The sequence below is a fragment of the Mobula birostris genome, chromosome 28 (assembly GCF_030028105.1).
Source record: "Mobula birostris isolate sMobBir1 chromosome 28, sMobBir1.hap1, whole genome shotgun sequence".
Taxonomy (NCBI): Eukaryota; Metazoa; Chordata; class Chondrichthyes; order Myliobatiformes; family Myliobatidae; genus Mobula; species Mobula birostris.
Genome location: NC_092397.1, coordinates 38,891,427 through 38,963,515, shown reverse-complemented (window position 1 = coordinate 38,963,515; position 72,089 = coordinate 38,891,427). Strand labels below are relative to the sequence as shown.

At 51.1% G+C, this 72,089-nt stretch overlaps 1 protein-coding gene across 1 annotated transcript; it reads right to left on the bottom strand.

The window, feature by feature from the left end:
• Positions 1-20,042: 20,042 nt before the first annotated feature.
• Positions 20,043-62,617, bottom strand: LOC140189077 (NF-kappa-B inhibitor epsilon-like). The gene is made up of 6 exons (XM_072245779.1): positions 62,239-62,617; positions 58,045-58,147; positions 48,877-49,123; positions 46,906-46,994; positions 33,486-33,731; positions 20,043-23,834 (listed from the first exon to the last, which is right to left on the bottom strand). Exons 1-6 carry the CDS (start codon positions 62,487-62,489, stop codon positions 23,778-23,780), a joined length of 993 nt encoding a protein of 330 aa, XP_072101880.1. The 5' UTR covers positions 62,490-62,617; the 3' UTR covers positions 20,043-23,777.
• Between the last annotated feature and the right edge of the window lie 9,472 nt (positions 62,618-72,089).

The following is a 72,089-nucleotide window of genomic DNA, read 5'->3' as shown; positions in this document are numbered from 1 at the left end:
GGAGCCTGATGGTTGAGGGGTAATAACTGTTCCTGAACCTGGTGGTGTGGGACCTGAGGCTCCTGTATCTCCTTCCCATTGGAATCAGTTCAGAGCTGAGGTTATCCTCACTGGTTCAGGAGCCTGATGGTTGAGGGGTAATAACTGTTCCTGAACCTGGTGGTGTGGGACCTGAGGCTCCTGTACCTCCTTCCCGATGGAATCAGTTCAGAGTTGAGGTTATCCTCACTGGTTCGGGAGCCTGATGGTTGAGGGTAATAACTGTTCCTGAACCTGGTGGTGTGGGACCTGAGGCTCCTGTCTCCTTCCTGATGGAATCAGTTCAGAGTTGAGGTTATCCTCACTGGTTCAGGAGCCTGATGGTTGAGGGTAATAACTGTTCCTGAACCTGGTGGAGTGGGACCTGAGGCTTCTGTACCTCCTTCCCGATGGAATCAGTTCAGAGTTGAGGTTATCCCCTCTGGTCAGGAGCCTGATGGTTGAGGGGTAATAACTGTTCCTGAACCTGGTGGTGTGGGACCTGAGGCTCCTGTACCTCCTTCCCGATGGAATCAGTTTAGAGTTGAGGTTATCCTCACTGGTTCAGGAGCCTGATGGTTGAGGGTAATAACTGTTCCTGAACCTGGTGGTGTGGGACCTGAGGCTCCTGTATCTCCTTCCCATTGGAATCAGTTCAGAGTTGAGGTTGTCCTCACTGGTTCAGGAGCCTGATGGTTGAGGGTAATAACTGTTCCTGAACCTGGTGGTGTGGGACCTGAGGCTCCTGTCTCCTTCCTGATGGAATCAGTTCAGAGTTGAGGTTATCCTCACTGGTTCAGGAGCCTGATGGTTGAGGGTAATAACTATTCCTGAACCTGGTGGTGTGGGACCTGAGGCTCCTGTACCTCCTTCCCGATGGAATCAGTTCAGAGTTGAGGTTATCCCCTCTGGTTCAGGAGCCTGATGGTTGAGGGGTAATAACTGTTCCTGAACCTGGTGGTGTGGAACCTGAGGCTCCTGTACCTCCTTCCCGATGGAATCAGTTCAGAGTTGAGGTTATCCTCACTGGTTCGGGAGCCTGATGGTTGAGGGTAATAACTGTTCCTGAACCTGGTGGTGTGGGACCTGAGGCTCCTGTCTCCTTCCTGATGGAATCAGTTCAGAGTTGAGGTTATCCTCACTGGTTCAGGAGCCTGATGGTTGAGGGTAATAACTATTCCTGAACCTGGTGGTGTGGGACCTGAGGCTCCTGTACCTCCTTCCCGATGGAATCAGTTCAGAGTTGAGGTTATCCCCTCTGGTTCAGGAGCCTGATGGTTGAGGGGTAATAACTGTTCCTGAACCTGGTGGTGTGGAACCTGAGGCTCCTGTATCTCCTTCCCATTGGAATCAGTTCAGAGCTGAGGTTATCCTCACTGGTTCAGGAGCCTGATGGTTGAGGGGTAATAACTGTTCCTGAACCTGGTGGTGTGGGACCTGAGGCTCCTGTATCTCCTTCCCATTGGAATCAGTTCAGAGCTGAGGTTATCCTCACTGGTTCAGGAGCCTGATGGTTGAGGGGTAATAACTGTTCCTGAACCTGGTGGTGTGGGACCTGAGGCTCCTGTACCTCCTTCCCGATGGAATCAGTTCAGAGTTGAGGTTATCCTCACTGGTTCGGGAGCCTGATGGTTGAGGGTAATAACTGTTCCTGAACCTGGTGGTGTGGGACCTGAGGCTCCTGTCTCCTTCCTGATGGAATCAGTTCAGAGTTGAGGTTATCCTCACTGGTTCAGGAGCCTGATGGTTGAGGGTAATAACTGTTCCTGAACCTGGTGGAGTGGGACCTGAGGCTTCTGTACCTCCTTCCCGATGGAATCAGTTCAGAGTTGAGGTTATCCCCTCTGGTCAGGAGCCTGATGGTTGAGGGGTAATAACTGTTCCTGAACCTGGTGGTGTGGGACCTGAGGCTCCTGTACCTCCTTCCCGATGGAATCAGTTCAGAGTTGAGGTTATCCTCACTGGTTCAGGAGCCTGATGGTTGAGGGTAATAACTGTTCCTGAACCTGGTGGTGGGGGACCTCACTCTGTGATGCTCCCATTCACTCTCTAGTCAGATCTGCTTGTCCACAGCCCACCTCCATGGTCAGCCCGGTTTTACCCCACCAGAGACACCCCCTGCACTTCCCTGCAGCATGATGAGTATTTTTGCCTCCTTCTCAGCTCCAGCGAAGGATCTTCACCCTAAAAGCTGACTCAGTCTCTCTCCCCGCTATTGCTGCCTGACCTAGTGAGTGCTTCCCGCATTTGCTGTTTTTAATATTATGCCTGGCTGAGACGGCAGGTGTAAAATTCAAGGAGACGTCCTAGATGTCTGTCTTTGCAGATGCCCAGCACCCAGGACATCTTCAAGGAGCGATGCCTCAAAAAGGCAGCATCCATCATTGAGGACCCACATCACCCAGGACATGCCCTCTTCTCATTGCTACCATCAGGGAGGAGGCACAGGAGCCTGAAGACACCCACTCAATGATTCAGGAACAGCTTCTTCCCCTCTGCCATCAGATTTCTGAACGGACATTGAACCCATGAACACCACCTCACTGCTTTTTATTTCTGTTTTTGCACTATTTTTAATTTAACCCTTTAATATGTATTCTGTATTGCACTGCTGCTGCATAACAACAAATTTCACAACGTGTGCCGGTGATATTAAACCCGATTCTGGGGCAGCTAGTTGCCATGATGGAGGTGTCTGAGTTTACAACTTTCTTCAACTTATTTCAACCCTGTGCAGTGACCCCCTCCCTCCCATACCAGTCAGAATGCTCCCCACAGTACCTCTGTAGAAATTTGCCAGTGTCTTTGGTGACAAACCAAATCTCCTCAAACACCGAATGAAATACGAGGGGTGATTGATAAGTTCGTGGCCTGAGGTAGAAAGAGATGAGTTATTAACTTCCTGCATTTTCACTCAAAGAGTTGAACTACACGTGCATGTAACGAGAACTGTATAACTCATCTCCTTCCACCCTAGGCCACGAACTGATCAATCACCCCTGCTGTGGACCATCTGGAGGTCCAAGACGCTCTCGTTACCTGCACGTGCAGCTCAACTCTTTGAGTGATAATGCAGAGAGTTTGAAGTTAATAACTCATCTCCTTCTACCCTAGGCCACGAACTGATCAATCACCCCTGCTGTGGACCATCTGGAGGTCCAAGACGCTCTCGTTACCTGCACATGCAGCTCAACTCTTTGAGTGATAATGCAGAGAGTTTGAAGTTAATAACTCATCTCCTTCTACCCTAGGCCACGAACTGATCAATCACCCCTGCTGTGGACCACTTCTACAAAGAAGGGATCCGCGTGCTCCACGGCCGCTGGACTAAGTGTGTACATGTAGGAAGGGACGATGTTGAAAAATAAATGTGCTGGGTTTTCTAACTTAGGCCACGAACTGATCAATCACCCCTGGTATAGCTGCTGTCGTGTCTTCTTTATAATTGCATTGATATATTGGGCCAGGATAGACCCTCTACTGCATTCATGAAGAGCACACAAGCACTGGAGTATTGTCCCTTTAACACAGCACTTTGGACATAACTAATGTGTAAACTTTGTTTAACTCTCTTGAGCTGACTTCAGACTCCTGAGGAATCCACTCCCTTGTCTTCACTGATCAGTCTTGGCCATGGGCTTTGCACGTCTGCCTTGAACTTCCGCTCTTCAATAGCTCACACACACACAAAGTCCACACCCCTATCCGTTAGATGTCAGCACGTGCCCACGACTACCCTTCCTCAAGATGGTCTCATCTCTAATCGTGCGTGTTTCCTGTCAGTCTGTGAGTTCCTGCTGACTGGTGTGCTGTCTGCTCAAGGCAAAGAGGCCTTGGCCTATTCTGTCGCGGGTAAGATTGTGAGTGTCTCGGCACCTTCATACGCCAGGGATTCTTTCCAGTAGTTTGTACATTGACATTTACGAGGGAATTAATCCAGACGTTTGGTTACAACCAGTCTCTCAGTCCCTTGTCACCCAGACCACATGGGTTCTCTGAAAGCAGACAGCCCCTCAGATTGTCACCCAGACCACATGGGATCTCTGAAAGCAGACAGCCCCTCAGATTGTCACCCAGACCACATGGGATCTCTGAAAGCAGACAGCCCCTCAGATTGTCACCCAGACCACATGGGATCTCTGAAAGCAGACAGCCCCTCAGATTGTCACCCAGACCACATGGGATCTCTGAAAGCAGGCAGCCCCTCAGATTGTCACCCAGACCACATGGGATCTCTGAAAGCAGACAGCCCCTCAGATTGTCACCCAGACCACATGGGATCTCTGAAAGCAGGCAGCCCCTCAGATTGTCACCCAGACCACATGGGATCTCTGAAAGCAGGCAGCCCCTCAGATTGTCACCCAGACCACATGGGATCTCTGAAAGCAGACAGCCCCTCAGATTGTCACCCAGACCACATGGGATCTCTGAAAGCAGACAGCCCCTCAGATTGTCACCCAGACCACATGGGATCTCTGAAAGCAGGCAGCCCCTCAGATTGTCACCCAGACCACATGGGATCTCTGAAAGCAGACAGCCCCTCAGATTGTCACCCAGACCACATGGGATCTCTGAAAGCAGACAGCCCCTCAGATTGTCACCCAGACCACATGGGATCTCTGAAAGCAGGCAGCCCCTCAGATTGTCACCCAGACCACATGGGATCTCTGAAAGCAGGCAGCCCCTCAGATTGTCACCCAGACCACATGGGATCTCTGAAAGCAGACAGCCCCTCAGATTGTCACCCAGACCACATGGGATCTCTGAAAGCAGGCAGCCCCTCAGATTGTCACCCAGACCACATGGGATCTCTGAAAGCAGACAGCCCCTCAGATTGTCACCCAGACCACATGAGATCTCTGAAAGCAGGCAGCCCCTCAGATTGTCACCCAGACCACATGGGATCTCTGAAAGCAGACAGCCCCTCAGATTGTCACCCAGACCACATGGGATCTCTGAAAGCAGGCAGCCCCTCAGATTGTCACCCAGACCACATGGGATCTCTGAAAGCAGGCAGCCCCTCAGATTGTCACCCAGACCACATGGGATCTCTGAAAGCAGACAGCCCCTCAGATTGTCACCCAGACCACATGGGATCTCTGAAAGCAGGCAGCCCCTCAGATTGTCACCCAGACCACATGGGATCTCTGAAAGCAGGCAGCCCCTCAGATTGTCACCCAGACCACATGGGATCTCTGAAAGCAGGCAGCCCCTCAGATTGTCACCCAGACCACATGGGATCTCTGAAAGCAGACAGCCCCTCAGATTGTCACCCAGACCACATGGGATCTCTGAAAGCAGGCAGCCCCTCAGATTGTCACCCAGACCACATGGGATCTCTGAAAGCAGACAGCCCCTCAGATTGTCACCCAGACCACATGGGATCTCTGAAAGCAGGCAGCCCCTCAGATTGTCACCCAGACCACATGGGATCTCTGAAAGCAGGCAGCCCCTCAGATTGTCACCCAGACCACATGGGATCTCTGAAAGCAGGCAGCCCCTCAGATTGTCACCCAGACCACATGGGATCTCTGAAAGCAGACAGCCCCTCAGATTGTCACCCAGACCACATGGGATCTCTGAAAGCAGACAGCCCCTCAGATTGTCACCCAGACCACATGGGATCTCTGAAAGCAGGCAGCCCCTCAGATTGTCACCCAGACCACATGGGATCTCTGAAAGCAGGCAGCCCCTCAGATTGTCACCCAGACCACATGGGATCTCTGAAAGCAGACAGCCCCTCAGATTGTCACCCAGACCACATGGGATCTCTGAAAGCAGGCAGCCCCTCAGATTGTCACCCAGACCACATGGGATCTCTGAAAGCAGGCAGCCCCTCAGATTGTCACCCAGACCACATGGGATCTCTGAAAGCAGGCAGCCCCTCAGATTGTCACCCAGACCACATGGGATCTCTGAAAGCAGACAGCCCCTCAGATTGTCACCCAGACCACATGGGATCTCTGAAAGCAGACAGCCGCTCAGATTGAGGAGGCAGTGTTCGCGTAATGCTCTACAAAATGCCCGCTGCCAGATCAGGGTTCGATTCCCGCCACGGTCTCTAAGGAGTCTGTATGATCTCCCCGTGACCGCGTGGGTTTCCTCCGGGTGCTCTGCTTTCCTCCCACAGTCCAAACACGCTCGGGTCAGGGTTAGCGAGTCGTGGGCATGCGAAGCTGGCGTCAGAAGTGATGAACACGCAGCTCATCCTGACGTGAAAGATGAGCCTGTGGTCTCGTTGTTCTCTACCTTTCTGCAGTCGGCCATGTTTGTGCCTCGCCCTGCGCGACACCCCCACACTGCGTTGTACGTGGGAAGGCCAGTTTTACACTGTGGACAACCCCCACCCGCCCCTCCAACTCCATCCTGACTGTGTTTGTACTGAGGCTGGGTCCCACGAGATAATGGGCTGTCGGGAAGAAGATGGCGGCGACAAAGAGGACTGCCCTGCTCGCTCCGGGCCTTGAGTGGATGGAGAGGCGCTCCATTTCCCAGCAGGGCAAGGTCGCTATCTGAAGGTCAGAGGTTAAGGGTGAAAGGTGAAATGGTTAAGGGGAAGCTCTTCACTCGGAGGGTGGTGAGAGTGCAGATCAAGCTCCCAGGTAGAAGTGGTGGACTTGGGCTCGATTTCAACGTTTAGGAGATTTGGATGGGAGAGGTTTGGAAAAATGTGGTCCGGGTGTAGCTGAATGGAACTGGGGAGCTTCCATTCCCCACTCCGGACCCCCTCTTCTCACCTGCCCTCCACCTTCCCTTGGTGCCCCAATGCCTTTCTCCCCCATGGCCCACTCTCCTCTCCTATCAGGTTCCTTCCTCTTCAGCCCTATTACCTTTTTCACCAATCACCTTCCAGCTTCTACTGTCATCCCCCACCCACGTGGCTAGCTGTCCTTGTTCCCCTCCCCATTCCGGTCTCCTCAGTCCCGAGGAAGGGCCTCGGCCCGAAACGTCGACTGCCTGACCTGCTGACTTCCTCCAGCATTCTGTGTGTGTTGTTTTAGAACCGGGTTCACCCCCCTCTCCCATCAGATTTCCGAATGCTCCCCACTTGCCTCACAGCTTCTTTTTTTCTTTCAACTGTTTGTTTATTTTGCAGTTTAGAACAATTTTATGTCTTTGCTCTGTACAGTACTGCTGCCGCACAGCAACCAAATTCACATTGTTTAGGTCAGTGCTGATCAGCCATATTCCCACTCTCAGATATTAGTACCAGCCCGGATTTAATGTCTCCCCGAAATACACTCTCTAAACAATGGCCTCGTGTGTATTTTATGTGTGTTTGTGACAGGGACACACACACTCACACACACACACACACTCACACACTCACACACTCACACACACACACACATACATACATACACACACTCTCACACACACACATTCACACACACACACACACACACACATACATACACACACACACACACACACACACATTCACACACACACACACACACATACATACATACACACACACTCACACACACACATTCACACACACACACACACACACACTCACACATACATACATACACACACACACACTCACACACACACATTCACACACACACACACACACACACACACACACACACACATACATACATACATACACACACACACACACACACACACACACACACTCACACACACACACAATTACTGCCTTGTCACTCTCCTGTGTTTGTGCTGACTGTTCACACCTCAACGTCTGCCTCTGGTATACTCTCATCATGGGCCCTAAGCCAAGCTAATGTGTTCGGGTTGGCTTTACGGTGCATTTCCTGCCAGAATTTTCCATTTCTTTAGTACTGGGGAGGTGTAAGTGTGTACACGCTGTCTGTACTGTATTTAAGGTCGATATTTTTCTGTATTTTGTGATATGATTGTGACTACTTGGTGGTGTGCATCAGGTGTAGTCTGAAGTTCACTTTGCTGGTAATCAAATTGCCGAATGAACAGGAGCTTATTGCCGTTAGAGCAGAGAGAGATGGGGACAGCCGGGGTTCACACTGGCCCAGAACAGAGCCTGGGGCATGTCGAGCTGGCGGGAGAACAACAGGACTTTGTCGGTCTCTCTTTGGGGGCTTTGCTGTCGTTTGCTCGGTGGGCTGTGGGCACAGATGCTTCGTGCCGGAAAACGTGTGGCGTGGGGGCAGGGTTGATGCTTTAATGGTGCTTGTACGTGGGATGGAGAGGTGGGGGGTCTTTGGGTTTCTGACATTTTTCTGTCATTCATTCTTTGGGGCTCTCTTCTGTTTTCATGGCTGTCTGTGGAGAGTAAGTATTTCAGGTTGTGTACTGAGTACAGTCTCGGATAATAATTGGAACCATTGAGTTATTAGTGTGCTCTTTGGAAGATATCTCTTTGTAAGTTATGGCAGTTGTTTCACGCTTTCCTCTAGTTTTTGATGTACCTCATAAGTGCCTTTGCACTGAAGTGCTGATTGACTCCAGACATTTTTTGTCTTTGGTCATCACCCACGTATCTGACAGTGTGAGTGAGACACAAGACCGTAGGCTTCCGATGAACAAAGTCTGCAGTGAGTGTACACAGGCTTCCAGGAACTTGCTGCTGGAGAGATGCAGTCAGTCTGTCTGGTCATTCCCTTCGGGGGAAGAAATGGTTCGTCATCACTACAACTGTCCTGAAACCTTCTCAAGTTGAGTCAAGAAATGAAAGTGAAAGGCCAGAGCAGGCCTGCGGTTTCAGAAGCAGTTTGGAGATAAAGAACTGATTGACTAAGACTGTCCAAAACCCTTTCGAGCTTGAGAAGAATAAAATCTGATCTCACTGATGGACGTGGATTCCCATATCTAAGATTCATGTGTCATGTAAATGTTGAGACACGTATCGAAACACAACATCTATGTCAACAGCCCACACCCGAGGATGTTCTGGCGAAGCCCATCAGCAGCTCATCCCCACAGTGCTCAACAGATCATCACAGAACACAGCAGTCTTGCTCCCGAGGCAGAGCCGCCTTTTTGTGCTCTTCAGCCTCTGGTGGACCCGGGTAGGGATGTGGGCACGCAGACATTGGGCTTTCGCAGAGAGTTTCAGATCTTTGCTGACCCAGGGCTCCACGTCAACGAACCTCAACTCCCCTCGGGCCCTCATTCCTCAGCATCCACCACAGGACCCGCCCAATCACCAAACACCAGGCTTGTACTCCCCGTCCGCTGGTGACGGGACTCCGAACACTAGGCCTCAACTCCGGTCTCGCCAATTCACGAACACGGGGGGCCGTTGAAATTCATTCCCAATCTATCATTTTATTTTATATAGTTATTTCCTAAGGGAGACATATCTAAGAAGCAACGTTGCTGGCATTAGAGATGGTCCGGGGAAGAATGATCCCGGGAATGAAAGGGTTAACAAATGAGGCACATTTGATGGCTCTGGGCCTGTACTCACTGGAGTTGAGATGAATAAGGGAGATCTCATTGAAACCTTCCAAATATTGAGAGCCCTAGATATGTGTGAGCGTAGAGAGGATGTTTCCCATAGTGGAGAGTCTAGGACCAGAGGACACAGATAGAGTGGATGTGGAGAGGATGTTTCCTATAGTGGGGGAGTCTAGGACCAGAGGACACTTATAGAGTGGGTGTGGAGAGGATGTTTCCTATTGTGGGGGAGTCTAGGACCAGAGGACACAGATAGAGTGGATGTGGAGGGGATATTTCCTATAGTGGGGGAGTCTAGGACCAGAGGACACAGATAGAGTGGATGTGGAGAGGATGTTTCCCATAGTGGGGGAGTCTAGGACCAGAGGACACAGATAGAGTGGATGTGGAGAGGATGTTTCCTATAGTGGGGGAGTCTCAGACCAGAGGACACAGATAGAGTAGATGTGGAGAGGATGTTTCCTGTAGTGGGGGAGTCTAGGACCAGAGGACACAGATAGAGTGGATGTGGAGAGGATGTTTCCTATAGTGGGGAAGTCTCGGACCAGAGGACACAGATAGAGTGGATGTAGAGAGGATGTTTCCTATTGTGGGGGAGTCCAGGACCAGAGGACACACATAGAGTGGATGTGGAGAGGATGTCTCCTGTAGTGGGGGAGTCTAGGACCAGAGGACACTTATAGAGTGGATGTGGAGAGGATGTTTCCTATAGTGGGGGAGTCTAGGACCAGAGGACACTTATAGAGTGGGTGTGGAGAGGATGTTTCCTATTGTGGGGGAGTCTAGGACCAGAGGACACTGATAGAGTGGATGTGGAGGGGATATTTCCTATAGTGGGGGAGTCTAGGACCAGAGGACACAGATAGAGTGGATGTGGAGAGGATGTTTCCCATAGTGGGGGAGTCTAGGACCAGAGGACACAGATAGAGTGGATGTGGAGAGGATGTTTCCTATAGTGGGGGAGTCTCAGACCAGAGGACACAGATAGAGTAGATGTGGAGAGGATGTTTCCTGTAGTGGGGGAGTCTAGGACCAGAGGACACAGATAGAGTGGATGTGGAGAGGATGTTTCCTATAGTGGGGAAGTCTCGGACCAGAGGACACAGATAGAGTGGATGTAGAGAGGATGTTTCCTATTGTGGGGGAGTCCAGGACCAGAGGACACACATAGAGTGGATGTGGAGAGGATGTCTCCTGTAGTGGGGGAGTCTAGGACCAGAGGACACTTATAGAGTGGGTGTGGAGAGGATGTTTCCTATTGTGGGGGAGTCTAGGACCAGAGGACACAGATAGGGTGGATGTGGAGAGGATGTTTCCTATGGTGGGGGAGTCTAGGACCAGAGGACACAGATAGAGTGGATGTGGAGAAGATGTTTCCTATAGTGGGGAAGTCTAGTATCGGAGGGCACAGCCTTAGAATAGAAGGATGCTTCTTTAGAATCCAGATGAGGTGGAATTTCTTTAGCAGAGGATGGTGAATCTGTGGAATTGACGGCCACCAATGGCTGTGGTGGTCGAGTCATTGGGTGTATTTAAAGTGAAGGTTGATAGGTTGAAAGGTGATGGGGAGGAGGAAAGAGAATGAGGTTGAGATTCACGATCTAAGATATGTATATTATTACAGCATGTATAAATTGTACAACATTGGGATTTGCTTTCTCTCAGGTAGCCACAAAGCAAGATTCCCGAAAGACCCAACTAAAGAATGAAAATAAAAATAAAATCGAAAGAGCAGCACTCGATGTGCAGGAGACGGAAAACTAACACAAATCATGCAAACAACTGAAGTGACCAACAGCGTTCCGAAGGAGAATTGAGGCCTGAGATCCAAACCCTGGAGCAGCCCGGAGTAGGCCCAAGGCCTCACTATCACTTCAACAATATTAGCGGGCACAGGGCACAGCAGCCGGGGCAGTCTTCACAGCCTCAGCTCCTCGGAGAGAGGAGTGACCATCTGGGGCGGCGTTTAAATTTTCTAAACAGCGAATCGCACTCACATAAGATCCAGCTACAGCGAAAGGGCGGGGGCCTAGACTGTGCTGCCCAGCGAGGGTTAATACAGACATCTCACCTCTCCCGGAAGGTCCGGGAGTCTCCCGCAAATTAATAGTGGCTCCCTGATGCCCGCAAATTATATACAATGTCCCGGAAATTGATTTACTTTTAGAGCGAGTGTGAGAGAGCACGCGAGAGTGAGAAAGCGAGCGCGAGTGAGAGCGACCACGAGCGAGAGAGCGAGAGAGAGCGCGAGAGAGAGCGAGAGAGCGAGAGAGAGACAGCGAGAGCAAGAGCGAGAAAGCGAGCGCGAGTGAGAGCGACCACGAGCGAGAGAGCGAGAGAGACAGTGAGAGCAAGAGCGAGAAAGCGAGCGCGAGAGAGCGAGAGAGCGAGAGAGACAGCGAGCGCGAGACAGCGAGAGAGCGCGAGAGAGCGAGAGCGAGAGAGACAGCGAGAGCAAGAGCGAGAAAGCGAGCGCGAGAGAGCGAGAGAGCGAGAGACAGCAAGAGCGAGAAAGCGAGCGCGAGTGAGAGCGACCATGAGCGAGAGAGCGCGAGAGCGAGAGAGAGAGTGACAGCGAGAAAACAAGCGCGAGAGAGTGAGAGAGAGCGAGAAAGCGAGCGCGAGTGAGAGCAACCACGAGCGAGAGTGCGCACGATAGAGAGACAGCAAGAGCGAGAGAGTTCCAAAAAAAAGTCAGAGTGGTAGAGTGTTCCAAAAGGAAATATAAAACTACGTCACCCCAGACTACACTAAAGTGTACACTGCCTAATAGGGTTCAAAATAATGACAGTGTTGCTCGCTGCATTGTTTGCAACAGTGACTTTTCTATTGTCCATGGTGGGTTAAGACTGTAAAAGACATGTTGAGGTGAGTTTAACAGGTGTCATTCATTCATTAGCATAGCTAACGTTATTTAAACTAGCTGGCTAGCTGCTAGGGAGCTACTCTATTACAGACATCCCACCTCTCCCGGAAGTCTCCCGCAAATTGATGGTGCTACCTCCCTGAAATTAGTGTTTGCAGGGTGGGATGTCTGTTAATATATATTCGAAGAGATGGGATGACAGGGCAGGGTTCCATTATCATTCAGGGTACCGAGTACAGGAGTCGGGACTTTTTATCACAGTCATTCAAGACGTTGGTGAGAGTATTGCAGTCAGTTTTGTCTCTCTGTTATCGGAAAGGCATTATTCCAGTGGAAAGGTTGCAATGAAGTGTAACTCTCACTTCAGCTAGCGGCTTATTACAGGGGATGATAGACCCCCACCCACCCCACCCGACCCTGGCCAAACTGAAGAAATCTCATTTGGGTGGATGCTGTGCGATGTGTCCCCTGTTACAAATCAGTACCCCAAAATAACAAACAGTACACAATATGCGATTAAACGATTGAGCTTTATAATTCTTAATTTGACTATATGGTTAGTAAAGAAACAAAAAAAAAGAAAAAGGGCCCATTCTCATGAAAGAGATTAATGTGCAATGTTGGAGCTCACTGATAAGGCCGTTCATCTATCATCGACCTCCTCAAATTGTCACTGACCTTTGGACCCTCACTCCAAGTCCACCCCGTCCGGCGGTCTACCAACTCTCTCCGTTCGCGTCTTCTCTCCTCATCTCTCCCTGGCAAAAGACCGCGAATTCCCAGCTGCCAGACACACAAACAAGAACAACATCCCGCTCCTTGGCTAACATGCTTCGTTATCTCTAGTCATAACCCAAACGTTGCTGCTGCAGAGAAACCATTACCTCAGCAGTGGAACGTTACAGGGAGGCCATTACATTAGCAGCGAAACCTTACAGCGTGTTACAGAAGGGTTACAAGAAGTCCTGGCAAGATCCCCTGTTATAGAGAGAGGTTGGGCAGGCAAGGACTTTATTCCTCGGAGTGTAGTGATTTTAAAATCAAGTAGGGTGAATTTGTTTCCAAAGAGTTGAAGGTTCAAAGTACATTTATTATCAAAGTTTGTAGACAGGATAGAACCCTGAGATTCCTTTTTTCCACAGGCAGCCACGAAACAAAGGAACGAGTTCACTGAAAACATCAAGCACCCAATGGACAAAAACAAACAAATCGCACAAATAGCAAAAAAGAGCAAATAACACAGAGAGTATTAAACATCAAACCCAAGAGCCTTTGGAACAGCCTAGTTCAGTTCAATTCAGTTTTACACTGCCGTTCGTTGACTGCCAGCCATAGAGCCACTCCATCCCCATGAAAATCGTGCAAAATAGCATACAAAAAGGAGTAATCAGAAACCAAGAACACATCATAATGTGAACTACAGAGTCCAATCCACAAACTGTGCTGATTAAACCTTGGCCAAGACCCTAATGTCCTGGTTCCATCCTACTGCGGCAGCGAGCAAGAGGGAGGGGGAGAGACTGGTCCCACAGCAAAGTGCCACTGGCTTTTCCACGCGTGCAAGGTGAGAGAGAAAAGGTTGCAACGACTTCAGGCGGAGGGTGGCGGACATTGCGAACAAGTTGCCAGAGGAAGTAGTCGAGGCCGGCTGGCAAGTTGACAATGTTTAAAAGGCACTTGGACAGGTAGCTGGACAGGAAGGGTTTTGGGGGTTTGGGCCAAGCACAGGGTGGCCACACAGATTCATGGGTTTCCCCCACATTCCAAACGTGCAGGATAATTAGTCACTTGGGTGTAATTGGGCCACCCTGGCTCGATGTGTTACTATCATGTTGTTTCCCTCAACAAAATCCTTTTCTCCCTCACAGATGGTTTAAGATGGCGCTGGTGAAGCACAGCGACGACTTTCCGGGAGCATAGAAAACAACTAATTACTGTGTTAATCACACGTTTTCTCGACGACGATCACTGCAGTCAATCGCCCATAAAGTCCCTTTCAGAGCTGAGCTTTCGAACCACCTGCACAACCTGGCATTTTTGCAGTGCGGACTGAAGTCTCGAAGGTGCAGGAGGCTAGCGGTGAGGCCCAGGCCCCAGGCCCCAGGCCCGCGAGCGGGAATGAGCTGACACTTGGCCATTGCTGGAGTGGACCTGGAGCCGATTCGAAGCGGCAAGAGCCGAGTCAAGGGCCCCAGGGCGAGGACCGATTTAAGCACCAGGCCTGGGCGGAAAGGTCAGGCCGAACTTTGGTGGCAGATCCTGGGCCCGAGAGCACATCGAAGCAGCAGGGCCCAGGTCTGAGTGTGAAGCACAAGCTGATGTTTGGGCAGTGTAAGCAGCAGGTCAGATTGAAAAGTTCAGGATGTCAAGGCCAGAGGAGGGGGATAGGCAAGGTTTACCCGTCTCTGCACTGAACAGAAGCTGTGGCCTGCAGAGACTCAGCTGTGCACTCACTCAGTTCTGAGTGTGATTTGCTTACTTCCATTGTTCACGTGATTTGCTTTTCTCTCTCTGCACATTGGGGGCTTGACGGTTGTCTTTAATGGGTTCGACTGGGTTTGTTCCAGGGCTGCCCCCAAGGAGACCAATCTCAAGGTTGTATATAGTCTACATACTTTGATAATAAATATACTTTGAACTTTGAGGTGCTGCTTGACCCACTGATTTCTTCCAGCAGGTTGTGTGACGAATCATGTCCTTCGCCCAAGTCAAATCCAACACCTCCCCCCTCCCCACTTCTTCCAGGATCACAATTATAAATGGAGAGCACTCAGCCCATTATGTTAATGCTACCTGCCCCTTACCTCCCGAGCTCCCCCCTCCCATGTGAAAACTGAAAACTGCTGGAGGACGTCAGCAGGCCAGGCAGCATCTGTGGAGTCGGTGTTTCAGGTTCTGACGCTGGAAAACAGCAGCCGATGGTGCTCGACCCACTGTGCTCCGCCGGTGGTGTCTGTGTTAGCGTCTCGGGCCTCCACTCCCCTTTTCCGCTCTCCGTCTCATTCCCTTCGGAGATTTTCCGATCAATTGGCTCCCGCAGGATCACAGGAGCTCGCAGTGGGATTCAGCCCCTCTGAGACCTCGACCTGATCCTTTGTTCTAGGCCCCCGAAATGAACCCACTCCCCTCCCCTCCCCACCAGAGGAGGTTTTTTTAGCAATCATGGTAGAAAATGGCAGAAGCTGAGCAGAGAAACACAGAAGATTACCAGGGGACATCAGCATCGATGGAGGAGAATGAACAGTTGACGTTTCAGGCCGAGACACATCATTGGGACTGGACGATGGGGGCAGAAGCCAGAAAGAAGTGGTGGTGGGGAGGGAACGACTACAAGCTGGCAGGTGATAGGTGAAACCAGATGGGTGGGAAACGTAAAGGGCTGATGGAGGAGGAATCTGACAAGAGAGGAGAATGGACTATGGGAGAAAAGGGAAGCAGGGTCACCAGGAAGAGGGGCTCGGTAGGTGAGGGGAAGAGTTAAGAGGGGAGCGAGTGGGGAATGGAAGTTCTTCAGTTCCATTGACCTGGACCAAAGTTCTTCTTGCGCTCTCAGAGCTGCGATGGAAAAAGAGAGAAGGGGGGGGGGAGAAATTGATGCTCATGCCATCAGGTTGGAGGCTACCCAGACAGACTATGAAGTGTTTCTCCTCCAACCTGAAAGTGGCCTCTTAGCAGTAGAGGCCATGGGCCAACATGTGGGAATGGTAATGGGAATTGGGAATAAAACGTTTGGCCACCAGGAGATCCGGTAATAAGGTCTCTTTTTATTTCCCTTTGCCTCTGTGGTAAACTTGTGCAGAAGTTCTGACCTCAGTGGAACGTTAACAACAAACTCTTACTTTCTTGCAAAGGAAATTGGTCCTCCTAGGATTCAAGTGTAGCCTGTCCTTTTTGTACAGGTCACACCTGCACCAGAAGAGGTCCCAATGATCCAAAAAGGGTGGCGGAGTGAGTCGGGAGCAGACTGAAGGCTTAAGGGCTTTGGCTCAATGGGCTTCGGCTCAATGGACTTCGGCAGAAACGGGCGAGGCGAGGAAGGTTTGGCATTCATTTTTTGTTGTTATTTGAGGAGAGAGGCAGTATGAGGGTGAGGGCAGTTTGTTGTTCTCAGTGCCGGATGTGGGAGGCTCTGGAGTCTCCAGGCCTCCCGGACGTCTACATCTGCGCCAGGTGCGCCGAGATGCAGCTCCTAAGGGACCGCGTTACGGAACTGGAGCTGCAGCTCGATGACCTTCGTCTGGTCAGGGAGAGTGAGGAGTTGATAGAGAGGAGTTACAGGCAGGTGGTCAAACCAGGGCCACGGGAGGTAGACAAGTGGGTCACGGTTAGGAGGGGGAAGGGGAAGTGTCAGGTACTACAGAGGACCCCAGTTGCTGTGCCCCTTGACAATAAGTACTCCTGTTTGAGTACTGTTGGGGGGGACAGCTTACCCGGGGGAAGCGACAGTGGCCGTGCCTCCGGCACAGAGTCCGGCCCTGTAGCTCAGAAGGGTAGGGAAAGGAAGAGGAGGGCAGTAGTAATAGGGGACTCGATAGTTAGTGGGTCAGAAAGGCGATTCTGTGGACTCAGTCCAGAGACCCGGATGGTAGATTGCCTCCCTGGTGCCAGGGTCCGGGATCTTTCTGATCGCGTCCAAGATATCCTGAAGTGAGAGGGAAAGGAACAAAGATGTAGGGGAGGAGGAAGAAAAAGATAACAAAGTTGTTTGCTCCATTAAGGATAAAAAGAGAGTAAGAGGTGCAGAGTTTCTTAAATGCATCTATTTTAATGCTAGGAGAATTGTAAGAAAGGTGGATGAGCTTAGAGCATGGATTGATACCTGGAAACATAATGTTGTGGCTATTAGTGAAACGTGGTTGCAGGAGGGGTGTGATTGGCAACAAAATATTCTAGGATTTCTTTGCTTCAGATGTGACAGAGTAGGAGAGGCAAGAGGTAGAGTTGTTGCATTGCTTGTCCGAGATTATATAACAGTAGTGCTCTGGCAGGATAGATTAGTGGACCCGTCTAGGAAGGCTATTTGGGTGGAACTGAGGAATGGGAAAGGTGTAGTGATGCTTATAGGGGTGTATTATAGACCACCTAATGGGGTCCGAGAACTGGAGGAGCAAATTTGTAAGGAGGTAGCAGATATTTGTAGTAAGCACAAGGTTGTGATTGTGGGAGATTTTAATTTTCCACACATAGACTGGGAAGCCCATTCTGTAAAAGGGCTGGATGGTTTGGAGTTTGTCAAGTGTGTGCAAGATAGTTTTTTGCAGCAACACATAGAGGAACCAACTACAGAAGGGGCAGTGTTGGATCTCCTGTAAGAGAATGAGATAGGCCAGGTGGCGGAGGTATGTGTTGGAGAGCACTTCAGGTCCAGTGATCACAATACTATTAGTTTCAATATAATTATGGAGAAGGATACGACTGGATCCAGGGTTGAGATTTTTGATTGGAGAAAGGTTCACTTTGAGGAGATGCGAAAGGATTTAGAAGGAGTGGATTGGGACAATTTGTTTTATGGGAAGGATGAAATAGAGAAATGGAGGTCATTTGAAGGTGAAATTTTGAGGGTACAGGATCTTTATGTTCCTGTTAGGTTGAAAGGGAAGGTTAAAAGTTCGAGAGAGCCATGGTTTTCAAGGGATATTGGAAACTTGGTTCCGAAAAAGAGAGGGATCTACAATAAATATAGGCAGCTTGGAGTTAATGAGGTGCTCGAGGAATATAAAGAATGTAAAAAAAATCTTAAGAAAGAAATTAGAAAAGCTAAAAGAAGATACGAGGCTCCTTTGGCAAGTAAGGTGAAAATAAATCCGAAGGGTTTCTACAGTTATATTAATAGCAAAAGGATAGTGAGGGATAAAATTGGTCCCTTAGAGAATCAGAGTGGACGGCTATGTGCGGAGCCAAAAGAGATGGGGGAAATTTTAAACAATTTCTTTTCTTCGGTATTCACCAAGGAGAAGGATATTGAATTGTGTAAGGTAAAGGAAACAAGAAGGGTAGTTATGGATAATATGATGATTAAAGAAGAGGAAGTACTTGCACTCTTAAGGAATATAAAAGTGGATAAGTCTCCAGGTCCTGACAGGATATTCCCTAGGACCTTGAGGGAAGTTAATGTGAGAATAGCAGGGGCTCTGACAGAAATATTTCAAATGTCATTAGAAATGGGGATGGTGCCGGAGGATTGGTGTATTGCTCATGTTGTTCCATTGTTTAAAAAGGGTTCTAAGAGTAAACCTAGCAATTATCGGCCTGTGAGTTTGACGTCAGTGGTGGGTAAATTGATGGAAAGCATTCTTCGAGATGGTATGTATAATTATCTAGATAGTCAGGGTCTGATTAGGAACAGTCAACATGGATTTGTGCGTGGAAAGTCATGTTTGACAAATCTTATTGAATTTTTTGATGAGGTTACTAGGAAAGTTGACGAGGGTGAAGCGGTGGATGTTGTCTATATGGAATTCAGTAAGGCCTTTGACAAGGTTCCACTCAAGGCTAGTTAGGAAGGTTCAATCGTTAGGCATTAATATCAAAGTAGTAAAATGGATTCAGCAGTGGCTGGATGGGAGACGCCAGAGAGTAGTGGTGGATAACTGTGTGTCAGGTTGGAGAACGGTGTGTAGCGGTGTGCGTCAGGGATCTGTACTGGGTCCAATGTTGCTTGTCATATATATTAATGATCTGGATGATGGGGTTGTAAATTGGATGAGTAAGTATGCAGATGATACTAAGATAGGTGGCGTTGTGGATAATGAGGTAGGTTTTCAAAGCTTGCAGAGAGATTTAGGCCAGTTAGAAGAGTGGGCTGAAAGATGTCAGATGGAGTTTAATGCTGAAAAATGTGAGGTGCTACATTTTGGTAGGACTAATCAAAATAGGACATACATGGTAAATGGTAGGGTATTGAAGAATGCTGTAGAACAAAGGGATCTAGGAATAATGATGCATAGTTCCCTGAAGGTGGAATCTCATGTGGATAGGGTGGTGAAGAAAGCTTTTGGTATGCTGGCCTTTATTAATCAGAGCATTGTGTATAGAAGTTGGGATGTAATGTTGAAATTGTATAAGGCATTGGTAAGGCCAAATTTGGAGTATTGTGTACAGTTCTGATCACTGAATTATAGGAAAGATGTCAATAAAATTTAGAGAGTACAGAGGAGATTTACTAAAATGTTGCCTGGGTTTCATCTCCTAAGTTACAGAGAAAGGTTGAAGAAGTTAGGTCTTTATTCTTTGGGGCGTAGAAGGTTGAGGGGGGAACTTGATAGAGGTGTTTAAAATTATGAGGGTGATTGATAGAGTTGACGTAGAAAGGCTTTTTCCAATGAGAGTGGGGAAGATTCAAACAAGAGGACATGAGTTGAGAGTTAAAGGACAAAAGTTTAGGGGTAACATGAGGGGGAACAACTTTACTCAGAGAGTGGTAGCTGTGTGGAATGAGCTTCCAGCAGAAGTGGTTGAGGCAGATTCTATGTTGTTGTTTAAAGTTAAATTGGATAGATATACGGACAGGAAAGGAATGGAGGGTTATGGGCTGAGTGCAGGTCAGTGGGACTAGGTGAGAGTAAGAGTTTGGCACGGACTAGAAGGGCCGAGATGGCCTGTTTCCGTGCTGTAATTGTTATATGGTTATATGGTTTAAAATTTTTTTTACAATAAATAAATATAGATGCGTAATTTTTTTTGCAGGTGTGTGGACCTCGCATTGCTCTCAGCAGGAAATTTTCACTCGGTCTGAAAACTGCATGGTACTTTAAATGTTTTATTTTGTAATCTGCACATCAAACAAACACAAACCATAACTCTACATTAGTAAACAATGCCAGGCAGTCAAAACAGGCACAATGGCAAAAGTAAAATGTTTCGACTAGATGGCATCGGCATTCAGCTGGCCGGCGGTTTATTAACAAAGAGCTACCAACTTCCATTCTCTGTGTATTGTTACAATTTGTAACAGTGTTGTAACATAAAACACTGTTAATATAAATATGCTGAAGCGCTAAAATGCTTCAAAGTAAAGGTTGTGGTAAGTTTATTATTCAGAAAATTTATGGACCATATTCATTAACACAATTAATTACAGGGTATTCCACAATTATATTAGCATGATCTCAAAACTATATCAACATTACATAAGATTCCAGCTGTGTGGCAAGAAGCTATGTGCATAGGAGCATTTCAGTTCTTGCATGGCCGTTCACCCACACAGTGTGATGGTTAGGCCCCACTTGGGTCATTGTGCGCATTTCTGGTTGCCCTATTACAGGAACGGTGTGGAGGATTTGGAGAAAGTCCGGAAGAGTTGCACACCAGAATGCAAGAAAACTGCATTGTTTCCACTGGAACATCAATCACAAGAGATTCTGCAGATGCTGGAAATTCAGAGCAGCAAACACACAAAGTGGTGGAGGAACTCGGCAGGTCAGGCAGCATCTGGGGTGAGGAACCAGAAAGGTTGACTGTTTAACCCCCTCCGTAGCTGCTGCCCAACTTGTGAGCCCCTCCAGCATTTTGCGAGGGGGGCTGGTTTAGACAGGGAAGATGGTGGGTACAACTCACAAAGTGGTGGAACAACTCGGCAGGTCAGGCAGCATCTGTGGCGAGGAACAGACAATCGATGCTCTGGGTCGAGACTATTCACCCTTCATTTGTAAAGCTTCCTTGGTTAATGTGGCCGAGGATAGTTTAAGTTTCTGTTATTTTTATTGAGATACAGCATGAAACAGGCCCTTCTGGCCTTTAGAGCTGCGCTGCCCAGCAACCCCTGATTTAACCCTAGCCTATTTTATAATGACCAATGAACCTACCAACCGGTACATCTTTGGGCTGTGGGAGGAAACCAGAGCACCCGGAGGAAACCCACACATTCCGCAGGGAGAATGTACAGTCCCCATACAGTGGACGCCAGGACGGAACTGCCCTGAGCTGCAATAGCGTTGTTCTGATCACTACGCTACCGTGGGACAGATTCTGCCGGTAACCTGCTCGGGCAGTTCAGCTGCACACCTGTCCTGCCGCTCCACGTAACCCTCCCGCTTAAAACCCCGGCCCGATGGGGCCAAACGATGCCGCAGATCTAATCAGTGTGAAGGAAATCTAAAAATATGTGGGTTTCTGGAGAGTGAAAGGAGGAAAACAAGGTGGGAGAGGTTAAGGACAAATGCAGGTATCTTACAAACAATATCACATTCAGAATAGCGTTCCTTTTTCAGAATCTAGTTTGCACAAAGTGAACTCTTCAAAGCAGCAGTTTAGTAATATTTTTGTAACATGGATGGCAGTGTAAACATCAGTAGGGCATGCTACAGTTCACCCTGTAACAGCGTCAGATCTTCACGTGACCGTCAGGGAAGGATCTGGGCTAACATCCCGTTGGGAAGACAGTGTTCCAGCATTGCCAAGCGAGCCAACCGGGCTCTGATCTCACACCTGCAGAGCCTGACATGGGCGACCGGCTTCTGGGCCACAGGTGGTGGGTTCGGGGTGTATATGTGGAGGGGAAATAGTGGTTCTGACAGCTGGGCAGGGTCCCCAGGACGTACTCAAGAATGATGAGGGTCAAGACTGCAAAATATCACAAGGTGGTGGACACGGCCCAATCCCTTACTTAAGCCAGTCTCCCCTCCACACTGACTCCATCAGGAAAGAGGCCAGCATAATCGAGGACCCCTCCCGCCCCAAGCTTTCTCTTTTCTCCCCCTTCCCACAGTACCTCACGAGCACGGACTCCAGGCTCACGGACAGCTTCTATCCTGCTGTTAGCAGACCTCCTGTATGATTCAGACGGGTTGTTGGCCTCATCATCTACTTTGTGGGAGCCCTTTCCTCGTAATTGTAACACTCTATTCTGCATTAAGAACATAAGGAGTAGGAGCACGAGTAGGCCATCTGGCCCATCGAGCCTGCTCCACCTTTCAATAAGATCATGCCTGATCTGACCATCTACCTGCCTTTTCCCCATAAATCTCAATTTCCTCTTATGCAAAAATCTATCCAACCTTGTCTTAAATATATTTACTGAAGTAGCCTCCACTGCTTCATTGGGAGAGAACTCCACAGATTCACCACTCTCTGGGAAAAGAAGTTCCTCCTCATCTCTGTCCGAAATCTACTCCCCCAAATCTTGAAGCCGTGTCCACTAGTTCTAGCCTGACCTACCAGTGGAAGTAACTTTCCTGCCTCTGTCCTATCTATCCCTTTATATCTCTATAATGTCTCTTCTCATTCTTCTGAATTCCAGCGAGCACAGTCCAAGGCCACTCATTGTAACTGCTTTTCCCAGTGTAACGTCTTGATAGTGGGGGTGGATGGTCGTACGTGCAGCTGGTGCACATCACAAGTCCTGGTTATGCCAGGCAGGCGATCTCTGAAGAGTACCCATAATGCTGGGGTTGCCCGTCTTGTAAAGTGGCAATGGCAAACCACAGCATGCCAAGGACAATCACGGCCGTGATCGGCCACGCCATACAACACGGCACACGGTGAATGACCTTGATGCATTGATGTTTGGGATGATCTGTGCAGATGGCACGCAAAAGAAACTTTTCTCGCTGATCTTGGACAATAATACAGCATTCAACCAGGGGATGGGATGTGAAGAGCACCAGGGACCCGGGATCAGTTCCCGGCGCTGTCTGTAAGGAGTCTGCACGTTCTTCCTGTGGCTTTCCTCTGGCTGCTCCAGTTTCCTCCCACCGTCCAGACACGAACGGGTCATGGGGACGTGATGGGGTGGCGCAGGCTCACTGGGCCAGTAGGGCCCGTTACCGTGCGGACAGAGAGGGTGCAAGTGCGTGAGGGAGAGGGAGGAGTACTGTGCAAAAGTCTTGGACACATTTACATTGCTAGGGTGCCCGAGACTTCTGCATAGTACTGTGGCAATTTTATGCATTCCATTGTACTGCTGCCACAAAAAAAACAAATGTCATGACATGTCTGAGTGATGATAAACCTGATTCTGATATGGGTCTCTGTGGTGGACTGAGAGTGGGAAGGGGGCAGGGAGAGGGGAATCATGGTTGGGAAAAGGAGGAGGGAGCAGGAAGCACAAGTCTTAGGCGTATATATTACAGATTTCTATACATTTCTATCTTTTAGATTCATATTTATTTAAATATGGATCAAAAAGAGGGCTAATGCTAGGGTGGGGTAGGGTGGGGAAGAAGACTCAGTAGCAGCAGCAAGACAGGTGCAGAATGGGCCGAGTTTATTCCGTTTTCTTTGGCTCGGAGGTCTGCCTATCCTGCAGGATCGAACCACAGGGCCATCCCTGAGAGACGTGAGCAAGCCTCGTCTTCGAGGAGCGGTGGCTGCCCCAGCGCTTGGGTGGGAGAGCAGAGGCGGTGGGGGTCGGTCTACGGGCCCCCTGGGTGTGGGTGCAGGGTCCCCAGTGGTCCAGCCACTGGTCAGGGAGGGCAGTTCTCCGTCACCACCGGCCCCCCCGATCCTCGGAAGCACTGCGCACAGTCCGCCATCCGCTGAGCCGTCACATGACCGGCCGACCGCGTAACCTCAGGTCGTCGAAGGGCCACAGCTCCAGAACCTGAAGGGTCGAAGGTGATAGGTGAAAGGCTGGATGACTAGATTCCCAAAGCCGGCCTCCCCCACTCCGATCTCCACTGCCCACCATGCCCCGCGAGTCAGACAGCTCTGGCTCCCCCACCCTGTCCCGGGGTTCAAATCGCAACTTCCAGAGCTCCTCCCCACCCTCTAGCTCACGGGGAGAGGACCTGCCTCGCCTCAGTGTTTCGGGACGTTTGGGTTACAACGGGACTCTCCCACCGGATGTGCAGATCTCCCTCTGTCCTGAGACTCCCAGACTAAGGGCAGTAGAGCCCGCGGGTCCATGCCACCTCCTCAGCCGCAGGCAAACCTGATCGCACGACGACAGCGCAGAACGGAAGCAGAAGTAGGCCAATCAGCCCCTCAGTCCTACCTACCCCACCATTCAGTATCAATAAATCCACAATAGAATAACAACCAGAACAGAATCCATGAAATACCACATCAACTATGGTGCTCAACCAGAAGGCAGAAGGCAAATAGAAATAAATAAATAATAATAAAATAAACAATAAATACAGAGAACGTGAGATGAAGAGTCCTTGAAAGTGAGTCCACAGGTTGTGGGAACAGTTCAGTGAAGTTGAGTGAAGTTATCCCCTCTGGTTCAGGAGCCTGATGGTTGAGGGGTAATAACTGTTCCTGAACCTGGTGGTGTGGGACCTGAGGCTCCTGTATCTCCATCCGATTGGAATCAGTTCAGAGTTGAGGTTATCCTCACTGGTTCAGGAGCCTGATGGTTGAGGGTAATAACTGTTCCTGAACCTGGTGCTGTGGGACCTGAGGCTCCTGTACCTCCTTCCCGATGGAATCAGTTCAGAGTTGAGGTTATCCTCACTGGTTCAGGAGCCTGATGGTTGAGGGGTAATAACTGTCCCTGAACCTGGTGGGGGGGGGGAATCCCAGATGACCACATGACCTGGGTGGGGAGGGGTCCCTGATGGTCACATGACCTGGGGGTGCGTGGGTGTGTGTGTCCCTGATGATCACATGACCTGGGTGGAGGGGATTCCCTGATGATCACATGACCTGGGTGGTTGGTCCCTGGTGATCACATGACCTGGGGGGAGGGGTCTCTGATCAGTTGAGGTGCTGTACTCACGAGTGAGGAAGTTACGTTGCAGCTTTATAAACCTGTGGCTCGACCACACCTGGAGTTCTGTGTGCAGCTCTGGTCGCCCTGGAGGAGGAGGGATGTGGGGGCTTTGGAGGAGATTCACCAGGATGCTGACTGGATTCGAGGGCGTGTGTTATACGGGGGGAGGGGGGTGTCAGACAAACTTGGGTTGTTTCTTTCGAGTGGCGGAATCTGAGGGAATAGCTTCACTTTCCCCATCACTGAACTGTTCCCACAGCCTATGGATTCACTTTGAAGATTTCTTCACCTCCTGTTCTCGATGTTTATTGCCTGTTTGTGGCCCTTTGCACTCTAGCCTTCTATTGATTCTATCATGGTGATTGTATTTACAGCAAATGCCCACAGGAAACAGAACGTTAGGGTTATACTTTGATGATAAATTTTCTTTGAACTTCTGATAGATTTTATGAGAGGCATAAACATGCAGACCAGTTGGTGCCTTTCTCCCAGCATCAAGATGTCTAACGCCTGAGAGTGTGCATTTACATTGGGAAGGGAAGAAGGGATGTTCAGGGCAGGCTTTTCTACCAGGGTGGGAGTGGAGGCAAGTAGGGACAGCAGATGGGCGCACGTACAAGAAGGAAATGTTTCATATAGAGGCAGACGAGGGTAGTATGAATGGAACCATACTGGGCTGGAGTGATGGGCTGAAGGGCCTGTTCCTTAACTGGGGATGGAAGGTGGTGAATGGGCAATTACCCCCAGTCCCCCCCATACTCCCTGGTATTCCCCCCATTCTCACATCCTGTATTCTCCCACCTGCCACCCGCCCCACCCAATACCCTGGTTTACCCCCTCATGACCCCTTTCCCTAGTAACTCCCATTCAACTCTTTCTCCCCGTTCCCCTATCCCACCCACTCCCATTTCCCCCATTCCCCTATCACCCTGTACCACATACTCCCATTTCCCCATTCGCCTATCCCATATACTCCCATTTCCCCATTCCCCTATCACCCCTGTACCACATACTCCCACTTCCCCATTCCCCTATCACCCTGAACCACATACTCCCATTTCCCCATTCGCCTATCCCATATACTCCCATTTCCCCATTCCCCTATCACCCCTGTACCACATACTCCCACTTCCCCATTCCCCTATCACCCTGTCCCACATACTCCCATTTCCCTATTCCCCTATCGTCCTATCCCACATACTCCCATTTCCCTATTCCCCTATCGCCCCGTCCCACATACTCCTATTTCCCCATTCCCCTATCGCCCTGTACCACATACTCCCATTTCCCCATTCCCCTATCGCCCTGTCCCACATACTCCCATTTCCACATTCCCCTATCCCACGTACTCCTATTTCCCCCATTCCCCTATCAGCACCGTCCCACATACTCCCATTTCCCCATTTCCCTATCGCCCTGTCCCACATACTCCCATTTCCACATTCCCCTATCGCCCTGTCCCACATACTCCCGTTTCCCCATTCCCCTATCGCCCCTGTACCACATACTCCCATTTCCCCATTCTCCTATCACCCTGTCCCACATACTCCCATTTCCCCATTCCCCTATCGCCCTGTCCCACATACCCCCATTTCCCCATTCCCCTATCACCCTGTACCACATACTCCCATTTCCCCATTTCCCTATCGCCCTGTCCCAAATACTACCATTTCCCCATTCCCCCACCAGCCCTGTACCACATACTCCCATTTCCCCATTGGCCCTGTACCACATACTCCCATTTCCCCATTCCCCTATCACTGTGTACCACATACTCCCATTTCCCCCAATCCCCTATTGCCCTGTACCACATACCCCCATTTCCCCATTCCCCTATCGCCCTGTCCCACATACTCCCATTTCCCCATTCCCCTATCGCCCTGTCCCACATATTCCCATTTCCCCATTCCCCTATCCCACATACTCCCATTTCCCCATTCCCGTATCAGCCCAGTCCCACATACTCCCATTTCCCCATTCTCCTATCACCCTGTCCCACATACTCCCATTTCCCCATTCCCCTATCGCCATGTCCCACATACTCCCATTTCCCCATTCCCCTATCACCCTGTCCCACATACTCCCATTTCCCTATTCACCTATCACCCTGTACCACATACTCCCATTTCCCCATTCCCCTATCGCCCTGTCCCACATACTCCCGTTTCCCCATTCCCCTATCGCCCCTGTCCCACATACTCCCATTTCCCCATTCTCCTATCACCCTGTCCCACATACTCCCATTTCCCCATTCCCCTATTGCCCTGTACCACATACTCCCATTTCCCCATTCCCCTATCCCACGTCCTCCTATTTCCCCCATTCCCCTATCACCCCTGTACCACATACTCCCATTTCCCCCATTCCCCTATCGCCCTGTCCCACATACTCCCGTTTCCCCATTCCCCTATCGCCCCTGTCCCACATACCCCTATTTCCCCATTCCCCTATCACCCTGTCCCAAATACCACCATTTCCCCATTCCCCTACCAGCCCCGTACCACATACTCCCATTTACCCATTCCCCTATCACCCTGTCCCACATACTCCCATTTCCCCATTTCCCTATCACCCTGTCCCAAATACCACCATTTCCCCATTCCCCTACCAGCCCTGTACCACATACTCCCATTTACCCATTCCCCTATCGCCCCTGTCCCACATACTCCCATTTCCCCATCGGCCCTGTACCACATACTCCCATTTCCCCATTCCCCTATCACTGTGTACCACATACTCCCATTTACCCCAATCCCCTATTGCCCTGTACCACATACCCCCATTTCCCCATTCCCCTATCACCCTGTCCCACATACTCCCATTTCCCCATTCTCCTATCACCCTGTCCCACATACTCCCATTTCCCCATTCCCCTATCGCCCTGTACCACATACTCCCATTTCCCCATTCCCCTATCCCACGTACTATTTCCCCCATTCCCCTATCACCCCTGTACCACATACTCCCATTTCCCCATTCCCCTATCGCCCTGTCCCACATACTCCCATTTCCCCATTCCCCTATCACCCTGTCCCACATACTCCCATTTCCCTATTCACCCATCACCCTGTCCCACACACTCCCATTTCCCCATTCCCCTATCGCCCTGTCCCACATACCCCCATTTCCCCATTCCCCTATCACCCTGTACCACATACTCCCATTTCCCCCATTCCCCTATCAGCCCCGTCCCACATACTCCCATTTCCCCATTCCCCTATCGCCCTGTCCCACATACTCCCATTTCCCCATTCCCCTATCGCCCTGTCCCACATACTCCCATTTCCACATTCCCCTATCGCCCTGTCCCACATACCCCCATTTCCCCATTCCCCTATCACCCTGTACCACATACTCCCATTTCCCCATTTCCCTATTGCCCTGTCCCAAATACTACCATTTCCCATTTCCCCATTGGCCCTGTACCACATACTCCCATTTCCCCATTCCCCTATCACTGTGTACCACATACTCCCATTTCCCCCAATCCCCTATTGCCCTGTACCACATACCCCCATTTCCCCATTCCCCTATCGCCCTGTCCCACATACTCCCATTTCCCCATTCCCCTATCGCCCTGTCCCACATATTCCCATTTCCCCATTCCCCTATCCCACATACTCCCATTTCCCCATTCCCGTATCAGCCCAGTCCCACATACTCCCATTTCCCCATTCTATCACCCTGTCCCACATACTCCCATTTCCCCATTCCCCTATCGCCCTGTCCCACATACTCCCATTTCCCCATTCCCCTATCACCCTGTCTCACATACTCCCATTTCCCCATTCTCCTATCACCCTGTCCCACATACTCCTATTTCCCCATTCCCCTATCACCCTGTCCCACATACTCCCATTTCCCTATTCACCTATCACCCTGTACCACATACTCCCATTTCCCCATTCCCCTATCGCCCTGTCCCACATACTCCCGTTTCCCCATTCCCCTTTCGCCCCTGTCCCACATACTCCCATTTCCCCATTCTCCTATCACCCTGTCCCACATACTCCCATTTCCCCATTCCCCTATCGCCCTGTACCACATACTCCCATTTCCCCATTCCCCTATCCCACGTCCTCCTATTTCCCCCATTCCCCTATCACCCCTGTACCACATACTCCCATTTCCCCCATTCCCCTATCGCCCTGTCCCACATACTCCCGTTTCCCCATTTCCCTATCGCCCCTGTCCCACATACCCCCATTTCCCCATTCCCCTATCACCCTGTCCCAAATACCACCATTTCCCCATTCCCCTACCAGCCCCGTACCACATACTGCCATTTACCCATTCCCCTATCACCGTCCCACATACTCCCATTTCCCCATTTCCCTATCACCCTGTCCCAAATACCACCATTTCCCCATTCCCCTATCACCCCTGTACCACATACTCCCATTTCCCCATTCCCCTATCGCCCTGTCCCACATACTCCCATTTCCCCATTCCCCTATCACCCTGTCCCACATACTCCCATTTCCCTATTCACCTATCACCCTGTCCCACATACTCCCATTTCCCCATTCCCCTATCGCCCTGTCCCACATACCCCCATTTCCCCATTCCCCTATCACCCTGTACCACATACTCCCATTTCCCCCATTCCCCTATCAGCCCCGTCCCACATACTCCCATTTCCCCATTCCCCTATCGCCCTGTCCCACATACTCCCGTTTCCCCATTCCCCTATCGCCCCTGTACCACATACTCCCATTTCCCCATTCCCCTATCGGCCCTGTACCACATACCCCCATTTCCCCATCGCCCTGTACCACATACTCCCATTTCCCCATTGGCCCTGTACCACATACTCCCATTTCCCCATTCCCCTATTGCCCTGTCCCACATACTCCCATTTCCCCATTCCCCTATCGCCCTGTCCCACATATTCCCATTTCCCCATTCCCCTGTCCCACATACTCCTATTTCCCCCATTCCCCTATCACCCCTGTACCACATACTCCCATTTCCCCATTCTCCTATCGCCCTGTACCACATACTCCCATTTCCCCATTCCCCTATCCCACGTACTCCTATTTCCCCCATTCCCCTATCACCCCTGTACCACATACTCCCATTTCCCCATTCCCCTATCGCCCTGTCCCACATACTCCCATTTCCACATTCCCCTATCCCACGTACTCCTATTTCCCCCATTCCCCTATCAGCCCCGTCCCACATACTCCCATTTCCCCATTCCCCTATCGCCCTGTCCCACATACTCCCATTTCCACATTCCCCTATCGCCCTGTCCCACATACTCCCGTTTCCCCATTCCCCTATCGCCCCTGTACCACATACTCCCATTTCCCCATTCTCCTATCACCCTGTCCAACATACTCCCATTTCCCCATTCCCCTATCGCCGTCCCACATACCCCCATTTCCCCATTCCCCTATCACCCTGTACCACATACTCCCATTTCCCCATTTCCCTATCGCCCTGTCCCAAATACTACCATTTCCCCATTCCCCTACCAGCCCTGTACCACATACTCCCATTTCCCCATTGGCCCTGTACCACATACTCCCATTTCCCCATTCCCCTATCGCCCTGTCCCACATACTCCCATTTCCCCATTCCCCTATCACCCTGTCCCACATACTCCCATTTCCCTATTCACCTATCGCCCTGTCCCACATACTCCCGTTTCCCCATTCCCCTATCGCCCCTGTCCCACATACTCCCATTTCCCCATTCTCCTATCACCCTGTCCCACATACTCCCATTTCCCCATTCCCCTATCGCCCTGTACCACATACTCCCATTTCCCCATTCCCCTATCCCACGTCCTCCTATTTCCCCCATTCCCCTATCACCCCTGTACCACATACTCCCATTTCCCCCATTCCCCTATCGCCCTGTCCCACATACTCCCGTTTCCCCATTCCCCTATCGCCCCTGTCCCACATACCTCCATTTCCCCATTCCCCTATCACCCTGTCCCAAATACCACCATTTCCCCATTCCCCTACCAGCCCCGTACCACATACTCCCATTTACCCATTCCCCTATCACCCTGTCCCACATACTCCCATTTCCCCATTTCCCTATCACCCTGTCCCAAATACCACCATTTCCCCATTCCCCTACCAGCCCTGTACCACATACTCCCATTTACCCATTCCCCTATCGCCCCTGTCCCACATACTCCCATTTCCCCATCGGCCCTGTACCACATACTCCCATTTCCCCATTCCCCTATCACTGTGTACCACATACTCCCATTTACCCCAATCCCCTATTGCCCTGTACCACATACCCCCATTTCCCCATTCCCCTATCACCCTGTCCCACATACTCCCATTTCCCCATTCTCCTATCACCCTGTCCCACATACTCCCATTTCCCCATTCCCCTATCGCCCTGTACCACATACTCCCATTTCCCCATTCCCCTATCCCACGTACTATTTCCCCCATTCCCCTATCACCCCTGTACCACATACTCCCATTTCCCCATTCCCCTATCGCCCTGTCCCACATACTCCCATTTCCCCATTCCCCTATCACCCTGTCCCACATACTCCCATTTCCCTATTCCCCTATCGCCCTGTACCACATACTCCCATTTCCCCATTCCCCTATCGCCCTGTCCCACATACTCCCATTTCCCCATTCCCCTATCGCCCTGTACCACATACTCCCATTTCCCCATTCCCCTATCACCCTGTACCACATACTCCCATTTCCCCCATTCCCCTATCAGCCCCGTCCCACATACTCCCATTTCCCCATTCCCCTATCGCCCTGTCCCACATACTCCCATTTCCCCATTCCCCTATCGCCCTGTCCCACATACTCCCATTTCCCCATTCCCCTATCGCCCCTGTACCACATACTCCCATTTCCCCATTCTCCTATCACCCTGTCCCACATACTCCCATTTCCCCATTCCCCTGTCGCCCTGTCCCACATACTCCCATTTCCCCATTCCCCTCTCGCCCTGTACCACATACTCCCATTTCCCCATTCCCCTATCGCCCCTGTACCACATATTCCCATTTCCCCATTCCCCTATCGCCCTGTACCACATACTCCCATTTCCCCATTCCCCTATCCCACGTACTATTTCCCCCATTCCCCTATCACCCCTGTACCACATACTCCCATTTCCCCCATTCTCCTATCGCCCTGTCCCACATACTCCCATTTCCCCATTCCCCTATCACCCTGTCCCACATACTCCCATTTCCCCATTCCCCTATCACCCTGTCCCACATACCCCCATTTCCCCATTCCCCTATCACCCTGTACCACATACCCCCATTTCCTCATTCCCCTATCGCCCCTGTCCCACATACTCCCATTTCCCCATCGGCCCTGTACCACATACTCCCATTTCCCCATTCCCCTATCACTGTGTACCACATACTCCCATTTCCCCCAATCCCCTATTGCCCTGTACCACATACCCCCATTTCCCCATTCCCCTATCGCCCTGTCCCACATACTCCCATTTCCCCATTCCCCTATCGCCCTGTCCCACATACTCCCATTTCCCCATTCCCCTATCGCCCTGTACCACATACTCCCATTTCCCCATTCTCCTATCACCCTGTCCCACATACTCCCATTTCCCCATTCCCCTATCGCCCTGTACCACATACTCCCATTTCCCTATTCCCCTATCCCACGTACTCCTATTTCCCCCATTCCCCTATCACCCCTGTACCACATACTCCCATTTCCCCATTCCCCTATCGCCCTGTCCCACATACTCCCATTTCCGCATTCCCCTATCACCCTGTCCCACATACTCCCATTTCCCCATTCCCCTATCACCCTGTCCCACATACTCCCATTTCCCTATTCACCTATCACCCTGTACCACATACTCCCATTTCCCCATTCCCCTATCGCTCCTGTCCCACGTACTCCTATTTCCCCCATTCCCCTATCAGCCCTGTACCACATACTCCCATTTCCCCATTCCCCTATCGCCCTGTCCCACATACTCCCATTTCCCCATTCCCCTACCAGCCCTGTACCACATACTCCCATTTCCCCATTCCCCTATCGCCCCTGTCCCACATACTCCTATTTCCCCCATTCCCCTATCAGCCCTGTACCACATACTCCCATTTCCCCATTCCCCTATCACCCTGTCCCACATACTCCCATTTCCCCATTCCCCTATCACCCTGTCCCACATACTATTTACCCATTCCCCTATCACCCTGTCCCACATACTCCCATTTCCCCATTCCCCTATCACCTTGTCCCACATACTCCCATTTCCCCATTCCCCTGTCGCCCTGTCCCACATACTCCCATTTCCCCATTCCCCTATCGCCCCTGTCCCACATACTCATATTTCCCCCATTCCCCTATCACCCTGTACCACATACTGCAATTTCCATATCTTGCCCCTAATGGTACCCCACCCAATGTAGCGTTCACCCTCCCCAGGTAAATCCCCATCCCCTCCTTCCCCACCCCTCCTCCCCAGGTAACCTAAACACTCCCCACTCTGCTGGTATTCCCCACCTTCTATTCAAGCTCCCCCACCCCAGGGCAGTAGCTCCCGTACCGAGTTGCTGTTGGCCAGGTCGAGAGGCGTCTCCTGCTCCAGGTTGGGGCGCAGTGGGTCGGCGCCGGCCTGGTACAGGGCGGCAGCCAGCGGTGCATCCAGACGCCCGACCGCCAGGTGCAGCGGGGTGCAGCCGTTGTACATGGGCGCGTCCACGTCTCCGCCCGCCCGCAGCAGCCGCCGCACAAGGCCAGCTTCTCCCAGCTCCACCGCCAAGTGCAGAGCCGTCCGCCCGCTCGTCGCGTCCTGCCGGGCCGAAAGAGGGGGAGGTGTTAGACGGGCTTATTACAACCCCCGGGACAAGCCAACAGCGTAGAGATCTCAGAGTCCATTACACAGAGGTACAGCGCCCGGCCATTCGGCCCATCAAGGCTGCTCGTGCTATTGAATCCCGGCAATAGAGAGAAGTGTATTCTGAAGGCATCTATTTAACTTAACATCCTGTACAGCACTGATATGGTGGGCTGAAGGGCCTGCTGGTAATCAGATGAGAAACACACTGAGCCCACAGGTCAGCAACCACTCTTCATGTTTCTAGTCTAAATATACAGGCATCCGTTAGTCTCGTGAGACCATGGATTTGGAAGGTTTCCAGGGCGCAGGCCTGGGCAAGGTTGTATGGAAGACCAACAGTTACCCATGCAGCAAGTCTCTCCTCTCCATGCCACTGATATTGTCCAAGGGAAGGGCACTAGGACCCATACAGCTTGGCACTGGTGTCGTCACAGAGCAATGTGTGGTGAAGTGCCTTGATCAAGGACACAACATGCTGCCTCAGCCGAAGCTCAAACTATCGACCTTCAGATGTGCAGTTTTGGTCCCATAATCTGAGGAATTGTGTGCAGTTTTGGTCCCCTAATCTGAGGAAAGACATCCTTGCCATAGAGGGAGTACAAAGAAGGTTCACCAGATTGATTCCTGGGATGGCAGGACTTTCATATGAAGAAAGACTGGATGAACTGGGCTTGTACTCGTTGGAACTTAGAAGATTGAGGGGGGATCTGATTGAAACGTATAAAATTCTAAAGGGATTGGACAGGCTAGATGCAGGAAGATTGTTCCCGATGTTGGGGAAGTCCAGAACAAGGGGTCACAGTTTGAGGATAAAGGGAAAGCCTTTTAGGACCGAGATTAGGAAAAACTTCTTCACACAGAGAGTGGTGAATCTGTGGAATTCTCTGCCACAGGAAACAGTTGAAGCCAGTTCATTGGCTATATTTAAGAGGGAGTTAGATATGGCCCTTGTGGCTACGGGGGTCAGGGGGTATGGAGGGAAGGCTGGTACAGGGTTCTGAGTTGGATGATCAGCCATGATCATACTGAATGGTGGTGCAGGCTCGAAGGGCTGAATGGCCTACTCCTGCACCTATTTTCTATGTTTCTATGTTTCTAGATCACTAGACCAACGCCTTGACTACTTGGCCATGCGCCATCTATTGCAAATAGATGCTGGTATTTATACAGATTTTATTTCAAATTTAACCTCTGACTTGATTTGTTATATATGTAAGTACATATAGAGCCGCCGCGGCCAGTGCGACACTATCACAGCTCGGGCTGTTGGAGTTCAGAGTTCAATTCCGGTGTCAGCTGTCAGCGGTCTCCATCTGCAATTAGAGAGAGAGCTCGGAGCAGACCCCTCCGCCCTTCGAGCTGCACCCCCCGATTCAGCCCTGACCAAGTACAGAGACTCCTTACAGAGGGTGCCTGGACTGGGCTCTGACCGCCGTCACCTGCCATCGCGTCCTGGCACCCCATTACCTCTGGGTCACCTGAACTAGAATAACGGCGGACGACGCGGGAGGGAAGGGTTGGATTCATCTTGGTGGGCTGAAGGGCCTTTCTGTATCATGTTCTTTTAAAATTTATACACATGTTCTAAAGGATTTGGATAAAAATATACAAGGCATGATTAGCAAGTGTGAAAATGAGACCAAAATAGATGCAGACAGTGAAGATGGCCATCAGGGATCCTGATCAGCTGGGAAGCGGAACAGCCACTGGAGTTTAATTTGGGTAAGTGTCAGACGTTGTATTTTGGGAAGACAAACCAGGGGTAGGGCATTCACTGTGAACAGTAGGGCCCAGGAGACTTGTAGAACAGAGGGGCCTAGCAATACAGTTATTATTTCGGAGGGCTTGTCCCGGGCCTAGCAGGTAAATGCTATTACGAAGGAAGCACAGCAGTGTCTCGACTTCCTCAGGAGCGTGCGAAGATTCGGCATGACATCTAAAACTTTGACAAACTTCTATAGTGGAGAGTATATCGACTGGCTGCATCACAGCCTGGTATGGAAACACCAACGCCCTTGAGTGGAAAATCCTACAAAAAGATAGTGGATATGGCCCAGTCCATCACGGGTAAAGCCCTCCACAACACTGAGCACATCTGTACGGGACACTGTCACAGGAAAGCAGTACCCATCATCAGGGACCCCCACCACCCAGCATATGCTCTCTTCTCGATGCTGCCATCAGGAACCATAAGACATAGGAGCAGAATTAGGCCCTCTGGCCCATCGACTCTGCTCCACCATTCCATCATGGCTGATCCTCAACCCCAGTTCCCAGCCTTCTCCCTGTAACCTTTGATGCCATGTCCAATCAAGAACCTATCAATCTCTGTCTTAAATACACCCAAAGGCCTGGCCTCCACAGCTGCCTGTGGCAACAAATTCCACCAATGCACCACCGCCTGGCTAAAGAAATTTCTCCGCATCTCTGTTTTGAAAGGGAGCCCCTCTACCCTGAGGCTGTGCCCTTTTGTCCTAGACTCCCCCACCATGGGAAACATCCTTTCCACATCTACTCTGTCTCGTCCTTTCAGCATTCAAAAGTTTTCAATGAGATCCCCCCCCTCACCTTTCTAAATTCCAGTGAGTACAGACCCAGAGCCATCAAACGTTCCTCGTATGATTCCTGGAATCATCCTCGTGAACCTCCTGGGGATCCTCTCCAATGCCAGCACATCTCTTCTAAGATGTGCGGCCCAAAATTGTTCACAATACTCAAGGTGAGGCCTCACCAGTGCCTTATAAAGCCTCAGCATCACATCCCTGCTCTTGTATTCTAGACCTCTTGAAATGAATGCTAACACTGCATTGGCCTTCCTCACCACCAACTCAACCTGCAAGTTAACCGCTAGGGTGTTCTGCACAAGGACTCCCAAGTCCTTTTGCAAATCAGATTTTGGATTTTCTCTCCATTTAGAAAATAGTCCACACATTGATTTCGCTCCGTGTAGATGTACTCAGTGGTGGGGAGGGCTTTACCTGAGATGGACTGGGCTGTGTCCACCACTTTCTAAAGTGCATGACCAGGCACTTTCCATCATTATACTTCATTTGCCACTTTCTTGCCCATTCTCCTAATTTGTCCAAGTCATTCCGCATCCTACCTGTATCCTCAACACAACCTGCCCCTCCACCACCCTTCGTAACATCTGTGAACTTGGCAACAAAGTCATCTATTTCATCATCTAAGTCATTGATATACAACATAAGAAGAAGTGGTCCCAACACCGACCCCTGCGGAACACCACTAGTCACTGTCAGCCAACCAGAAAAGGATCCTTTCATTCCCATTCGCTGCCTTCTTCCAATCAGACAATGCTCTACCATCTTAGTAACTTGCCTGTAATACCACAGGCTGCTAACTCGGTAAGCAGCCTCATGAGTGGCCCTTGACAAGGTGCCTTCTGAAAGTTCAAATATACAACATCCACTACATCCCCTTTATCCATCCTATTTGTAATCTCCTCAAAGAATTCCAACAGGTTCATCAGGCAGATTTTCCCAGAAGGAAACCATGCTGACTTTGTCCTATCTTGTCCTGTGTCACCAAGTACTCCACAACCTCATCCTTAACAATTGACTCTTAACATCTTCCCAACCACCGAGGTCAGGCTACACCAGGTAGAGTAGTAAGCAGGTACAGGAGCCTCAGGACTCACACCACCAGCTTCAGGAACAGTTATTATCCCTCAGCCATCAGGCTCCTGAACCAGAGGGGATAACCTCAATTCTGAACTGATTCCATCGGGAAGGAGGTACAGGAGCCTCAGGTCCCACACCACCAGCTTCAGGAACAGTTATTACCCCTCAACCATCAGGCTCCTGAACCAGAGGGGATAACCTCAACTCTGAACTGATTCCATCGGGAAGGAGGTACAGGAGCCTCAGGTCCCACACCACCAGCTTCAGGAACAGTTATTATCCCTCAACCATCAGGCTCCTGAACCAGAGGGGATAACCTCAATTCTGAACTGATTCCATCGGGAAGGAGGTACAGGAGCCTCAGGTCCCACACCACCAGGTTCGGTAACAGTTATTACCCCTCACCCATCAGGCTCCTGAACCAGTGAGGATAACCTCAACTCTGAACTGATTCCATCGGGAAGGAGGTACAGGAGCCTCAGGTCCCACACCACCAGGTTCAGGAACAGTTATTACCCTCAACCATCAGGCTCCTGAACCAGTGAGGATAACCTCAACTCTGAACTGATTCCATCGGGAAGGAGGTACAGGAGCCTCAGGTCCCACACCACCAGGTTCAGGAACAGTTGTTACCCTCAACCAGCGGGCTCCTGAACCAGAGGGGATAACTTCACTCAACCTCACTTGCCCCATCACTGAAATGTTCCCACAACCTATGAACTCATTTTCAAAGACTCTTCATATCATGTTTTTGACACTTACTGCTTAATTTTTAATTATTTTTTAAAATTTTTGTATTTGTGCAGTTTATTGTCTTCTGCATGCTGATTGAACAGCTAGATGGTGAGGTCTTTCATCGATTCTGTTATGGTTATCATCCTATGGACTTATTGAGTATGCCTGCAGGAAAATGAATCTCGGGGACGTATATGGTGATATATATGTACCTTGCTAATAAAATTTCTTTGAACATGGTTCCCTGAAAGTGACATAGCAGGTAGGTAGAGCGGTGAAGAGGTCTTCTGGCATGCTGACTGACATTGGTAAAGAGACTGAGTATAGAAGCTAGGAGGTACAAAGCATTGGTGGGGCCACACTTCCAGTATCGTGTTCAATTCTGGTCACCCTGCTGTAGGAAAGGTGCCATTAAACTGGAACGATGCAAGGCTGTTACCGGGACTTGAGGTACTGTTTCAGAGAGAGGTTACACAGCTGAGGTCTTTATTCACTGGGGCACAAGAGAAGGAGGGGGTGATCTTGTACCTTGAAAGGCGTAGAGTGGACATGGAGAGGATGTTTCAATTAGTGGGCAGAAGGCAGAGCCTAGACAGCAAGGACATCTCATCAGAACAGAGGAGAGCTCCATAATTCTTTGGAGGAGGAGAAGGTGGCGGCGCAACGCAGCGACCACTCCGGTGAATGATATCTGTTATCTGTCAAGTAGGGTGCCGTGCACAATCCTGATTTGATGGAGTCAGACGTCAGAGCACGGAGAAACATCTGGAGAAACTTCTGAAATGCCTGCTTCGCTGTCGCTGCTACTGTGTGATCCAGAATCTCCGGAGGGGAAGGCCCCGAGTCCTCGGCTTTGCTTGTTGCTCGGCGGCCGGGGCAGGGTCGAAGCGCTCGGCAGAGGATGGCGCTCGGGAGGCTGTATCGGAGGAGCTGGTCGGAAGCTTGAAGTTTTCGGACAGACTCAGAGTCGGCTGTGGTCGGCTGCTTCCAATGCATCAGCAAGTTGTCGGCCCCTGGAGGTTTATGGCAGGGGGAGTTTCTCCCTTTGCCGCCTGCTATCAGGACTATCGGGAGTCGATCGGAACATTGAGACTTTTTTTTTACTGTGCCCATGGTCTGCTCTTTATCAAAATATGGTATTGTTTTGCACTGCTGTAACTATACGTTATAATTATGTATTTTGTCAGTGTTAGTCTTTGGTTTGTCCTTTTTATTTGTGATATCAGTCTGGAGGAACATTGTATCATTTTTTAATGCGTGCATTTCTAAATGACAATAAACGAGGACTGAGTGTCCTCATAATCTAATCTAGAAGTAGATTGGGGATTCAAGAAAGCTTTTGGCCCATTGGCCTTCATGAATCAAAGTACTGAGTACAGGAGTTGTGATGTTAAGTTGATGAATTGGTGAGGCCTAATTTGGAGTATTGTGGGCAGTTTTGGTCACCTACCTACAGGAAAGATGTAAATAAGGTTGAAAGACTGCAGACAAAATTAAAAGGATGTTTCCGGGTCTGGAGGACCCGAGTTATGAGGATATAGAATAGATTGGGGCTTTATTACTTGGAACGTAGACGCTTGAGAGGAGATTTGATAGAGGAATTCAAAATGGAAGGGTATGGACAGGATAAATGCCATCAGATTTTTTACACTGAAGTTCGGAGAGAATACAACTGGAGGTCAAGGGTAGAAGGTGAAATGTTTAAATGAGGGGAAACTTCTTCACTCAGAGGGTGGTGAGAGTGCCTCTGGTACATGTGAGCTCGATTTCAACGTTTGGGAGAAGTTTGGATAGGTACTTGGGTGGGAGGGGTGTAGAGAGAGATTGGCCGGGTGCAGGTCGATGTTTCAGTGATGGGTACATGGGTGGGAGGGGTGTGGAGAGATTGGCCGGGTGCAGGTCGATGTTTCAGTGATGGGTACATGGGTGGGTGAGGTGTGGAGAGAGATTGGCCGGGTGCAGGTCGATGTTTCAGTGATGGGTACATGGGTGGGTGAGGTGTGGAGAGAGATTGGCCGGGTGCAGGTCGGTGTTTCAGTGATGGGTACATGGGTGGGAGGGGTGTGGAGAGAGATTGACCGGGTGCAGGTCGATGTTTCAGTGATGGGTACATGGGTGGGTGAGGTGTGGAGAGAGATTGGCCGGGTGCAGGTCGGTGTTTCAGTGATGGGTACATGGGTGGGTGAGGTGTGGAGAGAGATTGGCCGGGTGCAGGTCGATGTTTCAATGTTGGGTACATGGGTGGGAGGGGTGTGGAGAGAGATTGGCCGGGTGCAGGTCGATGTTTCAGTGTTGGGTACATGGGTGGGAGGGGTGTGGAGAGATTGACCGGGTGCAGGTCGATGTTTCAATGATGGGTACATGGGTGGGAGGGGTGTGGAGAGATTGACCGGGTGTAGGTCGATGTTTCAATGATGGGTACATGGGTGGGTGAGGTGTGGAGAGATTGGCCGGGTGCAGGTCAATGTTTCAATGATGGGTACATGGGTGGGAGGGTTGTGGAGAGAGATTGGCCGGATGCTGGTCGATGTTTCAATGATGGGTACATGGGTGGGAGGGGTGTAGAGAGATTGACCGGGTGCAGGTCGATGTTTCAATGATGGGTACATGGGTGGGTGAGGTGTGGAGAGAGATTGGCCGGGTGCAGGTCGATGTTTCAATGATGGGTACATGGGTGGGAGGGGTGTGGAGAGATTGACCGGGTGCAGGTTGATGTTTCAATGATGGGTACATGGGTGGGAGGGGTGTAGAGAGATTGGCCGGGTGCAGGTCGATGTTTCAATGATGGGTACATGGGTGGGAGGGGTGTGGAGAGATTGGCCGGGTGCAGGTCGATGTTTCAATGATGGGTACATGGGTGGGAGGGGTGTGGAGAGATTGACCGGGTGTAGGTCGATGTTTCAGTGATGGGTACATGGGTGGGAGGGGTGTGGAGAGATTGGCCGGGTGCAGGTCGATGTTTCAATGATGGGTACATGGGTGGGAGGGGTGTGGAGAGATTGGCCGGGTGCAGGTCGATGTTTCAGTGATGGGTACATGGGTGGGAGGGGTGTAGAGAGATTGACCGGGTGCAGGTCGATGTTTCAATGATGGGTACATGGGTGGGAGGGGTGTAGAGAGATTGGCTGGGTGCAGGTCGATGTTTCAATGATGGGTACATGGGTGGGAGGGGTGTAGAGAGATTGACCGGGTGCAGGTCGATGTTTCAATGATGGGTACATGGGTGGGAGGGGTGTAGAGAGATTGACCGGGTGCAGGTCGATGTTTCAGTGATGGGTACATGGGTGGGAGGGGTGTAGAGAGATTGGCCGGGTGCAGATCAATGTTTCAATGATGGGTACATGGGTGGGAGGGGTGTGGAGAGATTGGCCGGGTGCAGGTCGATGTTTCAATGATGGGTACATGGGTGGGAGGGGTGTGGAGAGATTGACCGGGTGCAGGTCGATGTTTCAGTGATGGGTACATGGGTGGGAGGGGTGTGGAGAGATTGACCGGGTGCAGGTCGATGTTTCAATGATGGGTACATGGGTGGGAGGGGTGTAGAGAGATTGACCGGGTGCAGGTCGATGTTTCAATGATGGGTACATGGGTGGGAGGGGTGTGGAGAGATTGGCCGGGTGCAGGTCGATGTTTCAATGATGGGTACATGGGTGGGAGGGGTGTGGAGAGATTGACCGGGTGTAGGTCGATGTTTCAGTAATGGGTACATGAGTGGGAGGGGTGTGGAGAGATTGGCCGGGTGCAGGTCGATGTTTCAATGATGGGTACATGGGTGGGAGGGGTGTAGAGAGATTGACCGGGTGCAGGTCGATGTTTCAATGATGGGTACATGGGTAGGAGGGGTGTGGAGAGATTGGCCGGGTGCAGGTCGATGTTTCAATGATGGGTACATGGGTGGGAGGGGTGTGGAGAGATTGACCGGGTGCAGGTCGATGTTTCAATGATGGGTACATGGGTGGGAGGGGTGTGGAGAGATTGACCGGGTGCAGGTCGATGTTTCAGTAATGGGTACATGGGTGGGAGGGGTGTGGAGAGATTGGCTGGGTGCAGGTCGATGTTTCAGTGATGGGTACATGGGTGGGAGGGGTGTAGAGAGATTGACCGGGTGCAGGTCGATGTTTCAATGATGGGTACATGGGTGGGAGGGGTGTGGAGAGATTGACCGGGTGCAGGTCGATGTTTCAATGATGGGTACATGGGTGGGAGGGGTGTAGAGAGATTGACCGGGTGCAGGTCGATGTTTCAATGATGGGTACATGGGTGGGAGGGGTGTAGAGAGATTGGCCGGGTGCAGATCAATGTTTCAATGATGGGTACATGGGTGGGAGGAGTGTAGAGAGATTGGCCGGGTGCAGGTCGATGTTTCAATGATGGGTACATGGGTGGGAGGGGTGTGGAGAGATTGGCCGGGTGTAGGTCGATGTTTCAATGATGGGTACATGGGTGGGAGGAGTGTAGAGAGATTGGCCGGGTGCAGGTCGATGTTTCAGTGATGGGTACATGGGTGGGAGGGGTGTAGAGAGATTGGCCGGGTGCAGGTCGATGTTTCAATGTTGGGTACATGGGTGGGAGGGGTGTAGAGAAATTGGCCGGGTGCAGGTCGATGTTTCAATGATGGGTACATGGGTGGGAGGGGTGTAGAGAGATTGGCCGGGTGTAGGTCGATGTTTCAATGATGGGTACATGGGTGGGAGGGGTGTAGAGAGATTGGCCGGGTGCAGGTCGATGTTTCAGTGATGGGTACATGGGTGGGAGGGGTGTGGAGAGAGATTGGCCGGGTGCAGGTCGATGTTTCAGTGTTGGGTACATGGGTGGGAGGGGTGTGGAGAGAAAATGGCCGGGTGCAGGTCAATGTTTCAATGATGGGTACATGGGTGGGAGGGGTGTGGAGAGATTGGCCGGGTGCAGATCAATGTTTCAATGATGGGTACATGGGTGGGAGGAGTGTAGAGAGATTGGCCGGGTGCAGGTCGATGTTTCAATGATGGGTACATGGGTGGGAGGGGTGTGGAGAGAAAATGGCCGGGTGCAGATCAATGTTTCAATGTTGGGTACATGGGTGGGAGGGGTGTGGAGAGATTGACCGGGTGCAGGTCGATGTTTCAATGATGGGTACATGGGTGGGAGGGGTGTAGAGAGATTGGCTGGGTGCAGGTCGATGTTTCAATGATGGGTACATGGGTGGGAGGGGTGTAGAGAGATTGGCCGGGTGTAGGTCGATGTTTCAGTGTTGGGTACATGGGTGGGAGGGGTGTGGAGAGATTGGCCGGGTGCAGGTCGATGTTTCAATGATGGGTACATGGGTGGGAGGGGTGTGGAGAGATTGGCCGGGTGCAGGTCAATGTTTCAATGATGGGTACATGGGTGGGAGGGGTGTGGAGAGATTGGCCGGATGTAGGTCGGTGTTTCAATGTTGGGTACATGGGTGGGTGAGGTGTGGAGAGAGATTGACCGGGTGTAGGTCGATGTTTCAATGATGGGTACATGGGTGGGTGAGGTGTGGAGAGATTGACCGGGTGCAGGTCGATGTTTCAATGATGGGTACATGGGTGGGAGGGGTGTAGAGAGATTGGCCGGGTGCAGGTCGATGTTTCAATGATGGGTACATGGGTGGGAGGGGTGTGGAGAGATTGGCCGGGTGCAGGTCGATGTTTCAATGATGGGTACATGGGTGGGAGGGGTGTGGAGAGATTGGCCGGGTGCAGGTCGATGTTTCAATGATGGGTACATGGGTGGGAGGGGTGTGGAGAGATTGGCCGGGTGCAGGTCGATGTTTCAATGATGGGTACATGGGTGGGAGGGGTGTGGAGAGATTGACCGGGTGTAGGTCAATGTTTCAATGATGGGTACATGGGTGGGAGGGGTGTGGAGAGATTGGCCGGGTGCAGGTCGATGTTTCAATGATGGGTACATGGGTGGGAGGGGTGTGGAGAGATTGACCGGGTGTAGGTCGATGTTTCAGTGATGGGTACATGGGTGGGAGGGGTGTGGAGAGATTGGCCGGGTGTAGGTCGATGTTTCAATGATGGGTACATGGGTGGGAGGGGTGTGGAGAGATTGGCCGGGTGCAGGTCGATGTTTCAATGATGGGTACATGGGTGGGAGGGGTGTGGAGAGATTGACCGGGTGTAGGTCGATGTTTCAGTGATGGGCACATGGGTGGGAGGGGTGTAGAGAGATTGGCCGGGTGCAGGTCGATGTTTCAGTGATGGGTACATGGGTGGGAGGGGTGTGGAGAGAGATTGGCCGGGTGCAGGACGATGTTTCAATGATGGGTACATGGGTGGGAGGGGTGTGGAGAGATTGACCGGGTGCAGGTCGATGTTTCAATGATGGGTACGTGGGTGGCAGGGGTGTGGAGAGAAAATGGCCGGGTGCAGGTCAATGTTTCAATGATGGGTACATGGGTGGGAGGGGTGTGGAGAGATTGACCGGGTGCAGGTCGATGTTTCAATGATGGGTACATGGATGGGAGGGGTGTGGAGAGAGATTGACCGGGTGCAGGTCGATGTTTCAATGATGGGTACATGGGTGGGAGGGGTGTAGAGAGATTGACCGGGTGCAGGTCAATGTTTCAGTGTTGGGTACATGGGTGGGAGGGGTGTGGAGAGAGATTGGCCGGGTGCAGGTCGATGTTTCAATGATGGGTACATGGGTGGGAGGGGTGTGGAGAGATTGACCGGGTGCAGGTCGATGTTTCAATGATGGGTACATGGGTGGGAGGGGTGTGGAGAGAGATTGGCCGGGTGCAGGTCGATGTTTCAATGACGGGTACGTGGGTGGGAGGGGTGTGGAGAGATTGGCCGGGTGCAGGTCGATGTTTCAATGATGGGTACGTGGGTGGGAGGGGTGTGGAGAGATTGACCGGGTGTAGGTCGATGTTTCAATGATGGGTACATGGGTGGGAGGGGTGTAGAGAGATTGGCCGGGTGTATGTCGATGTTTCAATGATGGGTACATGGGTGGGAGGGGTGTGGAGAGAGATTGGCTGGGTGCAGGTCGATGTTTCAGTGATGGGTACATGGGTGGGAGGGGTGTGGAGAGATTGGCCGGGTGTAGGTCGATGTTTCAATGATGGGTACATGGGTGGGAGGGGTGTGGAGAGATTGGCCGGATGCTGGTCAATGTTTCAATGATGGGTACATGGGTGGGAGGGGTGTGGAGAGATTGACCGGGTGCAGGTCGATGTTTCAATGATGGGTACATGGGTGGGAGGGGTGTGGAGAGATTGACCGGGTGCAGGTCGATGTTTCAATGATGGGTACATGGGTGGGAGGGGTGTAGAGAGATTGGCCGGGTGTATGTCGATGTTTCAATGATGGGTACATGGGTGGGAGGGGTGTGGAGAGAGATTGGCTGGGTGCAGGTCGATGTTTCAGTGATGGGTACATGGGTGGGAGGGGTGTGGAGAGATTGGCCGGGTGCAGGTCGATGTTTCAATGATGGGTACATGGGTGGGAGGGGTGTGGAGAGATTGACCGGGTGTAGGTCGATGTTTCAATGATGGGTACATGGGTGGGAGGGGTGTGGAGAGATTGGCTGGGTGCAGGTTGATGTTTCAATGATGGGTACATGGGTGGGAGGGGTGTAGAGAGATTGGCCGGGTGCAGGTCAATGTTTCAATGATGGGTACATGGGTGGGAGGGGTGTGGAGAGAGATTGGCTGGGTGCAGGTCGATGTTTCAGTGATGGGTACATGGGTGGGAGGGGTGTGGAGAGATTGGCCGGGTGCAGGTCGATGTTTCAGTGTTGGGTACATGGGTGGGAGGGGTGTGGAGAGATTGACCGGGTGCAGGTCGATGTTTCAATGATGGGTACATGGGTGGGAGGGGTGTGGAGAGATTGGCTGGGTGCAGGTCGATGTTTCAGTGATGGGTACATGGGTGGGAGGGGTGTGGAGAGATTGGCCGGGTGCAGGTCGATGTTTCAGTGATGGGTACATGGGTGGGAGGGGTGTGGAGAGATTGGCCGGGTGTAGGTCGATGTTTCAGTGATGGGTACATGGGTGGGTGAGGTGTGGAGAGAGATTGGCCGGGTGCAGGTCGATGTTTCAGTGATGGGTACATGGGTGGGTGAGGTGTGGAGAGAGATTGGCCGGGTGCAGGTCGGTGTTTCAGTGATGGGTACATGGGTGGGAGGGGTGTGGAGAGAGATTGACCGGGTGCAGGTCGATGTTTCAGTGATGGGTACATGGGTGGGTGAGGTGTGGAGAGAGATTGGCCGGGTGCAGGTCGGTGTTTCAGTGATGGGTACATGGGTGGGTGAGGTGTGGAGAGAGATTGGCCGGGTGCAGGTCGATGTTTCAATGTTGGGTACATGGGTGGGAGGGGTGTGGAGAGAGATTGGCCGGGTGCAGGTCGATGTTTCAGTGTTGGGTACATGGGTGGGAGGGGTGTGGAGAGATTGACCGGGTGCAGGTCGATGTTTCAATGCTTCATCATGGACTGGATGGGATGAAGGTGTCCATCCCCATGACACATGTACATCACTCTGTGAGATTGAATTCCTTCAGTCAGAGGACGAGGAACTTATTGCCGTGGACCCTGTGGAGGCCATGTCGTTGTGAATATTTAAAGTGGAGGTTGTCAGGGCTTCAAAGGTTATGGGGAGAAGTCAAAAGAGTGGAATTGTGGGACACAGCTGAGAGTGGAAGGTGCTGTGAGCCCGACAGGGAGCCGGGAAGGGAGGGCACGGTTCGGCTTGGGTTGGGGAGGGGGAGGTGGATGGGGACCTGACTCCTCAGTTCCCACCTGTGTATTGATCTTGGCTCCGGTCTCCAACAGCTGCTGTACAATCTCCTCCCTTCGGCACAGAACCGCCACGTGCAAACAGGTCAACCCTACAAAAAGAGACCATTGCACACGTTAGTCAGGAGCCTCCGAGATGCCAGGATCACCCTCTCCCAGGCACCACGGTAACAGCGGCAATGACAGCAACCAGGGGTCATTGTTCCCCAAGAACGGCCTGCTATTCAAATGCAATAGGCTCCAGACCTTATCATCAGCTCCATTCAGGGCCCCCACCAGCCCTGCCAGGCAAGACATCACTTCACCTGCAAATCTGCAAGTCGTCTATTGGATCCTGTACTCGTGTACATTGGTGAGACCCATCGCAAATTGGGGAACCCCTTTGATCAAGCGCATCCCCTCCATCCACCGAAAGTCAGCCATTTTAATTAGAATCCTCATTCTCAATCCAACATCTCGGCACCCTCAGAGTGGAAGAGCAACACCGTAAAATCCATCCAAGTAGACTCCCCAATCTCCTCCACATCCAGTCCGTGTCCTCTTATCCTAGACTCCCCCACTACAGGAAACATCCTCTTCACATCCACTCTATCTGTGTCCTCTGGTCCTAGACTCCCCCACTATAGGAAACATCCTCTCCACATCCACTCTATCTGTGTCCTCTGGTCCTAGACTCCTCCACTATAGGAAACATCCTCTCCACATCCACTCTATCTGTGTCCTCTGGTCCTAGACTCCCCCAATATAGGAAACATCCTCTCCACATCCACTCTATCTGTGTCCTCTGGTCCTAGACTCCCCCACTGTAGGAAACATTCTCTCCACATCCACTCTATCTGTGTCCTCTGGTCCTGGACTCACCCACTATAGGAAACATCCTCTCCACATCCACTCTATCTGTGTCCTCTGGTCCTAGACTCCCCACTATAGGAAACATCCTCTCCACATCCACTCTATCTGTGTCCTCTGGTCCTAGACTCCCCCACTGTAGGAAACATTCTCTCCACATCCACTCTCTCTGTGTCCTCTGGTCCGAGACTCCCCCACTATAGGAAACATCCTCTCCACATCCACTTTCAACATTTGATATTTTTAATCTCAAAGCCGGCAGGTTAGGAGGAAAGTTGACAGCCAACTATTCAGGTTGAGAGCCTTTGTCACACATGGAGTTCATTGGGCTTTGTTTTGGGTTCCAGCATCTGCAGCCACCACTGTAAATACTTAGCGTCATCCAGTACTACAGCACAGAAATGACCCTTCAGCCCATTATGTCTGTGCTGTCCCAATCCTGCCTCGTCCCATCGACCTGAACCCAAACCTTAGCCCCTCAGACTCCCCCCAGCTCTGTACTTATCTGAACTTCAATGAAATGTTTTAATTGAACCTGAAGTTACCACTTCTGCCGGCAGCTCATTCCATGTTCGGAGATCCTTCCGCCCGCGCCAGTGCCAGAGGAGACCATTTCTCCTTTAGCACCTGTTTCAGATCCCCAAAGCCTCTCACCTCATTCTCCTGGCTCCCCACACACCTGCCTTCCCCCTCACCTTGTCTCACCCATCACCTGCCAGCTGGTTTTCCTTCCCCCCACTCCCCAACCTCCGTATTCTGGCCTCTGCTCCCTTCTTTTCCAGTGTCGACGAAGGGTCTTGGCGTGAAACGTCCACCATTTATGCCACTCCACAAACACTGCATTCTGGCTGAACGTCCAGGTTGGGCAGTCAGCCATTGATTCTGGTATTATTCTACAGATTTACTGAGTATGTCCACACAAAACTGACTCTCAGTGTTGTAGAATGTACTGTCATCATAAACTTACTTTGAATTTTGTCTGACCTGCTGACTCCCTCCAGCATTTTGTGTGTGTATGTTACTCTGGATTTCCAGCACCTTCAGAATCTCGTGTTTGCGTTAAAGCCCCACTTTCATTCAGAAGGCTTCACGCGTGGTTACGCGGAAGAAGGCGCGGCTACGTACCTTGCCAGTTGTGCCGCTCCAGATTCTGAGTGGCCAGCACGTCAGCGGTGTTGCACCCAACAAGGGCGAGCTCCTTGGCCGAGGCAGGCTGCGTCAGGGCGCGCAGGCACCCCTCCAGGCCGTACTGACAGGCCAGGTGGAGCGCGGTGTTGCCGTTACGGTCCTGCAGCCCCGCGTCTGCTCCCTTCAGCACCAGCTGGCGCACCACGTTTGCCTGCTGGGTGTAAATGGCCAGGTGCAGCGGAGTCTGGGGACCAGAGGGAATGAATCATTACTACACGCTCGGAGAGTTGCTGAATGCTGAAAGGAAGCCATTCTTGGTCATACAGCAGGGAAGGAGGCCCGTCGGCCCAACTGGTCCATGCTAACCCAGATTCCCATCTAAGCCAGTCCCACTTGGCCCCATCCCACAACTCCCTTTCTGATCCACATCCCTGCCCAATGCTGGCTGACCCACTGGGTTCCTCTGGCAGTCTGTCTTTGCTACAGATTCCAGCATTTTCATGTCTACTGTGTGTCCGAAGCTTACAGGATACAAGAAGAAAGGAAAACGTATTCTAAAGTGCCAGGCACCTTAGATAAATGCAGTAAATGCTGAGATGTTCATCATGTTAAAAAATCATTTATCTATATTTTGTTTTACACTGCTCGGGGAAAAGAGGCTAGACTGCGCAGGCACGTGACATAGAGTGCCAAATGTTTTTAAAAAAAGACCACCATATATAGCGGGCAGCAGAGTGACAGGGAGCAGAGTGGGACGGCTTTGGCTCAACAGGCTTCGGCGTGAACAGGGAGAGGCCAGGGTAGGATCCAGTAAGTTTTGTTTGGTTTGTTTAGAGTAGAGAGAATACCTGGCAGGATGTTGGAATGCTCCTCAGGCAGGATGTGGGAAGTCAGGGAGACCTCCAGTGTCCCTGACAATGACACCTGCAGGAAGTGCACCCAGCTGCAGCTCCTGACAAACCGCGTTAGGGAACTGGAGCAGGAGCTGGATGACCTCCGGATCATTCGGGAGAATGAGGAGATTATAGATCGTAGCTACAGGGAGGTAGTTACACCAAAGGAGCAGAGGACAGGAAATTGGGTCACTGTCAGGCGAGGGAAGAGGAAAGGGCAGGCAGAGCAGGGTTCCCCTGTGGCCATTCCCCTCAACAACAAGCATACCGGATCTCTGGCACCGAGTCTGGCTCTGCAGTGCAGAAAGGAGGGTGGAAGAAGAGGAGAGCGGTAGTGATAGGGGACTCGATAGTTAGAGGTACAGACAGGAGGTTCTGTGGTCGTGACAGAGACTCCAGGATGGTTTGTTGCCTCCCAGGTGCCAGGGTCAGGGATGTCTCCGATTGATTGCATGACATTCTGAAGTGGGAGGGTGATCAGCCAGATGTCGTGGTGCACATCGGTACCATTGACGTAGGAAGAAAGAGTGAGGAGGTCCTGGAGAGTGAGTATAGAGGGCTTGGTAGGAAGTTAAAAAGCAGGACCTCGAGGGTGGTAATCTCAGGATTGCTACCTGTGCCACATGCCAGTGAGGGTAAGAATAGGATGCTCTGGCGGATGAACACATGGCTGAGGAACTGGTGTAGGGGGCAGGGTTTCAGATTTCAGGATCATTGGGTCCTCCTCTGGGGCAGGTGGGACCTGTACAAGAGAGACAGGTTACACTTGAACTACAAGGGGACCAATATCCTTTCAGGGAGGTTTGTTACTGCTTTTGGGGAGGGTTTAAACTAGATTTGCAGGGGGATGGGAACCAGAGTGCCAGAGCAGATAGTGGAGTGGGGGTGAAAATAAATGATGTTAAAAGTTCATGCAAAGTCACAAATAGAAGGGTTGTGTGTGGCGGTAATAATCTTCTGAGATGTGTCTATTCAATGCAAGGAGTATTGTGGGGAAGGCTGACGAGCTGAGGGCATGGATTGACACATGGAATTACGACATTATAGCCATTAGTGAAACTTGGCTACAGGAGGGGCAGGACTGGCAGCTGAATGTTCCAGGGTTCCGATGTTTCAGTCATGATCGAGGCAGAGGAATGAAAGGTGGGGGGGTGGCATTGCTAGTCAGGGAAAATGTTACAGCAGTGCTCAGGCAGGACAGATTAGAGGGCTTGTCTACTGAGTCCTTATGGGTGGCGCTGAGAAACAGGAAAGGTGGGGTTGTATTATAGACCACCTAATAGTCAATGAGAATTGGAGGAGCAAATGTGCAGAGAGATAGCAGGCAACTGCAGAAAACATAAAGTTGTGATAGTAGGGGATTTTAATTTTCCACATACGGTATTGATTGGGACTCCCATAATGTTAAAGGTGTAGACGGGTTAGAGTTTGTAAAATGTGTTCAGGAAAGTTTTCTAAATCAATATATAGAGGTACCAACTAGAGGGGATGCAATATTAGATCTCCTATCAGGAAACGAGTTAGGACAGGTGACGGAAGTCTGTGTAGGGGAGCACTTTGGTTCCAGTGATCACAACACCATTAGTTTCAACTTGATCGTGGATAAAGATAGATCTGGTCCTAGGGTTGAGGTTCTAAACTGGAAAAAGGCCAAATTTGAAGAAATGAGAAAGGATCTAAAAAGCGTGGATTGGGACAGGTTTTTCTCTGGCAAGGATGTGATCGGTAGGTGGGAAGCCTTCAAAGCAGAAATTTTGAGAGTGCAGAGCTTGTATATTCCTGTCAGGATTAAAGGCAAAATGAATAGGAATAAGGAACCTTGGTTCTCAAGGGATATTGCAACTCTGATAAAGAAGAAGAGAGAGATGTATGAAACGTATAGGAAACAGGGAGCAAATAAGGTGCTTGAGGAGTATAAAAAGTGCAAAAAAATACTTAAGAAGGAGATCAGGAGGGCTAAAAGAAGACATGAGGTTTCTTTGGCAGTCAAGGTGAAGGATAATCCAAAGAGCTTCTACAGGTATACTAAGAGCAAAAGGATAGTAAGGGATAAAATTGGTCCTCTTGAAGATCAGAGTGGTCGGCTATGTATGGAACCAAAAGAAATGGGGGAGATCTTTTAATGTTTTTTTTTGCGTCTGTATTTACTAAGGAAACTGGCATGAAATAAGGAAAACAAGTAGAGAGGCCATGGAACCTATACAGATTGAAGAGGAGGAGGAGGTGCTTGCTATCTTGAGGCAAATCAGAGTAGATAAATCCCCAGGACCTGGCAGGGTATTCCCTCAGATCTTGAAGGAGACTGGTGTTGAAATTGCAGGGGCCCTGGCAGATATATTTAAAATGTCAGTATCTATGGGTGAGGTGTCAGAGGATTGGAGAATGGCTCATGTTGTTCCGTTGTTTAAAAAAGGATCGAAAAGTAATCCGGGAAATTATAGTTTGACGTCGGTAGAAGGTAAATTATTGGAAGGAGTACTAAGAGATAGGATCTACAAGTATTTGGATAGACAGGGGCTTATTAGGGAGAGTCAACATGGCTTTGTGCGTGGTAGGTCATGTTTGACCAATCTGTTGGAGTTTTTCGAGGAAGTTACCAGGAAAGTGGATGAAGGGAAGGCAGTGGATGTTGTCTACATGGAGTTCAGTAAGGCCTTTGACAAGGTCCCACGTGGGAGGTTAGTTAGGAAGATTCAGTCGCTAGGTATACATGGAGAGGTAGTATTTCGATTAGACATTGGCTCGATGGAAGAAGCCAGAGAGTGGTAGTAGAGAATTGCTTCTCCGAGTGGAGGCCTGTGACTAGTGGTGTGTCACAGGGATCAGTGCTGGGTCCATTGTTATTTGTCATCTATATCAATGATCTGGATGATAATGTGGTAAATTGGATCAGCAAATTTGCTGACGATACAAAGATTGGAGGTGTAGTGGACAGTGAGGAAGGTTTTCAAAGCTTGCAGAGGGATTTGGACCAGCTAGAAAAATGGGCTAAAAATGACAGATGGAGTTTAATACAGACAAGTGTGAGGTATTGCACTTTGGAAGGACAAACCAACATAAAACATACAAGGTAAATGGTAAGGCACTGAGGGGTGCAGTGGAACAGAGGGATCTGGGAATACAGATACAAAATTCCCTAAAAGTGGCGTCACAGGTAGATAGGGTCGTAAAGAGAGCTTTTGGTACATTGGCCTTTATTAATCAAAGTATTGAGTATAAGAGCTGGAATGTTTTGATGAGGTTGTATAAGGCATTGGCGAGACCGAATTTGGAGTATTGTGTGCAGTTTTGGCCACCAAATTACAGGAAGGATATTAATAAGGTTGAAAGAGTGCAGAGAAGGTTTACAAGGAAGTTGCCGGGACACAAGAAACTGAGTTACAGAGAAAGGTTGAATAGGTTAGAAACATAGACAATAGGTGCAGGAGTAGGCCATTCGGCTCTTCGAGCCTGCACCGCCATTTATTATGATCATGGCTGATCGTCCAACTCAGAACCCTGTACCTGCCTTCTCTCCATACCCCCTGACCCCCGTAGCCACAAGGGCCATATCTAATTCCCTCTTAAATAGAGCCAATGAACTGGCCTCAACTGCTTCCTGTGGCAGAGAATTCCACAGATTCACCACTCCGTGTGAAGAAGTTTTTCCTAATCTCGGTCCTAAAAGACTTCCCCTTTATCCTCAAACTGTAACCCCTCGTTAGGACTTTATTCCCTGGAGCGTAGAAGAATGAGGGGAGATTTGATAAAGGTGTATAAAATTATAGTGGGTATAGATACAGTGACTGCAAGCAGGTTTTTTTCCACTGAGGCGAGGGGAGAAAAAACACAGAGGACATAGGTTAAGGGTGAAGGGGGAAAAGTTTAAAGGGAACATTGTGGGGGGACTTCGTCACACAGAGAGTGGTGGGAGTGTGGAATGAGCTGCCAGATGAAGTGGTAAATGCGGGCTCACTTTTAACATTTAAAAAAAACTTGGACAGGTACGTGGATGAGAGGTGTATGGAGGGATATGGTCCGGGTGCAGGTCAGTGGGACTAGACAGAGAAATGGTTCAGCAGAGCCAAGAAGGGCCAAAAGGCCTGTTTCTGTGCTGTAATGTTCTATGGTTCTATAGTGATGGACAGACGGAGGAGAGGAGAGTGGGAAGAGTGACAGAGACTGGGAGGTGACGGGTGGATCCAGGTGACGGGGAGTGATGGACAGACGGAGGAGCGGAGAGTGGGAATAGTGACAGAGACTGGGAGGTGACGGGTGGATCAGGTGAGGGGGAGTGACGGACAGACGGAGGAGAGGAGAGTGGGAATAGTGACAGAGACTGGGAGGTGACGGGTGGATCAGGTGAGGGGGAGTGATGGACAGACGGAGGAGGGGAGAGTGGGAATAGTGACAGAGACTGGGAAGTGACGGGTGGATCAGGTGAGGGGGAGTGATGGACAGACGGAGGAGAGGAGAGTGGGAATAGTGACAGAGACTGGGAGGTGACGGGTGGATCAGGTGAGGGAGAGTGACGGACAGACGGAGGAGGGGAGAGTGGCAATAGTGACAGAGACTGGGAGGTGACGGGTGGATCAGGTGAGGGGGAGTGACGGACAGACGGAGGAGGGGAGAGTGGGAATAGTGACAGAGACTGGGAGGAGACGGGTGGATCAGGTGAGGGGGAGTGATGGACAGACGGAGGAGGGGAGAGTGGGAATAGTGACAGAGACTGGGAGGTGACGGGTGGATCAGGTGAGGGGGAGTGACGGACAGACGGAGGAGCGGAGAGTGGGAATAGTGACAGAGACTGGGAGGTGACGGGTGGATCAGGTGAGGGGGAGTGATAGACAGACGGAGGAGGGGAGAGTGGGAATAGTGACAGACACTGGGCGGTGACGGGTGGATCCAGGTGAAGGGGAGTGATGGACAGACGGAGGAGGGGAGGGTGGGAATAGTGACAGAGACTGGGAGGTGACGGGTGGATCAGGTGAGGGGGAGTGACGGGCGGACGGAGGAGGGGAGAGTGGGAATAGTGACAGAGACTGGGAGGTGACGGGTGGATCCAGGTGAGGCGGAGTGATGGACAGACGGAGGAGGGGAGAGTGGGAATAGTGACAGAGACTGGGAGGTTGACGGGTGGATCCAGGTGAGGGGAGTGATGGACAGACGGAGGAGCGGAGAGTGGGAATAGTGACAGAGACTGGGAGGTGACGGGTGGATCAGATGAGGGGGAGTGATGGACAGACGGAGGAGAGGAGAGTGGGAATAGTGACAGAGACTGGGAGGTGACGGGTGGATCAGGTGAGGGGGAGTGATGGACAGATGGAGGGGAGAGTGGGAATAGTGACAAAGACTGGGAGGTGACGGGTGGATCAGGTGAGGGCGAGTGATGGACAGACGGAGGAGAGGAGAGTGGGAATAGTGACAGAGACTGGGAGGTGACGGGTGGATCAGGTGAGGGGGAGTGATGGACAGACGGAGGAGGGGAGAGTGGGAATAGTGACAGAGACTGGGAGGTGACGGGTGGATCAGATGAGGGGGAGTGATGGACAGATGGAGGAGAGGAGAGTGGGAATAGTGACAGAGACTGGGAGGTGACGGGTGGATCAGGTGAGGGAGAGTGACGGACAGACGGAGGAGGGGAGAGTGGGAATAGTGACAGAGACTGGGAGGTGATGGGTGGATCCAGGTGAGGGGGAGTGATATACAGACAGAGGAGGGGAGAGTGGGAATAGTGACAGAGACTGGGAGGTGACGGGTGGATCAGGTGAGGGGGAGTGATGGACAGATGGAGGAGGGGAGAGTGGGAATAGTGACAGAAACTGGGAGGTGACGGGTGGATCCAGGTGAGGGGGAGTGATGGACAGACAGAGGAGGGGAGAGTGGGAATAGTGAAAGAGATCGAGAGGTGACGGGTGGATCCAGGTGAGGGGGAGTGATGGACAGATGGAGGAGGGGAGAGTGGGAATCGTGACACAGACTGGGAGGTGACGGGTGGATCAGGTGAAGGGGAGTGATGGACAGACGGAGGAGGGGAGAGTGGGAATAGTGACAGAGACTGGGAGGTGACGGGTGGATCAGGTGAGGGGGAGTGACGGACAGATGGAGGAGGGGAGAGTGGGAATAGTGACAGAGACTGGGAGGTGACGGGTGGATCAGGTGAGGGGGAGTGATGGACAGATGGAGGAGGGGAGAGTGGGAATAGTGACAGAGACCGGGAGGTGACGGGTGGATCCAAGTGAAGGGGAGTGATGGACAGACGGAGGAGGGGAGGGTGGGAATAGTGACAGAGACTGGGAGGTGACGGGTGGATCCAGGTGAGGGGGAGTGATGGACAGACGGAGGAGGGGAGAGTGGGAATAGTGACAGAGACTGGGTGGTGACGGGTGGATCAGGTGAGGGGGAGTCATGGACAGACGGAGGAGGGGAGAGTGGGAATAGTGACAGAGACTGGGAGGTGACGGGTGGATCAGGTGAGGGAGAGTGACGGACAGACGGAGGAGGGGAGAGTGGGAATAGTGACAGAGACTGGGTGGTGACGGGTGGATCAGGTGAGGGGGAGTGATGGACAGACGGAGGAGTGTAGAGTGGGAATAGTGACAGAGACTGGGAGGTGATGGGTGGATCCGGTGAGGGGGAGTGATGGACGGACGGAGGAGGGGAGAGTGGGAATAGTGACAGAGACTGGGAGGTGATGGGTGGATCCAGGTGAGGGGGAGTGATGGACAGACGGAGGAGGGGAGAGTGGGAATAGTGACAGAGACTGGGAGGTGACGGGTGGATCAGGTGAGGGGGAGTGACGGACAGACGGAAGAGGGGAGAGTGGGAATAGTGACAGAGACTGGGAGGTGACGGGTGGATCCAGGTGAGGGGGAGTGACGGACGGACGGAGGGGGGGAGAGTGGGAATAGTGACAGAGACTGGGAGGTGACGGGTGGATCAGGTGAAGGGGAGTGATGGACAGACGGAGGAGGGGAGAGTGGGAATAGTGACAGAGACTGGGAGGTGACGGGTGGATCAGGTGAAGGGGAGTGATGGACAGGCGGAGGAGGGGAGAGTGGGAATAGTGACAGAGACTGGGAGGTGACGGGTGGATCAGGTGAGTGGGAGTGACGGACAGACGGAGGGGGGAGAGTGGGAATAGTGACAGAGACTGGGAGGTGACGGGTGGATCAGGTGAAGGGGAGTGATGGACAGACGGAGGAGAGGAGAGTGGGAATAGTGACAGAGACTGGGAGGTGACGGGGGGATCAGGTGAGGGGGAGTGATGGACAGACGGAGGAGGGGAGACTGGGAATAGTGACAGAGACTGGGAGGTGACGGGTGGATCAGGTGAGGGGGAGTGATGGACAGACGGAGGAGGGGAGAGTGGGAATAGTGACAGAGACTGGGAGGTGACGGGTGGATCCGGTGAGGGGGAGTGATGGACGGACGGAGGAGGGGAGAGTGGGAATAGTGACAGAGACTGGGAGGTGACGGGTGGATCAGGTGAGGGGGAGTGATGGACAGACGGAGGAGGGGAGAGTGGGAATAGTGACAGAGACTGGGAGGTGACGGGTGGATCAGATGAGGGGGAGTGACGGACAGACGGAGGAGGGGAGAGTGGGAATAGTGACAGAGACTGGGAGGTGACGGGTGGATCAGGTGAGGGGGAGTGATGGACAGACAGATGAGGGGAGAGTGGGAATTGTGACAGAGACTGGGAGGTGACGGGTGGATCAGGTGAGGGGGAGTGACGGACAGACGGAGGAGGGTAGAGTGGGAATGGTGACAGAGACTGGGAGGTGACGGGTGGATCAGGTGAGGGGGAGTGATGGACAGACGGAGGAGGGGAGAGTGGGAATAGTGACAGAGACTGGGAGGTGATGGGAGGACGAGAGAGTGTGACAGGGCTGTGTATGGGGGGATGGTGAAGGGGAGGGGACATGTGAGTGTGATGGGGCCGTGTACACAGGGGATGGGGTACAGGATGGGGAACAGTGAAGGGGAGGGAACGAGACAGTGTGACGGGCCGTATACAGGGGGATGGTGAAGGGGAGGGGACGAGAGTGTGTGACAGGGCCATATATGGGGGGACTTCGAAGGGGAGTGGATGAGAGGCTGCGATGGGGTCCCGCACAGGGGGGTGGTGAAAGGAAATGTCGAGGGGATAAGAGAGTGTGACGAGAGAATGATGGAGGTGAGTGGTGGAGGGGACGAGAGTGTGACAGGGCAGAAGGGGAGGGGTGAGAGGATTCGCACTGAGTGCAACCAGCAGGTGCACAGGTCCCAGCAGCATGGGATGCCCGTTTACCTGGAAAAGGTCATTCTGCCAGTTCAGGTAGGCTGTCTCGGACTGGCTGATGAAAGCCAGTGCCAGCCTCTCTTCTTCATGGATGATGCAGAGGTGGAGGAACCTGCAAAATAGACCCAGCATTAGGGCAGGTCACGGATGGCCACCAAGTCTGTCCAACTCCATCTCCCCCGCTGCCTTGCAAGTTACTCCACCCAAATTCCCTCTTGAAAACTTCAGTGCCCACCCTCTGCTATCTCCTCCCGAGTTGGTTGATCCACCTCCCCGGCTCCTTGAACCATCCGCCACTGGGAGTAACTTCCATTCATCCTCCCAGCCCACCACCATCTCGACCAATCCTGATCTTGTCCACCTTCCCTGTCCTAAGGAGAACAACCCTCACTTCCTCAGTCCAACCTTGGAGCCGAAATCTTGGGGGAGGAGAAGATGGCAGCAGCCACTCCGGTGAATGATATCTGTTATTTGTCAAGTAGGGTCCCGTGCACAATCCTGATTTGATGGAGACAGAAGTGAGAGCACGGAGGAACATCTGTGAAACTTCTGAAATGCCTGTTTCGCTGCCGCTGCTACTGTGTGATCCAGAATCTCCGGAGGGGAAAGCCCCGAGTCCTCGGTGGCCGGGGCGGGGTCGAAGCACTCAGCAGAGATGGTGCTCGGAGCTCAGTGTCGGAGGGCTGGTTGGAGGCTCGAAGTTTTCGGACGGACTCAGAGTCGGCTGCGGTCGGGTACTTCCAGGGTGCTGCATTGGCAAGTTTGCAGCACTTGGAGTTCCTGGCAGGGAGAGTTTCTCCCTTCTACCGTCTGCGTGAGATGATGAGGCTATCGGGACTTCAGACTTTTTTTTTACCGTGCCCATGGTCTGCTCTTTATCAAATTACGGTATTGCTTTGCACTGTTGTAACTATATGTTATAATTATGTGGTTCTGTCAGTTTTAGTCTTGGTTTGTCCTGTGTTTCTGTGACATCTTTCTGGAGGAACATTGTATCATTTTTTAATGCATGCATTTCTAAATGACAATAAGCGAGGACTGAGTGTCCTCATAATCTAATAATCTAAATCCCTCATTCACCCTTGGAAATATTCCAGTAAATTCCTGTCTGGAACCTTCTAATCCTTCCTTAAAGTGCTGGAACTGGAATCGGAGCTGAGAGAGTGAGCGTCTACAGATCTACCTCCCTCGACCTTTATCAACCTACCTCCGTCTATCTCTATTTCTCTACCTCTCCCTCCCTCTGCCTCCACCTACCTCTACCTCCAGCCTAATCACCAATTAACCTACCAACTGGCGCATCTTTGAGGCGTGGGTGGGAACTAGAGCTGCCCAGGGAAACCCAGGCAGTCCACAGGGAGGATGTCCAGACTCCGGACAGCGGGCGCCGGAACTGATCTCAGAACTCTGATGCTCCGAGCTGCAGCAGTGTCACACTAACCGCTGAGCTACCCTGCCATTCTGAGGTGGACTGACTCTTATAATGAACACAAGAGACGCCGGAGATCCCAATGGACGCACTAAGCAGGGCAGGCAGCATCTGTGGAAGTGGATAAACCATCGATGTTTCAGTCTGCGACACTACTTCAGGACTGGAAAGGAAGGGGGGAGACTCCAGAATAAAAAAGTGGGGGAGACGGGAAGGAGGATGGCTGGAAGGTGATGGGTAAAGCCGGGTGGGTGGGAAAGGTAAAGGGCTGGAGAGGAAGGAATCTGATACGAGAGGAGGGTGGACTGTGGGAGAAAGGGAAGGAGGGGCACCAGGTGATAGGCTGGTGAGAAGAGGTGAGAGGTCAGATGGGGGAATAGAAGAAGAGAGGCAGGGGAGGAGGGAACCTTTTTTTTTTACCAGAAGGAGAAATCGACGTTCATGCCATCAGGTTGGCGGCTACCCAGACTGAATACAAGGTGTTGGTCCTCCACCCTGAGGGTGGCCTCATCTTGGTAGAAGAGGCAGCCACGGACCGTCACGTCGGAGTGGGAATGGGAATGGGAATTAAAATCTTTGGCCACTGGGAAGTTCTGCTCAATTAAGCGGTGTCCCAATTTATGATGGGTTTCACCAATGTTGAGGAGGCCTCTTCGGCAGCACCGGACACAATAGACGGGATCTCAGCAGATTCACGGATGAGATGCTGCCTCACCTGGAAGGACTGTTAGGGTCTTTGAAATGAGGCGAGAGGGGGAGATGACTGGGCAGGTATAACACTTTAGCCATCAAAGACCACCACCACACAGGCCATGCTCTTTTCTCACTGATTCCATCGGGAAGGAGGTACAGGAGCCTCAGGTCCCACACCACCAGGTTCAGGAACAGTTATTACTCCTCAACCATCAGGCTCCTGAACCAGTGAGGGTAACCACAACTCTGAACTGATTCCATCGGGAAGGAGGTACAGGAGCCTCAGGTCCCACACCACCAGGTTCAGGAACAGTTATTACCCCTCAACCATCAGGTTTCTGAACCAGAGAGGATAACCTCAACTCTGAACTGATTCCATCAGGTAGAAGGTACAGGAGCCTCAGGTCCCAGATCACTAGGTTCAGGAACAGTTAGTACCCCTCATCAGGCTCTTGAACCAAAGGAGATAACTTCACTCACCCCATCACTGAGCTGTTTCCACAACCTATGAACTCACTTTGAAGGACTCTTCATTTCATGTTCTCAATATTTATTTCTAATTATTGAATGTTTTTCTATTTGCACCGTTACTGCAGTCTGTTTGAATTCCCTAGTTGGGCGCTCTTTCACTGATTCTGTTAGTTGTTACTGAGAGTGGTGCCTCAGTTCTGAGGATGTCCCTGGAGTTCCCCAGGCCATGCAGGTGGTCCGGAGGCACAGGGCCCATGTTTCCCTCTGCACACCCCCCACCCCCAAGGAGGGAGAGTGCCCTCAGAACCATCTCTCGGACAAGAGGGTCAACCAAAGCTGCCAGCTGCTAGACCAGGGGGACAGAATAGCCCACAACCACAGGTTGAAGGGGAGCAGCAGATGTCTACCTGCCATCCCGAGGGGAAGGTTTGCTCTCAGAATGAACAGGCCCTCCCTGCTGACCAAGATGCCTTTTCACACTGATCCCACTTCCACTCAGCCCAGATTCCTCTGCTATCCCAAATGCTTTCTACACACTGTGATCGTAGCCGTCTCTTTACTGTCATACACACAGCTCGAGTACAATCAAAAACATGTTCACGTAGCCACAGGTACAGAGCACAGATTAGAAGTTATATCTGCCCACTGCCCTCTCTGAGAATGTCATACCCCTCGGATCTTTGAATCACTCCCCTCTCACATCATGTCATTGCTTTTCAGTTTTTATAGTCCATCCTTCAGATCGACCCCATCTCACCCCTCGTGATTTTCAAAACCCTGACAAGCTCACCCCCTCATTCCACCAATAAAGAGAATGATCGCAACCCGTCCAATTGACTCCTGGCCTCTGAATCTCCATTTCATCCTCAACATTCCCTCTCATTCTTTCTTCCTCCATCACCCCACCCTCGCTCAGCCCATGCTCGCTCCCTCTTCCTCCCTCACTCCCCCTACCCCATTCCCTCCCCTCCCTCATTCCCCCTCCACCACTCACTCCCCTCCACCACTCCTTCACACTCCCCTCCCCCATACACACACTACCCCCTCCCCTTCCTTCACTCCCTCTCCCCTCCCTCACTCACACACTCCCTCCCCACACACACACACACTACATCCTCCCCTCCCTTCACTCAGTCACTCCCCCTCCCCTCACTCACTCAACCTTCCTCCCCACCCTCACTCCTCCTCCCCTCCCTCACTCCCCCTCCCCTCCCCTCCTTCACTCCCCCTCCCCTCCCTACCCTCACCGCCCTCTCCCCACCCTCACTCCCCCTCTCCTCCCCACCCTCACTCACGCTCCTCTCCCCTCACTCCATCCCTCCCTCCCTTACTCCCACTCCCCTCCCTCCCCACCCTCACTCACTCCCCTCCCCCTCACTCACCTCCCCACCCTCACTTACTCCCCTCCCCCTCACTCTTTCCCTCACTCCCCTCCCTCATTCACTCCCCTCCCCCTCACTCCTTCCCTCACTCCCCTCCCCCTCACTCCTTCCCTCACTCCCCTCCCCCTCACTCCTTCCCTCACTCCCCTCCCTCATTCACTCCCCTCCCCTTCCCTCACTCCCCTCCCCCTCACTCACTCCCCTCCCTCCCCACCCTCGAGCACCTACGTGTCCCCCTCATCGCTCAGGTAGCTCCAGGGCTCAAACCGCTCCTCGGGCTCGGCGGGCTCGGCCGCCTCGTCGCCGCCGCTCTCGGCCAGCGAGCAGCGGGAGCTGAAGCTCTCCAACAGGCCGGAGCCGTAGGCCGAGTCGCAGGCGGACTCGCATCGCTCATCGGCCGCGCCGGGCTCCCAGGCCTGCAGCTTTCCTAGGCCGCCGTGGCCCGGCTCGGTGCCGCCGCTGCCCGCACACTGCTCCATGGCCAGGTGCCGGTGCAGGGCCGCTCGCTTCCCCGTCCTGAGCTCCGCATCCGGATGAGAAAATGTCCCGGGGCCGCTGGAAATTCCCCAAAGCACAAAGTCGCCGTCGGCTCATTAAAGGCGAGGGGCAGCTGCCCTCCCCTTTAACACGGCGTCACTCAGTGAGGGAGCGAAATGAGGGGGAAAGTGTGGGATTGAGTCGGATGATGGGCATGAGGGAGGATGAGGAGGGATGAGCTGAATGAAGGGAATGAGAGGGGTTGAGGGGGATAGGGAGGGTGTGAGGGGATGGAGGGGTGTAAGGGGGGACAGGGGAGTTTGGCTGATTGGGAGGGAGTGGAGTTGGGGGACTGGAGTTTCGCGGAGTGGAGAGGGGAGTGAGGATGTGATCCGGACGGTATGTAGTGGGTGGGACAGGGGATTGCGGATTGGGGAGAGAGGGAAGAGCTGAGTGGGTAGTGGGGTATAGGGGTAGTGGAGTGAGGGGGTGATTGAGGGAGAGGATAGTGGAGGGGAGAGGGAGAGTTTAACTATCTCCTGGGGATCTGTTGTATGAAGCCCCCTGAAGCCCTGGATTAGATCCCAGCCTGTAACCCACTCCCAGGGATCTGTTAGTCTGTATATGAGCCCTGTGAACCCCTGGGGTAGATCCCAGCCTGCAACCCACTCCTGGGGATCTGTTATTCTACATATAAATAATCTGAATCCCTTGTATTAGATCCCAGCCTGTAACCCACTCCCGGGGATCTGTTATACTATATATAAACCCTGTGAACCCCTGAATTAGATCCCAGCCTGTAACCCACTCCCAGGGATCTGTTATACTATATATAAACCCTGTGAACCCCTGAATTAGATCCCAGCCTGTAACCCATGTCCACAAATTTCTTATTACAGGATTTAATGTCTTTGTGGGAGATGGCAGAATTTTCAGGTTGTGACACCTAGGGTGAAGTTTAACGTGGCGAGTAGGGGGTTTCTAGAGCGTCTGAGGAGAGGTATTTTCACCCAGAGAGGTGCTGAAATCTGGATCCTGCTGGAAGCAGAGCCACTCACACCATTCAAAAAGCATCTGCAGGCGTGCTTGGCTGTACAGTCGCGTAGCAGTTCGCAGTGCCAGCCATCGCCATTTGGGGCTCAATCCCAAAGGAGTCTGTCCGTTCTCCTCTGGGTGCCCCGATTTCCGATTTCCTCTCACTTTCCAGGGTTAGGGGTTAGTGAGTTGTGGGCACCGGAGGCCTGGCGACACTTGAAGACTGACCCCATCGCAATCCTGCGACTGTTTTGGTCGTGGTGCAAGCAATGTGTTTCACTGTCAGTTTCAATGTGCACTGAAACACCAAGACCTTGTCGGCCATGAAACCAAGAGCTGCAGCTGGGTCATTGATGGCTGGTATGAACCTGATGGGCCGAAAGGCTTGTTTCACGGCACTCTGACCACGTGAAGGTGACACGCCAGCACCTTTGCTTTCTTTGGAGTTTCAGGAGACTGGTTGAAATGGGAATCATTTTAAAATTTGTTATGTGTTCTTTCCTGGTTCAGATCGGGGCATTCGCATCTGTATTCCCAAACAAAAGCAGAAGGCACACGTGTTCAAAGCCACGAGGATACTTTATTGAAATAAACACAAATGCAATACAGAAAAGAAAAACAAAGTGGGACAGCAGTGGGAGTACAGACATCAAAATAATACTTATCATCCTTAACAGACTTTCACACAGTCTCTCCCTCTCTCTCTACATATATATAATAGAAACATAGAAAACCCACAGCACAAGGCTCCAAGGCTTCGTCAAACCTTCCTGATGAAGGGTCTCGGCCTGAAACGTCGACTGTACCTCTTCCTGGAGATGCTGCCTGGCCTGCTGCATTCACCAGCAACTTTGATGTGTGTAGCACAAAGTTGTGCCAAACATGTCTCTACCTTGGAAATTACTAGGCTAACCAATAGCCCTCTATTTTTCTAAGCTCCATTCAAAAGTCCCTTAAAAGACCCTATCGTTTCCGCCTCCACCACCACTGCTGGCAGCCCATTCCACGCACTCACCACTCTCTGAGTAAAAAACTTACCCCTGACATCTCCTCTGTACCTACTCCCCAGCACCTTAAACCTGTGTCCTCTTGTGGCAACCATTTCAGCCCTGGGAAAAATCCTCCGACTATCCACACGATCAATGCCTCTCATCATCTTATACACCTCTATCAGGTCACCTCTCATCCTCCGTCGCTCCAAGGAGAAAAGGCCAAGTTCACTCAACCTATTCTCATAAGGCATGCTCCCCAGTCCAGGCAACATCCTTGTAAATCTCCTATGCACCCTGTCTATGGTTTCCGTGTCCTTCCTGTAGTGAGGTGACCAGAACTGAGCACAGTACTCCAAGTGGGGTCTGACCAGGGTCCTACATGGCTGTAACATTACCTCTAGGTTCCTAAACTCGATCCCACGACTGATGAAGGCTAATACACCGTATACCTTCTAACCACAGAGTCAACCTGCGTAGCAGCTTTGAGTGTCCTATGGATTCGGAACCCAAGATCCCTCTGATCCTCCACACTGCCAAGAGTCTTACCATTAATACTATATTCTGCCATCATATCTGACCGACCAAAACGAACTACCTCACACTTATCTGGGTTGACCTCCATCTGCCACTTCAGAGGAGGTTCACAAGGATGATTCCAGGAATGAAAGGGTTATCATACGAGGAACGTTTGATGGCTCTGGGCCTATACTCGCTGGAATATAGAAGGATGAGGGATGATCTCATTGAAACCTTTCGAATGTTGAAAGGCCTAGGCAGATGTTTCCCATGGTGGGGGAGTCTAGGACGAGTGCACAGCCTCAGGATAAAGGGGTGTCCATTTAAAACAGAGTTGTGAGAACTTTTTTCGTCAAAGGTGGTGAATTTGTGGAATTTATTACCACAGGCAGCTATGGAGGCCTGGTTGTTGGGTTAAGGCAGAGCTTGATAGGTTCTTGATTGGACTCAGCATCAAAGGTTAGCGGGAGAGGGACGGGAAGTAGGGCTGAGGGGGGGAAAGGATTAGCCATGACTGAATGGCGGTGCAGACTTGATGGGCCAAATGGCCTAATTCTGCTCCTATGTCTTATGGTCTAACAGCTTCTTCCCCACTGCCATCAGGTTCTGAAACCCACCCGAAAAACCCTAACCATCTCGGACTGCACGTCCCTCAACTTGTAATGATTCTTGTTTATTTTACCATGTGATTAGGTAGACCTGTTCGTTTATGCAAATATCTCATCAGCCAATCATGTGGCAGCAACTCAATGCATAAGAGCATGCAGACACGGTCAAGAGGTTCAGTTGTTGTTCAGACCAAACATCAGAATGGGGAAGAAATGTGATCTAAGTGACTTTGACTGTGGAATGATTGTGGAGCTACCAAACCGCCACTCTCTTCACACCAATCCCAACCTTACCATCAACCCTACAATCGTTGGGGGGGGGGGGTGCTGTTGTAGTGCGGTGGATAGTCCTCTTGCTGAAGCTAAGCAGCAACTCTCCGACACCTCCTCATAACTACCCTTTGAAGAGGACCCCACTCTAGACCATCAAAAACACCGGCTCCAACACCATCACTGACCTCATCAACTCTGGAGAGCTCCCATCCACTGCCTCCGAACTCGTAGTTCCCTTACTCCGCACTGCTCATTTCTACCTCCACCCAAGACCCACACACCCGACTGTCCGGGTAGGCCCATTGTCTCTTCCTGCACCTGCCCCACTGAACTCATGTCCCCACACCTCAAGTGCATTCTATTCCCCTTGGTTCAGTCCCTGCCCACCTACATCCGTGACTCTTCACGTGCCCTCGATCTCCTCACTAACTTTCAGTTCCCTGGCCTTGACTGCCTCATTTTCACCACAGATGTCCAAACCCTATACACTTCTAAAACATCTAAAACTTTGACAATCTTCTAGAGATGTGTGGTGGAGAGTCTATTGACTGCCTGCATCACAGCCTACCGATGCCCGTGAATGGAAAATCCTACAAAGGATAGTGGATACGACCCAGTCCATCGGTAAAGCTCCCCCACCATTGAGCACATCGACAGGGAGCATTGTCACAGGAAATCAGCATCTACCATCAGGGACCCCTGCCACCCAGGACATGCTCTCTTCTCACTGCTGCCATCAGGAAGGAGGTACAGGAGCCTCAGGATTCACACCACCAGGTTCAGGAACAGTTACTACCCTCAACCATCAGGCTCCTGAACCAGTGAGGATAACCTCAACTCTGAACTGATTCCATCGGGAAGGAGGTACAGCAGCCTCAGGATTCACACCACCAGGTTCAGGAACAGTTATTACCCCTCAACCATCAGGCTCCTGAACCAGAGGGGATAACCTCAACTCTGAACTGATTCCATCGGGAAGGAGGTACAGGAGCCTCAGGTCCCACACCACCAGGTTCAGGAACAGTTATTACCCTCAAACATCAGGCTCCTGAACCAGTGAGGATAACCTCAACTCTGAACTGATTCCATCGGGAAGGAGGTACAGGAGCCTCAGGTCCCACACCACCAGGTTCAGGAACAGTTATTACCCTCAACCATCAGGCTCCTGAACCAGAGGGGACCTGAACTCAACGTCACTCACCCCATCACTGAACTGTTCCCACAACCTATGGACTCACTTTCATCTCATGTTCTTGATATTTATTGCTTATTTATTTATTACTATTATTTATTTATTTTTGTGTTTGTACAGTTTGTTGACTTTTGCACGCTGGTTGAACACCCCAGTTGGTGCGGTCTCTCATTGATTCTGCCCTAGCTGTTATTCTAGAGATTTATTGAGTATGCCTGCAAGAAAATGAATTTTGGGGTTGTATCAACCACAGCCTACCAGTCAACCTCGACGCTTTGCAATTCACCTACCGGAGCAACAGGTCAATGGCAGATGCCATCTCTCTGGCCCTACATTCCTCCTTAGAACACCTGGTGAATAAAGACGCATATGTAAGGCTCCTTTTCATTGACTACAGCTCTGCCTTTAATACCATCATTCCAAATAAACTGATTCCTAAGGTCCGGAACCAGGGCTTTAGCACAGAGTTCTGCAGCTGGATCTTCAACTTCCTCACAGACAGGACCCAGGCTGTAAAAATAGGGGACAAGCTCTCCTCTACAATCACTCTGAGCACCGGTGCCCCACAAGGCTGTGTACTCAGCCCTCTGCTGTACTCACCGTACACCCATGATTGTGTAGCCAAGTTTCCATCAAACTCAATATATAAGTTTGCTGAAGACACAACAATTGTAGGCTGTATCTCGAGTAATGATGAGTTTGAGTACAGAGAGGAAATTAAGAACCTGGTGGCATGGTGCGAAGACAATAACCTATCCCTCAACGTCAGCAAGACAAAGGAATTGGTTGTTGACTTCAGAAGGAGTAGCGGACCGCACGACCCAATTTACATCGGTGGTGCACAAGTGGAACAGGTCAAAAGCTTTAAATTCCTCGGGGTCAATATCACAAATGACCTGACTTGGTCCAACCAAGCAGAGTCCACTGCCAAGAAGGCCCACCAGTGCCTTTACTTCCTGAGAAAGCTAAAGAAATTTGGCCTGTCCCCTAAAACCCTCACTAATTTTTATACATGCACCGTAGAAAGCATTCTTCTAGGGTGCATCACAACCTGGTATGGAAGTTGTCCTGTCCAAGACCGGAAGAAGCTGCAGAAGATCGTGAACACGGCGCAGCACATCACACAAACCAATCTTCCGTCCTTGGAGTCACTTTACACTGCACGCTGTCGGAGCAGTGCTGTCAGGATAATCAAGGACACGACCCACCCAGCCAGCACACTTTTCGCCCCTCTTCCCTCCGGGAGAAGGCTTAGGAGCTTGAAGACTCGTACCGCCAGATTTGGGAACAGCTTCTTTCCAACTGTGATAAGACTGCTGAACGGATCTTGACCCAGATCTGGGCTGTACCCCCCAAATATCCAGACCTGCATCTCAGTCTTTTTGCACTACCTTACTTTCCATTTTTCTATTTTCTATTTATGATTTATAATTTAAATTTTTAATATTTTCTATCGATTTGTAGTCCAGGGAGCGGGAAGCGCAGAATCAAATATCGCTGTGATGTTTGTATGTTCTAGTATCAATTGTTTGGCGACAATAAAGTATAAGTATATGGTGACATATATACACTTAGATAATAAATTTGCTCTAAACTTTGAAAGGGGAAGGGGAGATGCTGGTATAAAAAGGTGGCAATGGATCCAGCGGCCCTTCGGATGGCAACAACTCGAACCAGCAGCCCCTCCAAGAACCGCTCGCTCTCCTCCACGTTTGCCTCAATGGTTCAATCTTCGACTCTTTAATCGGCAAGAACTGCAGTCGATCATGGCCCTTTGTCTTATCCCTGATCTCCTCGTGGTAGCGGTCTGCTATCCCTGAGAAAACTCCCAGGAGAGGAGCTTCTCTCTTGGAGTTTTCTCGGGGGTAGCAGACTGCAAGCCCACCCAACTAAACTACAGACTGTAAGTCCCAGGCTCCAACAGTTTCAAAAACAAAATTAAGATAAAAAGAGTAAGTAGAAGACCTAGAAAACCTGGAATGATTAACTATCTGGAAAAGGTCGCCTGGCGAATCATTGTTCCCTGGCATCATCTTATAATTTTCCAATAAATTTATTCTGAATGCCCGCGAGGAAATGAATTTCAGGGTTCTGTATGGTGACATATATGTACCTTGATAATAAATTTACTTTGAACCTCCATCTGAGATGAATCACCAACCGGGAGAAACTGGGGGAGAGATAGACTGCTTTCCCTGCTGTGAAGGAGGCAGGCAGGTGACCTGACAGAGATTTATAAAACCACAAGGGATGCTCACAGCTCTTTCCCCCAGAGTAGGAGGTCCAAGCCTGGGAGGCGTAAGCTGAACACTCGAGGAACTCAGGCAGCACCTGTGAAGAGAAATGAACAGCCAACGTTTTGGGCCACGACCCTTCACCAAGAAAGGAAAGGACGACCAGAATAAAAAGGTGGGGAAGGGGAAGGAGGATGGCTGGAAGGTGATGGGTGAAGCCGGGTGGGTAGGAAAGGTAAAGCGCTGGAGAGGAAGGAATCTGATTGAAGAAGTGAAGAGAGAGGACCATAGGAGAAAGGGAAGGAGGAGGGGACCCTGGGGGAGTTGATAGGTTTAAGTAGTGAGGGGGAAGATTTCTTGAAGGGAGGGTGTGCTGGTGTTTAAAGCCGGTAAACCAGGTATCTGTTTAGGTGTGTGCATGATCTCCCTGGGAAGTTACACTGTGATTAGCACTCCTGATGAAGGGTCTCAACCCGAAATATCAACTGTATTCCCCTCCATAGATGCTGCCTGACCTGCCGAGTTCCCCCAGCATTCTGTGTGTGTCGCTCTGTGGGCGACCTGCAGTTTTTGTCATTGGTGGCTTTGGAAGCGAAGGGCCGATTCTGCCCGTCTCTCAGAACAGTGGAGGGCCTTCAGCCCATCACACTGTGCTGACTTTAAAACCTACTCCAAGACCAATCTAACCCCTCCCTTCAACATAGCCATCCATTCTCCTTTCATGGTGTGCCTGTCCAAGGGTTTTAAGATGTGAGGGGCAGATTTCAAACAGGGACCTGAGAAGCAATTTTTTCAGAATGAGAATCTGGTTTGATATCACGAGCACATTTTGTGGAATTTGTTGTTATGTGGCAGCAGTACATTGCAATACAGAATAATATATATAAATTACAGTAAGTACATCAATAAAAGAAAATTAAATTAAATAAGTCATGCAAAAAGAGAGAAAAATGTAGTTCATGGGTTCAATGTCCATTCAGAAATTGGTTAGCAGAGAGGAAGAGCTATTTCTGAATCGTTGAGTGTGTGTCTTCAGGCCAACGTCAGCATGGTTTCCATAAAATCTTGCCTGACAAATCTTTTGGAATTCTTTGAGGAAATAACAAGCAGGATACATACTACTCACAGACTGCCCATGTCACTACTGGCGTTTAGGGCAGCAATGAAGGTCCTCCATGTCTGTTTAGAAGGATTCTTCACTGCTGTTACCATTACATCTTTGTCCAGTCCGGGTTGTTCACCCTGAGCTGTACCCCCAAACCTGGAGGACCAGTGGACAACTCTTTGTCTGGCCTCTACCCTTTGACCTGTTTGGCGTGGGTGACCCTACCAAGAGCCAAAGCATAAAGCCCTGACTCCAGTCAACACAGCTCTCCGGGTCATTGAGACACGCCAGCCTCCAGACCCGGCGACAAGGTTGTGGTGCCCCTGGAGGTTCTCAAAGATCCAAAGTACATTTATCATCGACGTATGTTCGCAGTGTACAGCCCTGAGATTCATCTCCCCGCAAACAACCACAAACCAAAGTAACACCATGGAATCATGGTGGAGGAGCAAAAGCACCAGGTCGCTCAGTCGGCCCAAAAACACACAGTCAAAATGTAAATCACAGGCTCCAATCGCACACTGAGTCGTCGTAGAAGCATTTCTAAAAGGAGAAGAAGTAGTAGTTTTGTGAACTGTCTGCAGGATGCCACCATTAGTCGCGTTGTTCTCAGGTGCCATCTTGGATCTCTGTAACTGTGACACTCTACTCTGCGTTCTGTTACTGTTCTACCTCAATGCACTGTTTAATGTATGGACAGTGTGCAAGACCAGCTTCTCACTGGACCTCAGAACGCGTGACAATAATAAACCAGTATCAATAGCTCAAAGTTCAAAGCAGATTTATTCTCATAGTATGTATATATTAGAGGAACATTTGATCGGCCATGATGGAATGGTGGAGCAGACTCGATGGGCCAAATGGCCTAATTCCATTCCTACATCTTATGGTCTTATGTATTCATTTTAACCATATAACAATTACAGCACAGAAACAGGCCATCTCAGCCCTTCTAGTCCGTGCCGAACACTTACTCTCACCTAGTCCCACCGACCTGCACTCAGCCCATAACCCTCCATACTTTTCCTGTCCATGTATCTATCCAATTTAACTTTAAACGACAACATCGAACCTGCCTCAACCACTTCTGCTGGAAGCTTGTTCCACACAGCTACCACTCTCCGAGTAAAGAAGTTCCCCCTCATGTTACCCCTAAACTTTTGCCCTTTAACTCTCAACTCATGTCCTCCTGTTTGAATCTTCCCCACGCTCAATAGAAAAAGCCTATCCACGTCAACTCTATCAATCTCCCTCATAATTTTAAACACCTCTATCAAGTCCCCCCTCAACCTTCTACGTTCCAAAGAATAAAGACCCAACTTGTTCAACCTTTCTCTGTAACTTAGGTGCTGAAGTCCAGGTAATATTCTAGTAAACCTTCTCTGTACTCTCTCTATTTTGGTGACATCTTTCCTATAATTTGGTGACCAGAACCGTACCCAATACTCCAAATTTGGCCTTACCAATGTCTTGTACAATTTCAGCATTCCATCCCAACTCCTATACTCAATGCTCTGATTAATAAAGGCCAGCATACCAAAAGCTTTCTTCACCACCCTATCCACATGAGATTCCACCTTCAGAGAACTATGCCCCATTATTCCTAGATCCCTCTGTTCTACAGCAGTCTTCAATGCCCTACCATTT

Excerpts from the sequence above, each read along its gene's own strand:
- LOC140189077 (XM_072245779.1), bottom strand. The coding sequence starts at position 62,489 with ATGGAGCAGTGTGCGGGCAGCGGCGGCACCGAGCCGGGCCACGGCGGC. Across the intron at positions 49,124-58,044 it reads GGCAGAATGACCTTTTCCAG|ACTCCGCTGCACCTGGCCAT; the intron begins GTAAACGGGCAT and ends TCTGGTCCCCAG. Across the intron at positions 33,732-46,905 it reads GAGCCAAGATCAATACACAG|GACGCGACGAGCGGGCGGAC; the intron begins GTGGGAACTGAG and ends TCGGCCCGGCAG.